General features: G+C 47.6%; 5 protein-coding genes and 2 pseudogenes across 6 annotated transcripts in view; 3 read left to right on the forward strand and 4 right to left on the reverse strand.

Moving 5' to 3' along the window:
• Window positions 1–35734: 35734 nt before the first annotated feature.
• Window positions 35735–38538, reverse strand: LOC120662633 (pentatricopeptide repeat-containing protein At3g62890-like). Its single transcript, XM_039941741.1, has 2 exons — window positions 36548–38538; window positions 35735–35933 (listed from the first exon to the last, which is right to left on the reverse strand). Exons 1-2 carry the CDS (start codon window positions 38270–38272, stop codon window positions 35796–35798), a joined length of 1863 nt encoding a protein of 620 aa, XP_039797675.1. The 5' UTR covers window positions 38273–38538; the 3' UTR covers window positions 35735–35795.
• A 149-nt stretch (window positions 38539–38687) lies between these two features.
• Window positions 38688–43755, reverse strand: LOC120662623 (small RNA 2'-O-methyltransferase-like). Its single transcript, XM_039941734.1, has 9 exons — window positions 43301–43755; window positions 42689–42781; window positions 41841–42298; window positions 41489–41737; window positions 40312–41243; window positions 40074–40225; window positions 39881–39997; window positions 39651–39779; window positions 38688–39373 (listed from the first exon to the last, which is right to left on the reverse strand). Exons 1-9 carry the CDS (start codon window positions 43535–43537, stop codon window positions 38942–38944), a joined length of 2799 nt encoding a protein of 932 aa, XP_039797668.1. The 5' UTR covers window positions 43538–43755; the 3' UTR covers window positions 38688–38941.
• A 774-nt stretch (window positions 43756–44529) lies between these two features.
• On the forward strand, window positions 44530–46390 carry LOC120662641. Its single transcript, XM_039941749.1, has 2 exons — window positions 44530–45072; window positions 45743–46390. Exons 1-2 carry the CDS (start codon window positions 44820–44822, stop codon window positions 46219–46221), a joined length of 732 nt encoding a protein of 243 aa, XP_039797683.1. The 5' UTR covers window positions 44530–44819; the 3' UTR covers window positions 46222–46390.
• Window positions 46391–51511: 5121 nt separating this feature from the next.
• LOC120662652 (syntaxin-132-like) lies at window positions 51512–55863 on the reverse strand. Its single transcript, XM_039941758.1, has 12 exons — window positions 55691–55863; window positions 54642–54746; window positions 54415–54471; window positions 54272–54320; window positions 54077–54165; window positions 53649–53722; window positions 53521–53563; window positions 52945–53031; window positions 52728–52805; window positions 52519–52599; window positions 52090–52155; window positions 51512–51976 (listed from the first exon to the last, which is right to left on the reverse strand). The coding sequence occupies exons 1-12, from the start codon at window positions 55706–55708 to the stop codon at window positions 51812–51814; spliced, it is 912 nt and encodes a 303-aa protein (XP_039797692.1). The 5' UTR covers window positions 55709–55863; the 3' UTR covers window positions 51512–51811.
• Window positions 55864–60302: 4439 nt separating this feature from the next.
• Window positions 60303–62840, forward strand: LOC120662705 (annotated as a pseudogene).
• The window catches only part of LOC120662663, a 15470-nt pseudogene continuing 8222 nt past the window's right edge, over window positions 62813–70060 (reverse strand). The window contains exon 10 of the transcript XR_005670231.1: window positions 62813–63433. The product of XR_005670231.1 is annotated as an indole-3-acetaldehyde oxidase-like (transcript). The remainder of the gene's footprint in view (window positions 63434–70060) is intronic.
• The window catches only part of LOC120662698 (indole-3-acetaldehyde oxidase-like), a 3669-nt gene continuing 1884 nt past the window's right edge, over window positions 68276–70060 (forward strand). Inside the window, exons 1-2 of the mRNA XM_039941794.1 lie at window positions 68276–68810; window positions 69315–70060. The exon at window positions 69315–70060 is cut by the window's right edge and continues 220 nt beyond it. Coding sequence (XP_039797728.1) covers window positions 68622–68810; window positions 69315–70060 — 935 coding nt within the window. The 5' untranslated portion in view covers window positions 68276–68621. The remainder of the gene's footprint in view (window positions 68811–69314) is intronic.

Below are 70060 nucleotides of genomic sequence, written 5' to 3' on the forward strand. Positions count from 1 at the left end.
ATATTTGCATGACGGGTTATTTAATATTGTGAGCACTCTTGCCGGCTTCCAGGAAATGGAGTGAGTGCTGCCATGACAGGTCATTTCAAGGTCAATGGTGTGGGTACTCTGTGGCTTCCAGGGGATGATGAAGTTATGGCGAAGGAGGTAGGCGCTGTCATGATTGTCTGGGAATTATGGCGTGGTACGGTGACTCGAGAGACTTCTATGGAAAGAGACGAGATGATTTTTGTCGTACGTGCAAGCATGCGTATGCTGGTTACTGAAGGGAACGAATGTACTAACGCAAGGCAAGAGTATAAAATAGTCTGCCTATTAGTTATGTAATACCTCATATAACGTTAGTATTATTTTACGTTACTAGTTTAATTGCAACATAAGTTTTATTTTAGTGATTGTTGGAAATTGAGGTGGCCCTAATACCCACTAAGTTGGGGATCTATCCCTATGACACACCAACTCACTTCCGAGTCGATCAGCTTCTAGTTACTTAGTGTACCGGGTCCTTTTGACGGCAGAGCTGCCTTTTGCTTCCGGGAGGCAGAGCCTACCAATAAATGAAGCTGGCTTCCGGGTGATAGAGCCAACCTTCGATGAAGCCCAGACCCTTTTGTGATCCCGGGTGGCAGAGCCAACCTTCAATGGATCACAACTTATACACCAAGTACTTAAATTTAACTAGGAGACTAACACCTATAAAGACACTTACCTTATTGGAGCAATAAAGTTACAAAGGAACACACACCTTTAAGTGGCTAGCCTAGCACTCACCCTTCTAGCCCTACCACAACTCATCTACCTTGCTCATGGATGGATGCCATGGCAAGGAGGGGGGCTCTATTTATAGGTCAAGGGGAGCCATGGTATTAGGACAAGTGTCCCCCTTTTAGAGAATTCCAAAATATTCTAACATTTTCAAAATTTTATTTATTACTAAATCTAGAGTACTCCTTGGAAAATATCTCACTCTTACTTAGTGGAGAATGTTCTAGAGGGTTGCCTTGCATTTCTTTCAATAGTGATGAAAACTGGGATGTTACAACGCAGCAGCCGGAGGTCTGTTATCGCCATAAATTAACAGGATTAATTTATGGGCCGAAATCAAGATGAGCTTAAAGCAGAAGATTAAGAAGGCTTGTAAATTGGCTCCTGCGTGAGCATTTGGGCCACATGGGCCATGTATCCTTAGATTTAGTTCAAGATTAGAGATAGAGTCCGATCGGGACAAGATTAGTTTAGATTGTTTCTCAAATCTCTGGACTATAAATATGTACCCTATGTTATTCATGAAAGAAGAACGTCATCACGTCTCGCAAACAACAACTCTCGGCGCATCACCACCCCTAATCCTAGGGTTTCATCCAAGTAAGCGCCATGCTGCCCTGATCGCTTCTCGCGATCAGGGCAGCGTTGTTCTTGCTTTTACCTTGGTATTACTCGTACTGAAGCGTTTTTGATGGCCAGTAATAATAGTTATCCCGATGTTCGTAGCATGGCTTTTAGCAGATCTGTCGCACTTTGTTGCTTATCATCTACGAATATCATGTTGTCTTTACGCGATCATGTTATCATCTTATACTAGCTCTTGTTGCATATAGTTAGCTACGTAAAGGCAACACCCTGCTTCTTTTCCATCTAATAGATCTATTCTGTTATGGTTTGCTCTTATTCTTAAGAGTTGGTGTAATATCTGCTCGGTTAGGCCTTGCAAACGGATTGGATGATCCGGTGACGTGTTAGATGCTATGCTTTAGTCTTAACAGGGAATTGTTCCGGGAATCGGCTCTTGCTAGTTCTTAGGCCTCTGTTTTGGGTTACGGTTTAGTTATCTGTTACGTTTATTAGACCCAATCACGTGTAGGATGTTCCGATCTAGCGGTGAAGCTTTTACCATCGTAGATAAGATTAATTAGATTTAATTGAAGTAGTTTTACATTTATTTGCTTTATTCACCAATATCCGGATAGATGCAGATCCAATCTGACACCAAGACTCGATCGGCTCTTTAAAGCCGATGCAAGAGTCGTCCCGGGGAGCCGACCACGGCTCGGACTTATGTTTCCACGTGTTTGTGTATGCAGGCAATCGTTTCAAGCACGTTCGCAGCTTTCTGATCGGGTATAGGTCAGGTGGCACGCCCGACGTTCTCCGGAAACTCCGGGCGCGTGACGGAATTGCGGGCTGTCGATGAGGGAGCAGTGCCTGCCAGCGCCTCGGCGACCTCCCGGCTCTTCGTGTTGCCTGTCACTGCTCGCCGGTGGGTTTCGACCGACAACACATTCTGGCACGCCCAATGGGACATTCATCAACAACAACGCCCACCGCAGAGATGGCAGGAGCTCAGGACCAAGCATCGGTGCTGCTGGTCACCAAACCTGTCACGTATGAAGAGCTGACTACAGAGCACAAGCAAAAATACGATGAGGTCAAAGCTCAGTTCGAAGCCGATCTCATCGGCTCTTTTGAGAGGACCCGTAACCATGGCATCAGGTGGAAGGGGTTCTCACCAGAGGGCGCTCTCGACAACGTTGATCTGTCCGTGCCTTCAGAGGAGCGTACCAGGGCCCTACGTCAGGAGATGAACTACATGGTGGCTCATGTGCTTCATCGACACTCAGAGAGCCTGGTGAACGAGCTCGAGCGCATGGCATATCGCGTTGTCCAGGAGGTGATCAAGAACCAGTACTCCCCGTCGGGACCAGTCCTGGGGAGTCACAGGGGGAAGCTGCACTGCAAACCAGGCCACCAGTGTCCTACTCGCTCGCGGCAGCAGGACAACAGAGTTCGCCGTTCTACGTCGTCCACAAGATCGGTGGTGACCCCGGAGAAGGCCAGTTCTTGACCGAGCCACCCAAGGAGATCTCGCACGGCAACACGTGTGCCTACATCCCTGACAGCGTCAACCCAACACGCTCGGTGCAGTTGGTAAACCCAGGAGCTTCTGGAGCAGACGCGGAGAAACAAGCGTGGCTGGCAAAGTACGCTACCGGGCCGAGTGCTGAGCCATCGGCCCCAGGAGTTCTTGGTGTGGAGCAGGTCAGTGCAATACTGAGAGACCAGTCCGGCATCCTGCCCAAGAGAAAAGCGATCGGCTATTCCAAGCCGTATCTAAGTGACTATGACTTGATCCCATTGCCTCCCAAGTATCGGCTCCCTGAGTTCACCAAGTTCAACGGGTCAGAAGGAGCCAGCTCCATAGAGCATGTGAGCCGTTACTTAACGCAGCTTGGGATGATTTCAGTATCGGATCCGCTGAGGGTCCGTTTCTTCGGCCAATCTCTTACAGGCCCAGCTTTTGGATGGTACGCGTCATTAGCCCCAGATTCGATTCGAACTTGGAGGCAGCTGGAAGATCAGTTCCATACCCAGTATCACTCAGAGGCTGCTGAAGCTGGGATTGCCGACCTCGCCCAAGTCAGGCAGAAGCGAGGAGAGACTGTGTTAGAATACATACAGCGCTTCAGAGAGGTCAAGAATCGATGCTACTCATCACGCATTACGGAGAAGGAAGCAGTCGATCTGGCAGTTCTAGGACTCGCTAAGCCGATCAAGGATACGACTTTCCAGTTGGAGTTCACATCTCTGGCGCACTTGGTGCAGAAGCTTACTGCATATGAGCTTTACCATCCTGAGCTGTACCAGGACAAGTTCAAGCGCCATGTGAACATGGCCCAAGCGGATGAATCTGATGACTCTGGCGAGGAGCAAGAAGTGGCCGTGGCAGAGTGGACTCGGGGGGCAAACCCCGTTCCATGCAAATGGGTTAAACAGCAGGGGCTTGTGAAGGGCTTCGACTTCGACGTGACCAAAGCAGAGCAGATATTTGATCTGCTCCTAAAGGAGAAGCAGTTGAAGCTCCCAGAGAATCACAAGTTGCCAACCGCACAAGAGCTGCAGGGGAGGCTATACTGTAAATGGCACCACTCGTTCACTCATGTCACGGGTGAATGCAAGGAGCTGCGTCGTCAGATCCAATCGGCAATCGAGCAAGGCCGATTAATCCTGGCCCAACACACGATGAAGGTTGACATGAAGCCCTTCCCACAAGCCAACGTGGTAGAGTTGTCAGACTTCACTCCTACAAGCCAGAATTTTTCATTCCAGATCAACATGGCGGGGCCTGTACGCCGTCGTGACGAGCAAAGGAGAGAGGCCATTTCTGGCAAACGGCCCCAGGATCAAAATGAGCTAGGGCGACAGCATATTACCGAAGAGCAAGTGCGTCACATCCGTAATCAGCTTCTAGCTTCTGACCGGCTTCTGGAAAAATATGAATATCAGCACATGATGCGTCGCCGATATCAATCGGAAGAAGAGGAGTACGGGTACCGCACAGGGAGGACGCTGGGAAGGCGCCAGGCTGTACGCGACCACTGGCATTGCCCGTTCTTCAGGTACTGCTGGAATTCCGGCATGAGCCGATTGCCCACTATAGATGATTGTCTGGAGTGCAGGCCTCGGACACGCCAATCAGGCGATACTTCGGTGTTTCGACGCTTGGGGCCCAAAGTGCGTCATGAGGAACATGTTGAGCGGTCGACCAAGGGTGATTCTGAGCCAAAAGAAGAAGACATGTATCATCACCCACGGTGGTGTCCTGACGGGCTTAATCGCTCGCAGAAGCGCAGAGTGCAGCGCTTGCGCAATCTAGAAGAGGCAGAAGCAAGATACCTTGACGTGCTGAGGAAGGCGCGTCCAGACCTCGCGGAACAGGTCAGGCACCCACGAAGGGTGGAAAGGCGCCCTCCAAGGAAAGAGTGGCGCCCCAAGCAGGCAAAAGCCGATGAGAAGCCATCGGCTGATGTGAACATGGTGTTCGTGCTCCCGTCAGAATTCCGGGCACCCCAACCGAAGGATTTGCCCATTGCACAGTTGGATCTTGGCCCCCGGCCGATTATCTTCGAGAAGCCAAAGGAAAAAAGCTACAAACATTTGAAGGGGCTGTATCTCAAGGGCTTCATCAATGGTAAACCCGTTAACAGAATGTTGGTTGACACCGGTGCTGCAGTCAACCTGATGCCATATTCAGTGCTGCGCCGGTTGGGGCGTTCTTCTGCCGACCTAATCAAGACCAACGTAACGCTCAATGACTTCAATGGGCAGCCATCAGAGGCAATGGGGGTTCTTAATGTGGAGCTGACAGTGGGTCGCAAGACGATCCCGACTTCATTCTTCATCGTCAACAGCAAGAGTACTGTTGGCGCTCCTTAAGTATCCATTTTATCCCCTGTTTAACTTTGATAATGGCATGGAATTTAATATCAAAATCACTAACCATCCTAACCTCGGGCCAATTATTGGTCGTTTTCACGTTTGCACATATATTTTGGAGGTACTTCAGTTTTTGCAGGTTTTTGACCAATTTTGGAGCATGAAATGGCGAGGCCCACGATCATGCGATGACACGAAGAATGATGAAGGCCAAAGCCCGAACAAAGGATCAAAATGCCATGATGATTAGAGGCCCATTCATGCACATCCACCCTCCAATGAAGCCCAAAAGACAAAGCCCACAAGATAAGATTGAGATACTTCGGAGCTAAGCAAAGCAAAGAGATATTTAAGGAAGGATTTTCCATCCTATCCTTCTCCTCGAAGAAATCTCAAAGATAACGATGTCTAAAGGGGTGCAATCGTGAAAGACATGAACTCTAGAAGATTCCAGGAGACTTGGGGAGAAAGTTGAGCACCAGCCGACGAAGGAAAGACCCAGGCCGGCCGGCCTAGGCTCATTGGGCCGGCCGACCCATACCTGTTTTAGGTCGGTTCGACCTACCCTTTGACCGAGGGTTCCCTGAGGCTATTTAAAGACCCCTCCCCAAGGTTCACGCAGAGAGCAATTCGGAAGACGACGCCAAGGAGCAGAGAAGATAGAGGGACACCTCTCGGAGAGCCGAGGGTCGTGCTAGTTGTCTAGGGTTTGCCCTAGCCGACGTGGGAACCTTGCAAGGAAGACCACGTCGGAGTTCTGGAGCTAGGATCATCAAGATCAAGGTAGGGCCCTGGTTGTGATCTTGTGATGTACTATCATTCATGGTGAAGTTATTTGTGTTTTCGAATGTTTAGCGACCATGTTCTCCTCTTTCGATTTCGTTCTTTTCTTTGGGTTCGCTTCATCTTAGATCTATTATCGAGATAGATCACTTAGCATGATCTTATAGTCATGGTGGCTAGAGGTTCATGGCGGAACTACCAAAGTGAGTTCGACTTGCTTCAGGGTATCCCGTTTAAAAGGGGGGGCGTCGTGACAGGCCGTCTCCACAGAGTAGGTTGGGTATCGAGGGATCGGATTGGAGATTTTGGGTTTAAAGAGGCTTTTCATTGAGATTCACATCCATCTTACTTCACTTTATCTAGCTGGAACTACAACATATGCATGATCTAGGTGATCTAGATTGGTTATCTCTAACTTTCTCTTGCTACATTCGGTGTTTGTCGTGTTTTTAGTAGATTAGATTCGTTTTCACCATCTCACACAAAGGAATCTCTATGCTAGTAGATTGTTTCTTGTCTCTTTGGTTCCGTGGATTGATAAACCTTGGGGGAATACTCTAAGGGAAAAGCTACACGAAACCGTGCGCTTGCGGTATATAAATCGGGGGCGCTAAGGAGCGTCAACAAGCTTTTCTGGCGCCGTTGCCGGGGAACCATCGATTTAAGATCCAATCTTACTTGCATTCGTAAATATTTCTTGATTTTTCTTTTTGACCTTTTTAGATCTTTTATTTTTCTGAGCTAACTAAAAAAACGGATCTATTCCACGAAAATCAATCTAATCTAGAGTTTGTTTTATTTGTCCTCTATGTTTTAGATCTTGTATATTCATCTTTTAGATCTCGTATATATTTTTCTTTTTTTTCACTAACCCCTAACAGGAGTTGGACGGGAGCCTCTCCAACAAACCCGAAAATTTTGTGGATGATCCAGAAAAAATTTACAGGCAAAGGAGACGAGAAGCACGATCAAGGAAGCCGGAACTAGTAGATCCAGAAGTTGAAGCCGACGATTCATCATCTTCACCTCAAGCAACTCCACCAACAAGTCCAAAGGAGGCACCACTTCACCAAGGGATGGCGCTACCGGAGCCAGAGCGTACGATCGGAGATCTATGCACTCCGGACGTTCGGGACTTGCCGATCCAAAATCTCGACAACATCGGAGTTCCATTCGAGTTCAAGACTTCAATCATAAGGATGGTGCAAAGCTCGCCCTTCACTGGAAAAGAAGACGCTAATCTACATCTTCAAGCGTTCCTCCAACTATGCCGCACCTTCGGCATGCAAGGGATGACTCAAGATCAAATAAGAGCGAGGCTCTTTCCATTCTCTCTACTTGGGAGAGCGCTGCAATGGTTTCATTCTCTACCACCACACACGGTGCAAAATTGGGAGTCCTTGATGAAAGAGTTCATGACGGAGTTCTACTCACCGGGCAAGACCCAGATTCTGCGCAACAAGATTGCAACATTCGCGCAAGCCCCAACAGAGACTATTGCCGAAGCCTATGAGCGCTTCAACGACTACATTCGCGCCGTACCTCATCACAAGTTCTCAAGGGAGGATGTGGTCCAGAAGTTCTATCAAGGCCTCACTACTGCATCAAGGGGGATCATTGACGCATCGGCCGGAGGTTCTATCATTGAGCTCACGCCTACTCAAGTTTTCAAACTATTCAAGAAGGTGGCGGACAATGACGCATGGGCATCATCGGGGCGCCTGCAACCACTCCAAGCCGTGGGCGCCGCGAAGAGTGTATTACAAGTGGAACGCGAAGAAGTGCTAGAAGGGAAGATCGACTCGCTCATGAGAAGGTTGGAGAAGATGGAAGTGGAAAAGAGAGAAGCCCAAGCTATCAATTTGAAGGCGGCCGAAGCAAGGTCTACATGTGAAGAATGTGGAGAGTACGGCCATGTGCAAAAGAATTGCCCGGAGGAAGCCAAGATGCTCGATTACATGAAGAAGGGAGAATGGATTCCGCTGACCAACTTCCGCTACGGGCAAGGTAGACCCCAATTTAATGCAAGCTCTTCCATTCAAAACTCGGTGCCTCTTCGTATACAATTGAAGGAGTTTATGGAGGAGCAAGGCAAGATCAACAAGGACACCGTCATCAAGTTCAAGGCTATGGACAAGATCTTGGAGAATATTGATGGCAAGGTGACGGAGGTCGGGAGCTCTAACCTTCAAGTACTCAACATGATGAAGATGCTAGAAACACAAGTAGCCCAGCTCGCCGGACGCCTATCTAGCAACGAAGGAAAATTACCCGGGCAACCTCAAAGTCCGGAGACGGCTAAGGCAATTCAAACTCGCTCGGGAAAGGAGACCGAAGAACCCGAACATGCAGCGGGAGCAAGGAAGCCTAAGCCAAGAGTTGAAGTGGAGACCATCATCAAGGAGAAGGCACCTACTCCTATGCCAGAGATAGTCACCGAAGAGCCGGAGTTTGAGCTAGATGATATAGACACCAAGATTCTACCTTACCGCAAAGGTAAACACGAAGATGAGCAATTCAACAAATTTGTTGAGATGGTACGCAGGTTGAGCATCAATATGCCGCTCTTGGACGCTCTACAAGTTCCGACGTATTCTCGCTACTTCAAAGACATCATGGGAAACAAGCGCGAGATACCGCCAAGCACTGTCAAGCTAACTGAGGAATGCAGCGCGGCAATCGCTAATGAAGCTCCAGAAAAGAAGAGGGACCCCGGATGTCCTACCATCCCGTGTTCCATTGGATCTCTTATGTTCGAAAGAGCACTTTGTGATCTCGGTGCAAGTGTGAGCGTCATGCCAAAGAATGTGTTCGAGAAGCTATGCTTACCGGAGCTGGAACCCACCGCCATGTGCCTAGAGTTAGCGGACAATTCCGTTCGCTATCCTTTGGGAATCGCCGAAGACGTGCCCGTGAAGATTGGAGAACACTTAGTCCCCGTTGACTTTGTGATTCTCGATATGGGAGAAGGGAGCAAGGCGCCTCTCATACTTGGGAGGCCTTTCCTCAAGACCGCAAGGGCAAACATCGACGTTGGCAAGGGGGAGATAAAGTTCGACATCAATGGCACCACAAGCGAATTCAAGTTTTGTTCACGCCTCGAGGTATGCAACATGATCAATGTTAAATATGTTCCGCCTCACCGCCGTGTCACAGAGGAGAAGCCAAAGAAAGAAGAGGAGCCGAACAAGAAGGAAGCGAAGAAGGAGATAGAAGTCGTCGCGTCCATCGCGACAAAGAAGATCGTTGCACCCGTCAAGAAGAAAGCTAAAAGCCCGCCTGTGAAGACCAAAAAGAAGACTAACGTAGAAGACAAACCCGCACCAAGGATTGTGCGGAAGTGGGTACCCAAGACTGCAGCTCCATCACCGAGCGTTGGTCCGATGTGAAGAAGAAGAAAGTCTAGCTATAGACTATAAACGAAGCGCTTTGCGGGAGGCAACCCGTTCGTCGAGTCAAGAATAAAGCTGCCGGGAGTTCAACCCGTTCGTCGAGTCAAGAATAAGCTGCCGGGAGGACAACCCGTGAAAAGTTTAGGTAAGTGAGTCGAGAATTTTGCTACGCAAGGACATGATATACTTTTGAACAATTGGTCGTTCGGTCGAACAATTCAATTTGGATTTTATTCGCTCGGTCATTCCAATGTTATTTCTTATTTTAAACCAATGACATGAGCCATCCTAAGATTTATTTGCCTCTTCTTGAGAAAGCCACATCCAAAATTCCATACCTATTTTTGGCGACCGTCCTCTCCATGACGGCCGGACCAAGTTTAGTTAAAACACAGGAGTAGAGCCGCGCTATATTACTTAAATTCTTGATGCGTAGGTTCACACAAACATAGAGAGAATTTTCAGTTTCATTACCATAGGACTAGAATTTTCCTAACCTTAATTATTCTCTTTTTCAAAATTCTCTCTCTCATTTTGGCAAAAATTAGAACCTAAACCCAAGACCCACGGCTGAATTCGAGATTGTTCGCTATCGATTCATGAAAGTGAACGGTTCCGGTGCAACCAAAATTAATGTAGTCGGGAAATATTTTTCGACTTACAAATGTAAAGATATTTCAATTCCCCTCTAATTATTCATTTAAACTCATTGCATGCTTTGAGTCAATTCTGAAATTTCGAAGTTAGAGGAGGATTAAACATCTAAGCATCATTTGGAAAGGGTTTATGTGTTTGATTAACATCCATTGATCAAAGTGAGTTCACGGGAAAGAGTTGTGCTCTCTACCTACCACCACATGCAAATGATTCAAAGGAGGGGGCAGCCATGCATGGGAAGGACAAGTGATTTTCAGCAAAGATGGCACCATGTGATGAATGATTAAGCATGGGACAAGGTGAATGACACAAAGTGGAGAAATAATGTTGCAAGTGGACATCAAAGGCAAAGGAGTGGTTCACATGATTTGGGCGGTGCAAAGCATACAAGATGTACCGGACAGAAGCAAATAATTGCACCAGGAAGCCACCTGAGAAAATTGAAGTGGAGAAGAGGGAAAAACACCCTAGGCCGGCCGGCCCCAAGGCCCTAGGCCGGCCGGCCTGGCCCCTATTTATGCTCTCTGGTGCTCCCCTTTGGCAGGTATGCTCCTCACTCATTTCCTTGCTTATGTTCTTCAAGTTCTTTGCCCAGAAACATCAGTTAGAGCCCTGAAAAATTCGTCCACCAAAATCTGCTCCAAAAATCTCAGAAAATTCACCACAATTCCTAGTTTGTTCCACTCTTCGATATATTGTTCTCCCACCGGCAAGAAACCCCCGGTGTGTTTGTTTTTGAGTGTGTGCAGCAAGGAGTCACCATGAGTGGCCTCATGAAGTTCATCGCCGGGAGGAGAAGGACACGTTCACCAACATCCGACGCATCGGCAAGTTCTTCGCGGAGGCACTCGGTCTCCGAGTCTCCGCGGAGCATGGAGGAAGACAACCCCGCACCGAGGAGCGACATGTTGCTCCTTGGTGGGATGAGAGACCCGAGAAGCTCCTCCATGAGATTCACCGAAGGGATGCCACCTCCTCCACGGCGTTCGACAAGGTCATCCGCACCACCACCATACAAGCCCAAGAATTCAGAATATGAGTTTATTATCTTGTCAAAGGAAGAAGAAGAAAGGCCCAAGTTCATGAAGGGAAGACTACGAGCAAATTATGATTTTGATGATGAAGCATTGGTGAAGCTGGGATTTCATCATGACATCTATGAGCTATTGGAGAACATCGGTTGGAAGTTATTTTCAGATGGTGTCACGGTTGATATGCAAGAAGAAGTGGCTCTTGAGATGTTCATGACATTAGAAAAATCAACGGAAATGGTGGATGGTGAAGAAGTTTCATGTCTGAAATTTAGGCTCAAGAATGAAGAGAAAGTAATCACCTATGGTGAAATAGGAAGCTTGCTCGGATTCAAAAATAATGCATATGAAATGGTGCAAGTTGAAGATGGAGAGCTTGATGAATTTTGGACAAAAATAGCAAAAGATGTCAACCGCCAAAGAAAGAATATAAGTAATGTTACCCTCCAAATATTCCACTCTTGGTTGAGCAAAAGAATTCTCGGGAGGATGAGAGAATCAAAGGTCACCGAGCAGGAATTAAGTTGGATGTATGCTGCATTGGTGAAGAAGCAAGTAATTGATCCCACCAACATCATGGTTGAAAGGTGGCTTTGTGAAGCATCATCCGGTACGGGAGAAGTTGGTTAAGGATGTTATCTCACAATGATAGCCCGAGCAATGAATCCGAGGTTACGAGTGATCCAAAAATTTTATGTCCCGGGAAGAGATATTGGGATTGATCATTTGAGGCAAGGCCATTATATCGGAGGAGATGAAAAGAAGGGATTTACTATTTCTGAGATGGATATTTCCCTCCCCGATCAAAGGCTGAAATTATTTGCAAGAGGGAGGACTGATTGGCGAGTTGAAAATATTGGAAAAAAGGTGAAGAAATCAAAAAGAGGAAGGTTAATTGAAGGGACATCGGCATCGGCACATCAAGAAGACTTGGAAGTAAATCTTCCACCGCCAAGTTCTGCTTATTGGAGAAATGAATTTCAAGGTGCATCAAGTGGACAGGGATACCCGTAAGGATGGACGAGTCAATGGGAAGGAAGCCAAGAACAAGCATGGGGGCACGCTGCGGCGGCACCCCCACCATTTAGCAACTATGGATGCCCACCCTCGTCATATCAAGGAGAGATGCCCGACCCGTCATTTGGAGCACAATATTTTGACCTCCCTCAACCAGAACAAGGAATGAGAATTATGGGTGCTTATGCGAGAAGAAACATGGAAGATATAGATGCCATCCGGAGGCATACAACCCAACTAGAAGATGGAACTGCAGGAATTGCATATCAAATGGGACTTCTAGGTCTGGCGCCACCGGAACAATTTAATGGAGGAACATTTCAGCAGTATTATGATCAAGGATACAACGCAAGAGCCAATCAAGGAGATTGATCGACATGCATAACCAAGAATAAAATGCTCGCACGTGTGGTTTGGATTTTTCTACTTCTTTTCATTTATTTTCAGCATGTGTGCAAGCTTGTGTGTGCGTAGCAATTTTCTGTTTTATTTATTTCACTATGTGTGCAATTTGTTTTATTTTGTCTTCATCACCATGATAAATAAATGCATCACCTACGCTTTAATGTTATGGGTAGTAATGATGATAGAAAGTTTGTGCCATGTTAAAATATGATGATCGTTGCCGCTTTGTCTATTTTCTTGTGCTTGGTCTATGCATGATTAAACTAATGCTCTCTTTAACATGATCTGAAAATTAATTAAATGCCGGCTAATTCAATTGTGGAGGTTATGATAAATTAGGACCCATATCTTTTACTCTTGCTCTCTTACTTAAGCTTGTCAAGGAAAATTTAATTTGGATTTAATTTTGAGCTAACCTTGTCAATGATACCTTTTGCAATTGCTCTACCCTTCTACAAGCCTAAATGCTATATCATAACAAACCATAGAGCAAGAATTATTTTCAAGTGAATTAATTCAGGATTTATCTTCTTTGGTACGAGACTAAGAAGTTGACCATTCCGTATTTTTGCGTACCTATCTTTTGCTAGCCATTCTATCCATGCATTGTGAGTTTCTATACCGAGAACATCGCAAACCTCGCTGGATATCCACTCTTAACCGAAAACATATTTTTGTGAAACACTTCCTTGACCACAACCTATATATTGAGTATATATATTTATTTCGACGGCAAAACAGTGGAATCAAGAGCAAAATTCAGTAAAACATAAGCTTGGGAAGCATCAAAGAGTTCGCAGAAGAAAAATCCGAAGAAGTGGAGGCCTACAGGCAGTAGGCCGCCCGGCTCAACACCCCTAGGCCGGCCGGCTTGCCCCTTTTCCTCATTTGTTGGCTTCAATCTTTCACGAGGAGATGCTCCCCTGAATTCCAAAGTTATGTCCAGAGAATTGATAAAGGTTTTGTGCACTCACTCCATCAAGTTATCATCACTTCATTGCTTGAGAACAAGCAAAAGTTCAAGCATGGGGGGAGGTGGAGTAAGTGCATTGTGTTGCCTGTGGTTCTGAGGAGCAAAAAGAATATATTTAAAAAAAAGAGAAAGAAAGAAAAAATGAAATAAATAATGATGAAAAGCTCCTCGGTTCCGTTTGCTTCATTAAACTCCGGGTACTTTGAAGATTATTTTATACTCAATTATTCCAAACATGTGCAATCCGATAACAAGGACTTCAATCTTGCCTTGGGATCAACCGTTGCCATTTGCACATATCCACCATCTAAAGTGTGTGTTCCATTTTCTCCCTCTCCACAAAGAAATTATTTTCCAATGGTCTTTTTGACAAGTCTCGGTAAATCCATAAGAAGTATTTCTTGTTTTGATAATATCTTGATTATAATATCTTTTGTTAGGACTAACCTTTCTAGAGCTCCAGATAAAGCCTCACACATACATATGAGAGAAAGAAAGGAGAGAGTTCCAGCAAGTTTGAGAGACAAGATGAGCTGAGAGTTTCCATGAGCAAATTGCAATGAGGTTTGAATTATTGATCTTGGTTTAGCATTACTTATGGAACTTACTTTCTTACTCCTGAGACTTGTTTAATTTTGAGAGCATGTGCTTAATAATTGTGGGGAAGCATTTAACTTGTATCTACCTTCCACATTGAAAAAGCTGGGTACAACTTGAACTAATAAATACAAAATATTTTTTTGGGAGCATTGTGTTTTCTTGTGTATGATCAAGTGCAGGGATTGGACACTGAAAGGCAGCGCTGATTTTTATCAAAGACTTACTCGAGGACGAGCAAGGTTTAAGCATGGGGGGAATGTTGGCGCTCCTTAAGTATCCATTTTATCCCCTGTTTAACTTTGATAATGGCATGAATTTAATATCAAAATCACTAACCATCCTAACCTCGGGCCAATTATTGGTCGTTTTCACGTTTGCACATATATTTTGGAGGTACTTCGTTTTTGCAGGTTTTTGACCAATTTTAGAGCATGAAATGGCGAGGCCCACGATCATGCGATGACACGAAGAATGATGAAGGCCAAAGCCCGAACAAAGGATCAAAAGGCAATGATGATTAGAGGCCCATTCATGCACATCCACCCTCCAATGAAGCCCAAAAGACAAAGCCCACAAGATAAGATTGAGATACTTCGGAGCTAAGCAAAGCAAAGAGATATTTAAGGAAGGATTTTCCATCCTATCCTTCTCCTCGAAGAAATCTCAAAGATAACGACGTCTAAAGGGGTGCAATCGTGAAAGACATGAACTCTAGAAGATTCCAGGAGACTTGGGGAGAAAGTTGAGCACCAGCCGGCGAAGGAAAGACCCAGGCCGGCCGGCCTAGGCTCATTGGGCCGGCCGGCCCATACCTTTTTTAGGTCGGTTCGACCTCCCCTTTGACCGAGGGTTCCCTGAGGCTATTTAAAGACCCCTCCCCAAGGTTCACGCAGAGAGCAATTCGGAAGACGACGCCAAGGAGCAGAGAAGATAGAGGGACACCTCTCGGAGAGCCGAGGGTCGTGCTAGTTGTCTAGGGTTTGCCCTAGCCGACGTGGGAACCTTGCAAGGAAGACCACGTCGGAGTTCTGGAGCTAGGATCATCAAGATCAAGGTAGGGCCCTGGTTGTGATCTTGTGATGTACTATCATTCATGGTGAAGTTATTTGTGTTTCCGAATGTTTAGCGACCATGTTCTCCTCTTTCGATTTCGTTCTTTTCTTTGGGTTCGCTTCATCTTAGATCTATTATCGAGATAGATCACTTAGCATGATCTTGTAGTCATGGTGGCTAGAGGTTCATGGCGGAACTACCAAAGTGAGTTCGACTTGCTTCAGGGTATCCCGTTGAAAAGGGGGGCGTCGTGACAGGCCGTCTCCACAGAGTAGGTTGGGTATCGAGGGATCGGATTGGAGATTTTGGGTTTAAAGAGGCTTTTCATTGAGATTCACATCGATCTTACTTCACTTTATCTAGCTGGAACTACAACATATGCATGATCTAGGTGATCTAGATTGGTTATCTCTAACTTTCTCTTGCTACCTTCGGTGTTTGTCGTGTTTTTAGTAGATTAGATTCGTTTTCACCATCTCACACAAAGGAATCTCTATGCTAGTAGATTGTTTCTTGTCTCTTTGGTTCTGTGGATTGATAAACCTTGGGGGAATACTCTAAGGGAAAAGCTACACGAAACCGTGCGCTTGCGGTATATAAATCGGGGGCGCTAAGGAGCGTCAACAAGTACATACACGGTGTTGCTTGGGAGAGATTGTATTCACACCTACTGTTGTATTCCTTCCACGATGCATCAGTATCTGGTCCAATGGGATGGCGATGAAGTATAAGTGGTCCCTGCAGACGATTCCAGCGAGGTCTCGCTCGCAGATATGAACGCCTGGGACGCAGAAGGACAAGAGCAGATCTCAGGGGTTTCACTGGAAGACTGTGATCGGATCGAGGCGACAAAAAATGGATTGAGGCTGGTCTTATCCACTGGCCTCACAGAGTAAACACGTCCTGGCATGCTACGGGGTGTAATAAAATAGGAGAGGCCGGTCCCAGCGACCAGCCCCGAAAAATAGAAAAATCCTATTTGGGGTTGGAATTGCTACATCATGTACATATGATGGCCTGCTTTGGCAGTAGGCCACTCATCAATTATTTAGTTTCGAACGATGATGAAAGTATAGAGGCGGCCAGCCCATGCGGTTGGCCAAATAATTTTTCTTGTCATCTCCCTGTGTTTGCCGCTGATCTTGTGGATAACGAAGATTCGCCTGCGTTCGCAGCTAGTTTTTCAGACGACGGCAAGCTGGGATACGGGTTCACGTCAGCTGATGATTTGGAAGAGGTTGACATCGGCCCTGGGGATAAGCCACGGCCGACATTTATCAGCAAAAAGTTGGATCCGATCTTGCGTGAGGAGATGATTGCACTGCTGAAAGAGTACCGGGATTGTTTCGCATGGGACTACACTGAGATGCCCGGTCTAGATAGAAGCATCGTCGAGCATCGGCTCCCGCTCAAGAAAGGGTTTCGGCCGTTTCAGCAACGAGCACGTCAGATGAAGGCCGAAGTCCTAGAAGAAGTCAAGAAAGAAGTGGAGAAGATGTTGGATGCTGGGTTCATCAGGTCGTGCCGGTATGCAGAATGGATCTCTAGCGTGGTACCGGTACAAAAGAAGGATGGCCGATGGCGTGTCTGCGTCGATTTTAGAGATCTCAACAGGGCGACGCCAAAGGACGAATACCCGATGCCTATTGCAGAGACATTGATCAACGCAGCTGCCGGCCACAAAATGATGAGTTTTATGGACGGTAATGCCGGCTATAACCAGATCTTCATGGCCCCAGAAGACGTGAACAAGACCGCGTTCAGAGTACCAGGCGCAGTTGGCTTGTTCGAATATTTGGTTATGACCTTTGGACTGAAAAATACCGGTGCAACGTACCAACGTGCCATGAATTACATTTTTCATGATCTCATCGGTAAACTGGTAGAAATTTATATTGATGATGTCGTGATCAAATCCAAATCAGCCGGGGGGCATCTAGCAGATCTGCGTCAAGTCTTGGAGCGGACTCGAAGGTTTGGGCTCAAAATGAACCCAAAGAAATGTGCCTTTGGAGTATCGGCTGGTCAATTTTTGGGGTTCCTGGTGCATGAACGGGGAATCGAGATCGGCCTGAAGAGTCAAGAAGCTGTGAAGACGATGAAGCCACCTACTACGAAGAAAGAGTTGCAGAAGCTCATCGGTAAAATTAATTTTGTCAGACGATTTATTTCTAATCTGTCTGGGCGCATTGAACCGTTTATGGGTTTAGTGAAGATCAAATCCGATGATGAGTTTCGCTGGGGGGCAGAACAGCAGCAAGCTTTCGATGAAATCAAAGAATATTTGTCAAAGCCTCCAGTGTTAGTTCCTCCTCAGCAAGACAGGCCGTTCTATTTGTACCTATCCATGGGTGACACTTCCATTGCTTCGGTGTTAATCCAGAAGCACGACGGCCAGGAGAGGGAGGTTTTCTACCTCTGTAGGCACATGTTAGACGTCGAGACCAAGAATCCTGAAATCGAGAAGCTTTGCCTTTGCTTATTCTTTACATGTACAAAGCTTCGTCATATTTTGCTCTCGGCGGAAACAATTGTCATATGCAAATCGGATGTCATAAAGCACATGCTGTCGGCTCCTGTCTTGAAAGGCCGGCTTGGAAAATGGATGTTTGCATTGTCAGAGTTCGATATCCGATATCAGCCTGCGAAAGCAGTCAAAGGACAGGCACTGGCGGATCTTGTTGCAGATAGGATTAGCACTGATATTGCTGCACTATTTATTCATGCTTGGGCTATGTTTTTTGACGGATCGGCTTGTGATGATGGATGCGGTGTGGGAATTCTGTTGGTCTCGCCTCGTAGGGCGACTTACTCCTTTTCCATCAGAATGACTGCCCCATGCACCAATAATTTGGTGGAATATGAAGCCGTTCGCAAAGGGATGGAACTGCTCCTCGAAGCTGGTGCAGAAGCGGTGGAAGTTTTTGGAGATTCGAAGCTGGTGTTTTCTCAGCTCACGGAAGAATATAGATGTGAGAGCGAGGCTCTTTTTCCGATATGGATGCAGTGCCGTGAGTTGATGTCACGATTCAGGTACATCAATTTCCACTGGATACGCAGGACTCTGAACAATAAAGCCAATGATTTGGCACAGATGGCTTCTGGGTACAAGGAAACGGCCGATGGAGTCGAGGCAGAGGTTCAGTTTCTAGAACCCGGAGACTGGAGAGCCGATATCTTCAATTACTTGAAGGATTCGGCTCGGGGGGCACCCAGGAGGATAAGACTCAAGGCTATGAAGTATGTTCTGATAGGGGATGACATGTTCTACAGGATCTTGGAAGGACTACTGCTTAAATGTCTGGGACCTTCAAAGTCAAATCGGCTCTTGCATGAGGTTCATGAAGGAGCCTGCGGTACTCATCAATCGGCTTATAAGATGAAGTGGCTGATTAGGCGATCGGGTTATTACTGGCCCACTATGCTTGAAGATTGCTTCAAATATTACAAGGGATGTCAGACATGTCAAAGGTTTGGCAAAATTCAGATAGTGCTAGCATCAGTATTGAATCCTATCATCAAACCATGGTCATTCAGAGGTTGGGCCATGGACATGATTGGTCAGATCAACCCGTCATCTAGCAAGGGTCATCAGTGGGTTTTAGCTGCTATGGATTATTTCACAAAGTGGGTAGAAGCAGTGCCCATGAGATTAGTAGCGTCAAGAGATGTGATCAGCTTTATCAAAGAGAACATCATTCACAGATTTGGGATCCCTCATACCATTACGACCGATGGAGGATCGGTCTTTATATCAGAGGAATTCAGGAAGTTTGCCGATGACATGGGGATTAAGCTGATCAGATCATCTCCATATTATGCCCAAGCTAACGGACAAGCTGAAGCATCCAACCAGAGCCTCATCAAGCTCATAAAGAGGAAGATCGATGAATATCCTAGGCGCTGGCATGAGGTGTTGTCAGAATCTTTGTGGGCGTATCGTATTTCATGTCACGGGTCCACCAAGACATCACCGTACCATTTAGTCTACGGCCAAGACGCTGTGTTACCATGGGAGATCACGGCCAGATCAAGGCGTGTTGAGTTTCAGAATGATCTATCTACTGAACAGTATGCAGCCTTGATGAACGATAATGTGGATGATCTAACAGAGCTAAGGCTTTGGTCGCTGGAGAAGATCAAGGAAAATAAGGCTAGAGTTGCTCGTGCGTACAACAAGAAGGTCAAGCCAAAGAATTTCCAGGTTGGAGACTTTGTTTGGGAGGCAGTATTGCCATTGGGAACTAAAGATAAAAAGTTTGGTAAATGGTCTCCAACTTGGCACGGGCCATACAAGGTTGATCAGGTTTTGCCTGGGAATGCATACATGCTTGAGGAGCTGGATGGTGTCAAGTTCCTGTTGCTGTCAATGGCCAACACCTCAAGAAGTTTTTCCCGAGCATGTGGGAAAGCGAGTAACAAGAGCCGATGAGATCCATCTGGCTGCAGTGTAATAGGCCAATACGTTGAGTTGGCCGGTAGAAAAAAAAATCATGAAAGGCCAACACGTTGAGTTGGCCGGTAGTAAAAAAATCTTGAGAGGCCAACACGTTGAGTTGGCCGGTAAAAAAAAGAAGAGAAAGAAAGAGATAATATATGAAAAGCGAGATAGCCGATGTGTGACCATCGACTTAAGGTGTTTTTAAATGAGTACAAAGTTTCAGGTTTTAACAGGCAACATCAAGTGTTTTCTGAATAGTTCTACTAGTTCAGGAATTCTTCTATCGCTTGGATGGCTTCTGCATGTACAACATCTGCTCGTGCTATGATTGCTTCGTCGTCCTTGTCGCTGCTTGATATTATCTGCCGACTCAAGGTGCTTATCTCTGCAAACTCCGCCTGTATTTGTTCAGTCATTTCTTGGGCTTCCTGCTTGGAGTTTGCGATCGAAGCTTTCTCCTCTTGGATTAGTCTTTGGGTAGTGCGAACCTTTTCTTCAAGTTCCATCAGTTCCTTTTCCAAGAGGTTGAGTCGTCTTGTGTTCTCGAAGATATCAGCTTTAGCATCCAGAGTTGCTTTCTTTTGGTTGAGGGCTTTGCACTTTTGAGCTATGTCAGTTTTCAGATAGACTTGAGAACGACGTGCTTCTATTCTTTGTTGAGCTGCCTTCACCTCTGCCCGGAAGAAAAGGAGATGGCCGGCTGGCCAAAGTTTGACTTGAAGTGATTCTGGAAGCTGGCTTTCTATCTGCTCAAGAATTTCTTTTATCTTGCTGGAATCATCAACCAGAGCAGTGATCGGAGCAGATAGTAGATCCTTGATGAGTTGAAGCTGATTTGCCAAGATAGCTGATTGCTGCAAGGATGGTGCTTTTGCTCCAGGGGCAGTCAGACCCATTGATGCCGGGTCAAAGGAAAGCGAACGTGAAATATCAAAGCCCTATGGACATATCTGAAGTTAGAGCAAGGTGCGTTTATGAAGCTATCGGCTGAATCAGAATTGGTTTTTTGTAATGTTACCTGTTCTGAAGAAGAAGCGTTGGGCGGTTCAAGAGCGATCGTCTTGTTAGAGCTTGTGTTGACATCAAGAACATTGACTGTATCGGCTTGTTCCTCGTTTGCCTCCGTCAGTACATTAGGAGTTGCAGTCATCTCATGTTGTTCTGGGCTTTCTGCATTGGAGATGTCTTCAGCTGCGTCCTGGAAGTAGAATTACAGTCAACCAGAGTACATGTGTATGCAATAAAGAAAAGTTTTAGAAAGACGAGTTACCTAGTTGGTGTTCGACTCTGATGGACTCAGGGAAGCTGGTGATGGTTTCTTGATGACTCGCCTTGTGATCATCTTCCTTTTCTTGGTCAAGACTCGGGGGGCAACAGTTGCAGAAGCTTGTCTTCGTTTGGAAGCCGACTGAAGTAAGTCTGGCTGAATAGTCATTATCACTTTCTTCATTGATGGTGATCCTTTGCAGAAGAGTACGTCAGGGGCAGTTGGAAGAAAGTGAAATGGCTCCCCGTTGCTGGTCATGGGTTCTGGACCATCCTGTTGCTGCTAACAGGGTGAGCAGGATTAGTCAAGTAAAGGAATGGAGGACTTAGAAAGGATGAATGTATAAATTCAGTACCTCTTCCTCGGGGATTACATATTCAGGATCAATTTGCTGCAGTCGAGGACCTAGAGCTTTCCTGAATACATGTGTTTTCCACATTCCCCACCATGTGCTAAAATCGATTGATGAAGGATTAAAGGATAGATCGGCTGGTATTGGAATGTGGAGATCATCGAACATGCTGTAGCATCTTGAACTAGTGAGACCATCAGGCAGATCGGCTCTACTCTCCACCAAGTGGTGAATATGGAAGTGGGGAGGGACTTGTCCTAAGCCAAATTGCCGAGCTGTTATGACTGGTTGGTAGGTTTCATAACCTGGCTTGATAATTCTATTGGAAGTACTCATGCCAGCAGGGAGGAAACCAGGTCGGATCATCAGGGAATATAGATGCCGAGTGCTGTCGTCATCGGCAAAACTATCCAGTCTAAAGGAAGTTGGATTCTCAAAGGATTCATATTCAGTGAATGGGAAAAAGAGAGGATTGTCTAAGCCTTTATAGAAGACTCTGAACCAGTTTGCTGCATCTGTTGAATTTAGTTTGCTGCCAGGGAGGCTAAATAGAGCTTGGCCATAACTAGTGCATCTAATTGGTTTGCCACTCTCATCAGGAAAAGAGTTCTTGGTCAGGCCTTGGAAGTTGGGCATATGGTGCTGAAAGTACAGTTGTGTCCACAACTGAATAAACCACCAAGGGCCTCCAGTTCTCAGTTTCTTTTGGTTAAGCAAATTAGATGTCATCAAATGGAGATATCTGTATGTTCCTCCAAGGAAAAGTTTGCCTAGGCCGGTGTGATTGCCATGGGCCAGGTGATAGGCCAAGGGAAGGTAGTTCTTAGTTGGAGCTAAAGAAGGATCACAGAAGATGAAGTGCTCTAGCCAAAGATTTAAGAAGGCTATGTGTTCCTTCTCAGTCACTGGACCTTTTGTTTTCATGTGCTGATTCATGTAAGTGCCCCAGTTTGTGCAGTTTGCCTTGGAAGAAAGTTTGAAGGGGACTTCTGCCATTTTGTGGGCAGCTGGATTAGGAGATTCAATGTCTAGGCCAGTGATCATGGTGATATCTAGCAGAGTTGGAGTCATGGGTCCATGACCAAAGAGGAAACAGTTCAGAGCATCGGACCAGAAATAGCCGATGATTTTCAGAAGGTTTTCATCTTTGTCAAGTGGGGACAGTGATAAGCTCAGTGCATCAGCTATGTTCAAATCCTGCCACAAGGGCATATAAGCTTTTGCTACTCTACTGTACCATGTAATCCAGCTCTCAGGAGGGTTAGGCCAGGCTCTTAAGCAATCGGCCCAGAGGTTCAAATCGATGTTTTGACTCATGAAAGGAATCCTATTTGCTTCACAAGAGATTAAATCTGTGGGATTTTCGAAAGTTCGTGGGCTAAGACAGAAAGATTTTGGGTTGGAAGGATGTGGCAGAAGGATGTCTGACTCCTGAAGTTCAGAAATTCAGAAGTATGCATATGGTGTCAAGTTTCGGAGTTTAAAGTTTTAGAAGCTTAGTAAGCTGAGGAAAACTAAAGGATTAGGCCGAATATTACCTTCAGGCCGTAGATTGCTGCATCACCAATTGCAGAGTTTGTCGAATCTGCCATGGTTTAGATCCGTTGACTTGGGGTTTGGTTGCTGTGGGCTCTGATTCGAATTCCGGGTGCTCGGAGAGTTCTTGCTCGGATTTGTAGAGCTGGGTTTTCAAATTACGCTCGGATTTAAGAGTTTGTTTCGAGTTCGGTTCAAGGTGGAAGTGATACTCTACTCTTATGCGGGTTGCTTCTAGTTTGAATTTCGTCGGCTCTTGGATATTTATAGAAGCATGATGCGTTGCCATCGGCTTTTTTGGAAAGTAAACGGATATACAGTAATTTAAGGAAATCGATTTCATTAAAAGAAAAGTTTCTTACAAGGAAAAGCCGATTGTTACAAAGGAATTAATCCTTCGGCTTTACAACCCTACTCCTACAGTACTACTTCTACTGCTCGTAGGTACCTAGTACCTACGGCGTTTGGGGCTCCGGGTCGGCACATCTCCGCCGTCGTCGCTGTCGTCGTCGTCGTCGTCGTCGTCGTCGCTGCCGAAGGCGCTGCTGCCGCCTTTGGACCCGAAGTCGCTCCAGCCGTCGCCGCCGCCGCCGCTCTCTTCCGCGCTGTCCTTCTCGGAGGACCCGAGGAACCGAAAGGGCTTTCCGCCCATCGGCTCGTCGTCGTCGGAGGGGGAGTCGATCTCCTCTTCCGAAGAGGAGTCGACTCCATCCCAGGAGAACTTGTCGTCGCTGCTGCTCTCCGACTCCTCCTGGAACAGGAGCCGGAGGTCTTCTCCCTCGGTCTTGGGCTCGTCCTCCTCGGAGACGGTCCCGAAGTCGAACTCCTCTGCATCCCAGTGCAAAGGAGCCAGCGCTTCGTACGCTGCAGTTGGGTCCCACTCCGGCGTCGGCTCTCGACTCTCCGGGATGGAATCGATGGAGGAAGCAGAGAGGGAAGAAGAAGAAGGAGAAGAGGAAGAAGAAGAATCTCCGAAGGAGTTGGAGCCGGAGGAGGAAGAGATCGCCATGGCTACTGGTGCTGGAGGATTGGGGTTCTCTGCGTTACTTGGCTTTGGGAGGAAAAAGGAGTTTGCCGTGAAGAAGAGCCGATTCGGGGTGAGATTAAATAGTGAAAGATGGAAGACGGATCGGCAGTTTCACATTCTTCGAGGAGCCAGTTGCAGAGACGTTGCGTCTTCCTTGGTGGTTGCAGCAGTTTTAATGAGCATTAACGGGAAGATGAAGCGACGGAGTGGTTTTAGAACTATCATTGCCAAAACCAGGGGGGCATGTGTTATTGCCATAAATTAACAGGATTAATTTATGGGCCGAAAGCAAGATGAGCTTAAAGCAGAAGATTAAGAAGGCTTGTAAATCGGCTCCTGCGTGAGCATTTGGGCCACATGGGTCATGTATCCTTAGATTTAGTTCAAGATTAGAGATAGAGTCCGATCAGGACAAGATTAGTTTAGATTGTTTCCCAAGTCTCGTGATCAGGGCAGTGTTGTTCTTGCTTTTATCTTGGTATTACTCGTACTGAAGCATTTTTTATGGCGAGTAATGCTAGTTATCCCGATGTTCGTAGTATGGCTTTTAGCAGATATGTCGCGCTTTGTTGCTTATCATCTACGAATATCATGTTGTCTTTACGCGATCATGTTATCATCTTATACTAGCTCTTGTTGCATAGAGTTAGCTACGTAAAGGTAACACCCTGCTTCTTTTCCATCTAATAGATCTATTCTGTTATGGTTTGCTCTTATTCTTAAGAGTTGGCGTAATATCTGCTAGGTTAGGCCTTGCAAACGGATTGGATGATTTGGTGACGTGTTAGATGCTATGCTTTAGTCTTAACAGGGAATTGTTCCGGGAATCGGCTCTTGCTAGTTCTTAGGCCTCTGTTTTGGGTTACAGTTTAGTTATCTGTTACATTTATTAGGCCCAATCACGTGTAGGATGTTCCGATCTAGCGGTGAAGCTTTTACCATCGTGGATTAGATTAATTAGATTTAATTGAAGCAGTTTTACATTTATTTTCTTTATTCACCAATATCTGGATAGATGCAGATCCAATCTGACACCGGTACTCGATCGGCTCTTTAAAGCCGATGCAAGAGTCGTCCCAGGGAGCCGACCACGGCTCGGACTTATGTTTCCACGTGTTTGTGTATGCAGGCAATCGTTGCAAGCACGTCCGCACCTTCCTGATCGGGTATAGGTCAGGTGGCACGCCCGACGTTCTCCGGAAACTCTGGGCGCGTGACGGAATTGCGGGCCGTCGACGAGGGAGCAGTGCCTGCCAGCGCCCCGGCGACCTCCCGGCTCTTCGTGTTGCCTGTCGCTGCTCGCCGGTGGGTTTCGACCGACAACAAGGTCATAGATGGATCTGCTGCTTGCGCCGATGGCCTTGGAGGGGAGCAGCGCATGGGCTGTGGGTATGTCGTTCATGAGACTGGCAACACCAACGCATGGACTGCTTCATTGGACATGGCCCAAGCTCTACCCACGTTGAAGTAGAGGGGGTGGCAGGGGAGAGGAGTGAGAGGGGAGAAGGGAGGGAAGGGGCTGGCTGCGGTGTCCCTAGCAGCACGCCCGCCGAATTGGTAGCCACGCATGGTGGGGGACGATGCGGCGGCCGTGGCAAGAGGGAAGAGTTCGGCCCGACAGACAAGGTTCTTGGGCAGTGCGGCAAGCGAGCGGCGGGTGGTGCTGTAGGTAAAGTGAGGCGCAGGGTGACGCGCAGGCAAAGGGCGGCGACCGGCTGTGCCGGCGGCAGCGAGGGGGGCGCGAGGATTCGCGAGCACCGTGGGTATGTGGCTTAACGGGCGGGAGACCCGTATAGACCCATATCGAACGGCCTGCGCCGCGCGTTGGCCGGATCTAACGGCTAGCGGGCTAACGGGTGACGTGGACTGATCCACCGCCCGCGAAATAACCCAGCTTTCGATTCTTAAAGATATATTATTATCAGTGGCGGATCCAAGAATTGAACATTAGGGGGCTAATTTGTCCTTTTTCTTTTCCTGCTTCCTCTCTTTTTCTTCTCCTTCTCTTTCCCCTTTCTTATTCCTCTACCGCATCCATGGCCAAAAAATATTGGAGGGGCTTGGGGGGGGGGGGTCCATGCGATGCATGGGGATAGCCCCCCTGCCCCTATGCTAGATCTGCTCCTGATTATTATGATGTATGAGCAATGTATATGAAATATAGTAGAATCAACGACTTTTTCCTAAGCACACTATATAGATGATAGACGCATGTGCTTATATAGGCACGTTCGCTCGTCCTTATGGACGCCCACTCGCACACCCAACCCATAAGAGAGCATATTTAAAAGATTGTCCCATGTAAAGCTTAGCTCATTTGATTTTTTAAATATTTGTGGTAGCCGGATGTAGTATAATATGCATGTGATTGAATTGAATCTTATATAACCCTCCGTTTCAAATTGCAGATCATTTTGGCAAATTTAGATATATAGATTTTTGCTATACCTCTAAATAAACAATATATCTAGATACATAGAAAAAACCATGCATCTAGAGTGGCCAAAATGACCTACAATTTGGTATGGAGAGAGAATGCTGAAAATTCATTTATGCCGTTTGTAGACAATTTATAGAATTTCTTGATGTAGGGTTAACTAACTTCTAAAAGTTCTTGGAGCTAGAGTTGTGCCAACAGACCATAAGACTCTAGCTTCTAGTCAATGTTGTATACATTTCTTTTTTAAAAAATGGTTCAAATTGTTCCCAGCTTCGCCCTGAGCCCAGATAACCTTTATATATTGACAATAAATCATGCAATTACACCTCCCCCCCTCAAATCATATCATTGTTCACCTTACATTACACTCTAAACTAGAATTGGTTTTGAACTTTTGATTACGTGACGTTCGATTTGAGTGGTTTTAATCACGTGGTGAGGCTAAAGTTGGTAGAATCGTGGACAGTTTTTCTATGTCACCCCTAAATTCTCTCCTTTTATCTATCTGCTTGCTATGTCGCACGTGCTCACCCATAACACCGGTAGCCAGGACCTGCTGCATCCTGTCCGGGAGGGATTGAGTGTGGAAATTAGTTAATTTCCCCTCTACTTCACAAGGAAATGATTTTTCAAATTAGCTCTTACCCCCTCATTCCAAATTATAGGTCATTTAACTTTTTTTAACTTCAAGTTTGACCACTCGTTTTATTAAAAAAAATTATGCAAACATGACAAAATTAAGTCATTGTTGGAGAACTTGTATTGATAAAGCAAGCCACGACGAAAGAAGTGATATTTTGGACAATTTTTTGAATAAGACGAGTGGTCAAATTTGAGATCAAAAAGTAAAACGGTCTATAATTTGGAACCGAGAGAGTATATGGAAGAGACACTCGTTTTAAAGCCATGGAACTCATACATATATATATGAAATGGCTAACACTATAACATAAATCAGAAAAACAAAAAACCTCTGCCTGAAGGCCCGGACCTCGGACAAGGGGGTCCGGAGGAGCCTTGTACCAGTGGGAACCCAGAACCGCTGGGGGCCCCAGGACCTGATGTGGTGGATAAAGGCGAGCCGGACCCGATCACCAGGGTCCGGATCATCCAAGAGCCAGTCTACTACGTCAGCAAAGTCCTCCACGAGGCGAAGGCTAGGTATCTTGAGACGCATAAGTTTATCTATGCGATACTTATTGCGTCCAGGAAACTGCGCCACTACTTCCAGGCACACCGAGTTGTCGTAGTGACCTCTTACCCGCTAAGAGCGATCCTGCCCAACTCCAACGCCACGGGCAACATCGCCAAGTGGGCAGCAGAGTTGGCTGTGTTCCAGTTGGACTTCCAGCCTCGCCATGCAGTCAAAAGCCAGATCCTGGCTGATTTCATAGCGGAGTGGACTCCTTCCCCAAGCAATTCTGGGGGTCCGGACTTCAGCACCGGACCCCAAGAGCCGGAAATCAGGACACCAGTCTTCACCGAGCCCCACTGGACACTCTTCTTCGATGGGTCCGTCCGCAAGAAGTGGGCCGGAGCTGGTGTGGTCCTCATCGACCCAAACGGAGATCGGCTGAAGTACATGATGCACCTTGAGTTCAAGGCCACCAGCAACATGGCGGAGTACGAAGCCCTGATCTTTGGCCTGACACAAGCCCTGTCTCTCGGGGTCCGGCAGCTTCTGGTGAAGGGGGATTCTCAGCTGATCATCAAGCAGGTCCGAGGGGATTGCAGCTGCAACAATCCCCAGCTCGCGGCGTACCTCATCCACGTGAGGAAGCTCGAGAAGGACTTCGACGCCTTGGAACTGCAACATGTTCCCCGCGAACTCAACTCAGCAGCAGATGATCTCTCCGCGAGAGCATCTACCTGGGCATCCGTGCCCGAGGGCATTTTCGAAAGACGGCTGCTGAGACCAACCGCCCAGCCTGCCGAACTGGGTGAAGGGGATCAAGCTAACACCTCGAAGCTAGAGGTCCCGGCGGCATACCACCTCTGGTGCCCGCTCTGGGTTGTGAGCTCCGTCGAGGATCCTGGAGACCTCGTAGAGCCACTCCCACCTGCTCAGGGAGCTCCCGAAGCATGGATCTCCGAGATCCGGGACTACCTGAAAGACAATATCCTTCCTGATGACGATGTGTCCGCTGAGCGCCTAGTACGATTGGCTAAACGCTACGCGGTGGTAGAAGGGGATCTCTACCGCCATGGCGCCAATGGTGTCCTCATGTGGTGCATTTCCCAGGAGGCGAGTGTGGAAGTCATTCCTCATCTCGCACGCTTGTTGGCAAGGCCTTTCGGCATGGCTTCTACTGGCCGACAGCACTCCAGGATGCGGCCGAGCTGGTGAAGTCCTGCAAATCATGCCAGTTCCATGCAAGGCAAATACACACACCGGCTCAAGCTCTACAAATGATTCCGCCCTCATGGCCTTTCGCTGTGTGGGGCGTGGATATCCTGGGGCCATTCCCCCGGGCCGTCGGCGGGTACCGGTTCCTCTACGTCGCCATCGACAAGTTCACAAAGTGGCCGGAGGTTACCCCTGTAGTGAACATCACTAAAAAGTCAGCAGTCACATTCCTCAAGTCCATTGTGTGCAGATTTGGCGTCCCAAACCTCATCATCGCGGACAACGGGACCCAATTCAAAAGCAGACTCTTCCAAGAGTACTGCGAGGACATCGGCATCCAGCTATGCTTTGCGTCCGTAACACACCCCCGCAGCAATGGACAGGTTGAGAGAGCGAATGCAGAGATCCTTAGGGGACTCAAAACCCGCACCTACAACTGCTTGAAGAAGCATGGTGCCAAATGGGTTGATGAGCTTTTGTGCGTACTATGGGGCAACCGGACCACACCCAGCCGAGCCACCGGGGAGACTCCATTATCCTGGTCTACGGGGCTGAAGCATGCCTTCCCCCAGAAATTCACCTGGGCTCACCACGGGTCCAGGCCTTTGACGAATCTATGCAGGAACAAATGCGGCGCGACGATGTGGACTTCATTGACGAACGAAGGTGGAGAGCAGCAATCCGAAATGCACGCTACAACCAGGCGCTCAGGCGCTATCATCAACGGTTCGTGTAGAGTAGGGAGCTCCGGGCTGGCGACCTCGTCCTGAGGCGGATCCTGAACCGAGCAGGGCTCCACAAACTCTCCCCCAGCTGGGAGGGGCCCTTCAAGGACACAGAAGTATGCCGGCCCGGATGCGTCCGCCTTGCCACAGAAGATGGAGTGCCGCTGCCCAACCCATGGAACATAGAGCATCTGCGTAAGTTTTACACTTAGGCAGAGCAGGGAAATCAATTTTTCCTTTGTAATAAGATAGAATCAGCGTGCGGCCCAGAGCGGTTGGGGTCCGCCCCCGTAAACCCGACCTCTGGCATCCATCGCACCGTCGGCTAGCATTAGCGCGCGGCCCAGAGCGGTAGAGGTCCGCCCTCGTAAACCCGACATCTGGCATCCATCGCGCAAGCCATGTATATCAAGTTGCAAAGGAAAAATTTTCTCCCAGTTCTGTCTTTGTGTCAAAATTCAATTTCGCATTTCGATTCTCGAGATTTTACTTTTCTAACCCTCGTGCGGACTTCCACTCTTGTCGCTACAACTAAGATCCGTATTGAGTTGCTGGACTGCCGTACAGATCCGGACTCTCTTGCTGCTGGAGAGGGGTCCGGACCCCTATGGATCTACTCTGGAGAGGGGGTGCTTGTTTCCTGGGGTGGTCCGGAGTCCTGTGTAGCCGCTTAGCCGGTTCCGTACCCAAAGCCTACACACTCCACCGCCCTGTAACAAGTGCTCTAGTACCTGGAGCCGGGTAATTAGGGGCTCGGACCTCGTTCTAGCTCAAGGGTTGGCTTCCAAAGTCCTACACTGCAGGTCCAGCTCTATATCTCAAAGGATCGAGTGCGACAGAATGACCTCACCCACTGCTAGGAAGGGTCTGGAGCATTGGAGCCAGGTCTGGAAAAGTCGTGTTGTTTCCTGGAGTGGTCCGGAGCCCTGTGTAGCGCCTTAGCCTGGTTCCGCACCCTAAGCCTACACACTGCACCACTCTGTAACAAGCACCGAATTGCCTGGACCTGTGCATCTAGAGCTCCGGACCTTGTACTAGCCTGGGGGCCGGTCCAGAATAGGTCCCGCGAGCCTGCTACTAAACTGTAGCTTTGAAGTGGTACACAGGTTAAGACCTGACTGGTGGTAGCCAGCCTCAAACCATTGAGCCTACCTACCAGGGGGTCCCGGCATCCGCTTTAAAGGTTTCATGCAGATCGAGGTCCAGTCTTGGTGGTAGACAGACTCAAAACAACTGAGTCTATCTCCCAGGGGGCCGGGACGTTTGCTTTGAGCCAGACGCCAACGATCGATCCTGCATGCATCAAACAGCTAAGTCGTGGTATCTTTACTACCATACAAGCGAGTTTGATTTTCCTCTCTGTAGTTCTTCAGCTACACAGGAATAAGACGCTTGCTCGGCTTGCAAATTATGCTGCACCTATGCCCAAGGAGGTCCGGAGTGTCTTCTACGGCTCGGGTGGCAGATAGGTCCAAACAACTGAACCTATCCGCCAGGGGGCCAGGGCGCCGGGGTACTGCATACCGCAAACCAGCAACTAACAAACAGCTAAGTTGAAATTTCCTTCTATTTAAAATTTCAACTGGTACAATGTTTGTTACATAACGCAAAAAAGAAGGGGTACAATGTGCAGCTCAGGAGTCTGCAGGTTCCCGCTTGAAGTAGGCAGCCACGAAGTCGACGACCTCCCGCACGCTGTCCCGAGCGGTGGCCTCTGTCTCCGCCACAGGGCCATCGACCACGGGCGTCAGCGAGATGGCCGGGTCGTGGCTCCGGAGGCAGGTCAGGATGTGCTCCGCAACCATCCGGATCAGCTCGCGGCCCTCGGCTTCAAGCTGGCCGGCAAGGACCGGCTCCAGATGCCAGAGCCTATCCGAAGCGGAGTTTAACACTGGGAGGGCGTCAGCAATCGAAGCTGGCGGCTCCGCCACTTGGATTGGGCTCATTCCAAGTGGCACTAGTGCTAAGCTCGCTTCGGTCGCCCAGTCAGCGATTCGGTGGGCCCCCACACGCTGGTCCTCCTGGAGCTTCCGGACCGCCTCCTGGACCGCCTCCTGCACCCGGGTGTCCAGAGCTGCCTTGGTCGCCTCCACCTCGCGGGACCTCTCCTCGAGCTCGGCCTTCTTCTTCTCCGCCCACTCCTTTTGCTTCTTGAGGGAGTCGCGCTGGCGCCCAAGCAGCTTCTCCATGTTGGCGGTCTGGGATTCCCGCCTATCAAGGGACTTCCTGTCGTCCTCCAGCTCCGCCTCGGCAACAGCCAGCTTGCTGGCCCTCTCCTGCAGCTGCTCGCGCCATCCCTGTAGAGTTGCAGAGAGATTGTCGAGCTCCTGCTTCCGGACCTCGAGACCCTGGCTGCGAGTCTCGAGTTTGGACCGCTGTTCCGCAAGGCGAGTCTCAAGGTCCGACCTCTTAGCCGCAAAGCCGACAACCTCCAGGGCAAAAGCCTCCTCCCGCTGCGCCAGGGTTTTTTCCCGGCTCGATACTGCGAACTCCCGGTCAAACACCTTCCGAAGGTTGGCTCGGTAGGCCTCTTGGTCGGCCTTGAGTTTGGACCGAGCTTCCGCAGCATGGGAGGCTTCAGCCTTCGTGTGCACCTCCAGGCGGGTGTGCCAGTCGGAGAGGCGCTGGCGCTCGCTCTCCAGAGCAGCCCACTCCCGCCAGAAGGCCGCCTCGGTGGAGGAGGTTGCCTCCTCTATCGACCGCCGGACCTGGACCAGCACCTGGGGGAGGGGAGTCGCTTCCTCCTCCGGGGGTTGGAGCTGCAGGAGCTGCCTGCCAAAGACCACCTCCAACTCCTCCTTGCAACAGGACCGGAGCTGGAGGTGGGAGCTTCCGGTGCAGGCATCGGGGCCTCAGTAGCCGTTGTGCTCGCCGCTGCAGCACTTGTCGCCGTCGTGCTCGCCGCCGCCAAATTCGGTGCCGGCGCAACTGTCGCCATAGCCGGGGTCTCGAGGGCCACTGCGTCGGGTGCGGCTGCGCCCAGCACTGGCACCTCCACCGCCGCTGCGTCGGGTGCGGCTGGGCCCAGCACTGGCGCCTCCGCCGCTGCTGAGTCGGGTGCGGTTGTGCCTAGCACTAGCGCATCCGCCGCCACCGCATCGGGTGTGGCTGCGCCCGACACTGACGCATCAGCCGCTGCCGCGTCCGGCACAGGCGCATCCGCCGCCGCAGCGTCGGGCATTGCTGAGCCTGATGATGGCGCGCCCGCCACCGCCGCATCGGGCACCACCGGGCTAGCAGAGGTCACTGCACCTGAGGTTCCTGCACCCGCTGTCGCCCCCTCTGTCGCCGCCGAGGCCCTGGTCGCCTGGACACCAGCCGACGAGCCGGCGATGGTGGAAGAACTGCTTGGGCGTGGAGCCCTGGCAACAAGGAGAAGAGGCCTTCAGCAAAAAACAGAGCACCTAGAGTAAGAGGAGTAAGCAAAATAACACTAACCCAGAAGCGCCGGGTATCCAGCGACCACGGAGGCTCGACGACTGCTTCTGTTGCTGCTGCTGTTCCCGTGACGGCGACGGAGGCGCAACCCGGGACTGTTCCTGTTGTTGTTGTTGTTGCTGCTGCTGCTCCTATTGTTGTTGTTGCTGCTGCTCCCGTGGCTGCCGCTGCTGCTGTTGCTGCCGGAGGGAGCTATCTCTCGGCGGTGATGGTGGCGGCGCGGTCGACACGGAGGACCCGCGAGGGCCGGTGGGCCGGGAGCTACCCTGGCCCGCGCCCCCAGCGGTCTTCTGACGCTTCGCGGCGGGCTCCGTGACCGGGGTCCCGTCACCCCTGAGTAACCTGCGCCGGCTTGCATCTCCCGACGACACGTCGGAACTGCCCCGAACCTGGCTGGGACCGCTTGTGGCGGCGCCGCCGGCCACGGCCTGCTTGCCCTTCGTAGTGGGGCCGGACCCCGCGGTGCTCAGCATAGCTTGATCCTCAGACGCACCAGGGATCCGGAGCCCACGGTTCGGGTCGCCTCCGGTCTGGCGTGTGGCCAGCCCACCGTCGTCGAGGGTTGGCAGGGTGGCCAGCACCGCCGTCCTCAGGCGCGAGTCCTCGCAGAGGGGGACGACGCCCTGGGGGAGGATCAGGTGCTCCGGGATGAAGACTTCCCCCGTCACCGCCCGCACCAGGACCTCCAAGGCTTCCTGGGTCAGGTCGCTCCCCTCTCCGCGGTGGGTCCTGCTGCAGTCATTGAGGCCGGTGAAGCTCCAAGCAGGGCGCGGCCGCTGCTTCAGGGGGGCGATCCGGCGCTTCAGGAAATCTCCGAGCACGTGCAGCGAGGTGAGGCCGCTCTCCACCAGCGACCTGATCTTGCCCAGCACGGAGTCGAAATCCGGCGGCAGGGACGGCTTGGCTCTCCAGGATCCCGGTCGGAGGCGGGCCCCTCAGTCGGCATGACCAGGCGCTCGTTGGCTTCGGTGGTGGCGATGACCCACTCCCTGTGCCACTCATCCCACTTCCCGCCATGGAGCCCGGGGATATACGGCGACTGCAGGTCGCTCCTCGTTTGGAAATAGTATGCCCCCACTTCGTCTTTGCTCTTCCCGGACTTCACCAACTGGAAGAAGTGGCGGAAGAGGATGACGCAGGGCCGCACCCCCACGAACATCTCGCACATGTGCACGAAGATGGCCGTCAGGAGGATGTAGTGCGGTGTTAGGTGTTGAAGCTGGAGGCCGAAATCTTCCAGCAGCAGCAGGAAGAAGGAGGAGATCGGCAACCCCAAACCGGTGGAGATGTGCGAGATGAACAGCACAAACTCCCCGGCGCGCAGGTTGCCGAGGGGAACCGAGCCTGCTCGAATCCCCCAAGCAGTCTCCTCTGCACTCCACCCAAGCAGGCGGCGCACCGTGCTCAGCTCCTCCTCGCTCTGGAAACGGCGGGGATGAGTAAGGGATGCCATCTCACTACGAAGGCGGGGGGCGATCTACGCGGGGAAGCAAGGGGCAAGGAAGCACGAAGACAAAGGGGTGCAAAGTTTGGGAGGAAGAAGGCGAATGCGGGAAAGTAACCGCGGTATGCGGTTCGCCCCATTATAAAGCCTGTCTCAACCGGCACGCCCCGAAACCGTCGCTGGAACCCAAGCGACGCTCGCACCTGGTGTTAACCGCCCAGTCCATGTCAGGGGGGCCCAGGCCAGCCTGTCAGGGAGAGCGGGTAACAAACAAAGGTGTGAAAAGGCGGGATCTGAACCATCGCCCGCGCGCGAAGCGAGGCGGAAGCTGAGCTGACGTGCGCGTATTAAGAGCTGGCGTGACCAAGCTCTTCGGGAACTGCGCCGGTGGTAAATATCCTGTTACTCCGGCCGCAACAACGCCGAGCGTCGCGCGCATGACTAGGTGAACCACTGAGCGTGGGGGCCACAAGTCAGTAAGCCGTTGCGATGTGATGAGGTAGCAAACGACCCGATGGATGGTCAAAGCCAGTCAAGACCTCTGCAGTAAGAGGCTTCAAGTTATGCGGAGCCAAATCGCAGTAGTGGCCCCACCTGCGGACTCGTACCTCCCCCAAGGTGGGCCCGGGGGCCACTGTCGGTACCCCGCAGCAGGGATACTCACTCCTACTGCAGCAAGACAAGGCTCGCGTAGTCATCTGTGACTACGCGGAAAAGGGCGGAGCAGCTGGGCCCCACGGGTCAGGCCCTTACCTTACCGGGCCAACGGCCCCAGACCTGCTCCCCGCTTGGGGACGGGTCCGAAGACGCCACGTGTCCATGAGGAAGGGAAGCTCCGAGTTGACAGCCGAGGCCTCGGACCCCCATAGGGGTCCGGGACCTCCCGCGTCCATCCGGACCTCCCACGCGGTAGAACCAACATACCACCGGGAGGTCCGGAGCCGCCGCGTGTCCCGCAGGCGAGGGCGCATGCTCGAGCGCGAGTCTTCCACTGGAAGACTCGCCCACCCACCGCATTCAATGCGGGTGGTTGAGGCGTGCCCTGCCACTGCGGCACGCGGGGCAGACCTTGTTAGGCCTCACTGTGGACCGCATATTACCAAGGTACACAGCACAGCCGCCTGTGCCGCACCCGCGCAGAGCCTCTCTGCCGCATTAATTGGATACGACGGCACATCACTTTTCCATCATGCCGCCTACGCCGCAAGCTACGCGACCCGTTCAGCTACGTGGCAGGCGACGCCGCTAGTTACGCCTGGAGCCGTTCCGACAAGACAGCACATGGACATGCTGAACGGGGGATTCCAGGAGCAGGCAAGGAAATCCAGGAGAGAAATCTCCTTCCCCTGCAACGCCATAATGTATGAACAATACGTTATTTTATACTACATCGTTGGGCCCACCTGTCGGGGACCCAGCAGCCATGTATGCGCCTCCCTTGAGATATAAAGGGGAGGCGCTCGCTGCACAGGACAGGCTCTCACGAGCACACACAAGCTCTCGCAGACTCTCTCGAGTCAAGGTAATACAACACACAGTGGACGTAGGGTATTACGCTCCGGCGGCCCGAACCACTCTAATCCTGCTGTGTTCATCGTGTTCTTGAGCAAGATCGAACTAGTCGCTGGCTAACCCCCGAGTACTCACCCTCTGGGCTTAGGCGGGTGCATTCCGCCACCCGGCTGTGGTTTGCGACACCACGACAATGACAATCACCACACACACACTAAGGTTCTTGACAATGCGGATCGGGCTGCCAGTTTCAACAACAATTAACCCGTAAGCAATTGCGAGCAGGGTTAAAAAAACCGGCCGGAACCGGTCCGGTAACCGCGGTTACCGGTCTAACCGGCCCGGACCGGTTCCGGTTCCGGCCGGTTTCAAACCGGCCCAAATTCAAATTTTAAATTTGAATTTCAAAATATGGAAAAATCCCAAAAAATTCTTAAAAATACTTCAAGTTGCGACAAATCTAATGGTGTCAAATTTTTTCAAATATTCGTTCATTTAGTATACTTTGCGAGCATTTGAAGTTAAACAAAAAAAACATGCATACAAAAGTATACAAATACAATGTAAAAGTAGTACAAAAGAGAGTTGGAGGGTTCATTTAGGCTAAAACATATTATACAAACATTCATTTAGTATACTTTGCGGGCATTTGAATTTAAACTAAAAAGAAAAAAAATTTGAATTTAACCTAAACCGACCGGTAACCGGTCAAACCGGACCGGTAAACCGGTCTAACCGGCCGGTTAGATGTTCGAAACCGGTATAACTGTGGGTTTTGAATTCAAATTTGAGTTTGGCCGGTTTTTACCGGTAACCGGTCCAACCGGTCCGGTAAACCGGAACCGGTGGCCGGCGGTTCGGTCCCGGCGGTCGGTAAAAAAATCCCTGATTGCGAGTCGCTCGCTGTGCACCTTAATGGCATGAACCTTCTCTTCATGCCCGATGTCATGCAACACTGATGACACGTCCGGTACATACCCTGCCTCCGCCAACCTTCTGTCAATCATGCCAAGCATGTTATATATCTGTACAGAATCCTTGTGATCCATGTCCCCAACTAGAAATCTGTGCAAAATTCCATGTGCCTCCATCATGCTCCAGCCAGCTGACTTGTTGGTGCCACGATTTGACATTAATTTCCTAACTTTCCTGACTTCATCCCATTTCTTTGCTGTCACATATATGCTTGCAAGGAGGACATAGTGTCCATCATGAGCAGGCTCCAGTTCAATTAGCTTATTACCGACAGTTATGCCCAAATCCACAAGGCCATGTCTCTTGCAGGCTGATAGTATTGTGCCCCAGAGAACTGGGTCAGGTGCAATGCGCATCCCTTCGATCAATTCAACGGCTTCCTGAACAAGACCAGCACGACTCAGAAGATCAACCATGCATCCATAATGCTCCATCTCTGACTCAATGCCGTATTTCTCTGACATCAGCCTGAAATACGACCGTCCTTTATCAACAGGCCCAGTGCGGCTGCAGGCATTCAGCACCCCCACAAATGTGACACTTGTCGGGCAAAACCCCTCAGTGACAAACTTCTCAAAGAGCTCCACTGCATCATGCCCCAATCCATGGGCAGCAAGTCCGCAGATCATGGAGTTCCAAGCAAACACATCCCTTCTTGGCATGGCATCAAAAACTTCCCTTGCCGCTGCTATGCTTCCACACTTGGAATACATATCTACCAATGCAGCGCCAACATTCATGCTAACTGGCATTCCTGCTCTCTCGACCATCTCATGCACAAACCTCCCCTGCCCAAGCAGCCCCAGCTGTGCAGCTGCCGACAGTGCCGTCACTATAGCTGCCTCATTTGCCTTTACCCCCTGCACCACCATGTTCCTGAAAATTCCCAGTGCCACCTCCAGCTCCCCTTCCTTCACATACCCACCCACCATCGTGCTCCACGAAACCTCATCCCTCACAGGCATTCCATCGAACAGCTCTCGAGCATACTTCACCATGCCCGCTCGCACATAGCCAGCAAGGACGGCATTCCACGTCACCACGTCCCGCACGAGCGGTAGCTCGTCGAACACCCTCCGCATCGCTACCACGTCACCGCAGACGCCGTAGAAGTGGATCAGCGCGTTCCGCACGTAGAGGTCGCCCGCGGCGCCAGCCTTCATGGCCAGCGCGTGCACGTGGGAGCCCAGGAAGTGGGAGGCGGAGGAGCCGACGGTCTGGCCGGCGTCAAGGTGGTTGGAGAGCGAGGCGAGGAGGAAGGTGAAGGAGTGGGGGTTGCGGCGCGGGAGGCGCGGGAAGAGGCTGAGCGGGAGCGGGAGCGGGTGCGGAAGCACGCGGAGGAGGTGGTTGGACGCGAAGGAGGAGGCGGAGCTGGAGCTCCGGAAGAGGGAGAGCGGGTAGGAGTAATACGCATCGGCGCCGCCTGGCGGGAGGCGCGGGAGTGCGGCGAGGAGTTGCGGGAGGGCGCGCGCGGTGGCGAGGCCGAGGACGGCGAGGCGGGCGTGCGCCTGCAGGACGTGGCGGAGCGCGGGGCGCCGCGGCAGGAGCGCGCCCAGGAGCTGCCTGGCGTCGGCGGCGGGGTTGGCCTGGAAAGTAGGGGCGCGCAGGGCGGCCGGGGGCGCCGGCGGCGGCGTTTCGAACGGCATGGAGGCGGCGAGCCGGCGACGGCGCCAGCCACCGAATGCCCATGAATTGGGCTGGGTGGGAAGTCGTTCCCATTTCGCATGGGCTACGGACTGTTCTGGACTTCTCTAAGAACCATGGTCAATGGACCGTGGCCTTGTGGGCCTGATCACGCTGGACCCCAAACAAAAAGGAAGAACAGTTGGGCCCCTACCAAATCACACGGCCTGGCCACCTGTTGGATCCCTCGATCCCTCCCCCTGGGTCTTATATACTCAATTCGTTTCAAAATAAATACAATTCTAGAATCGGGCACGCTGAATATAGAGAATTCGGAATCCAAATTTTGGCGCATCCATGCCACACTGCATCAGACCATCAGTGTCATCAATTTACTGAATGGTCCTGTAGTGTTCTCGGGGAAGGGGACATATAGGGTGGTGTGTTAGACGTCGTTGTTTGGCGTGATATTTATGAGACCCCCAAATTCGATAGAATAGGGACATGTTTAGAATTACAGAGCACACCATTGTAGCGTGGAATAATTCACGTACTGTTTAGTTCTAGTTCTACACCTGGGACATGTCTATGAGTCCACCTCATCCTAGGTCACAGGTTAGTGCCAGCCTTCTCCCCTCACCTCAGTTAGAAGCCTGAGGTGAAGACTATTCCACTGCAGCCAATCAGACTATTCAGACGGGTATCGATGCGTTGGGCCATTCCCAGAGAAGCTCGTAAGGCTGATCCTTATCTTTATTCAGACACATCTCTTCCGTATCGCGCGCCATTCTTCTCAAAACAGCGATCTGGGAAGCGTAGCCTGGTTCCTCGCCTGAGCCACCGACGCCGCAGAACTCCACGCTGTAGTTATGCTTAACCGCGAGGTCAGTAGCCCAGCACTGGAACTGCGCTCTGGTCCACTCGAACTTGTGGTCGTGGTTCCGGAACTTGCATGGACCAGTGCTTTCGTCCACCTCGTCATCCTTGTTGGGCATAGCTGACCTCTGGAGTATAGGGTTGTACTCGTAGTTGGGTGTTGAAACAATGAGCACCGTGGGCCGGAATGAGCTCAAGACGACGTTGCCAAATAAACTCGCTTGGTCCTCCTCCATGTGCTCGATCACCTGCATTTCACTTAGTTGAATCATGTGCCGACACAGACTTCCATTATTACAGAATCTAGAGAAGCAATAAAAAAAGCACAAAGCTTTTACTGTTTTACATTTGAGCATAATCATGTTATCACAAGGTTATCTCATAGGTTAACAGATTATTTAAGATTATGCAGATGAGCATCCTACAGATAAAGATGCATCAGCAGCTTTGCATTTAGAACCAACATTTATGCACTAAAACTAAATAAGAATACAGTAGAGTAGTAGAAGAGGAAAGGCCCATTACCTCAAGACAAGTGCCAATATCAAACCCATATAAGCGAGAATCAAAGTCTGTTATGGATCCATCATAGAGCACAGCAGTTGGAACAGTTGTCTGCACCAACAATTTCTTGCTCAGCTTCTGATGAAGACTCTGCAATTCCGGGAGAGGCGAAACAAGTTAAATTTTAATGCATTTGGAAAGGACAAAGGATGAAAGATGAACAGCTACTAAGTCAAGGATATGCTATATACCTTTGCGGCGCGTGTGAGGCCTTTTCGAGAAATATCAACACCGACAAGCTTTTCTAGTGTGGTTGGATGCTCTAACAATGAATCAAGGAGGCTGCCAGATCCACAACCAAAATCAACCTGAAAAATGCACCTTCACAATGAGAAAACTAATAATTTTCATAAATAAGGGACAGGAGAATGAGGGAGAATTTACAAGTGTGGTAGCATGCAGCTCGTTGATATGCTGGACAGCAAATTCAACTCTTTGTTTCGATAATGGAGGGCTAAACAAGGCCTTTTCCATTCTATCTTCTAATGGTTCGGTTACCTGCAAAACCTTTACAGAGAACTCCAGAAAGCAGCTCTCTGCAAAGATGTTTAAAATATGTACATGTGCTACAGCCTGATTCAAAAAAGTTGCTTAAATAAAATTATAAGATTAGGTGGCTCACCGCTAGATACGTTGGAAAGTTCATGTGAGAACTCAGAAGCAGCAGCCAGGATCAAATCCCTAGGAGGCAGTTCAGCGATAAAACATGCAGCTTGATTTACTGATAGCTGAGTTACACATGATTCAAGCTGATTACTAACAGCACCCGTCCCTATCTCAAACTCAAACTCATTGTGGCTTTCCAACAAATATATTTTTGCTTTATCCTTCATCACAAGGGAAGCCGTATAACTTATGGAAGTCAATGATCCATGGGATGGGAAAACACCAGAATCTGGGCCCTCAATGCGTGTTAAAGTTGCAGTACTTTCAAGCTGCTTCTTTGGTGTATCCACAATAAAAGGTCCAACTGAACTGCACATTCCTGAATCATTGCATCCAGTATTACTATAAACAGATAAGCACATTGCAAATTCTTGCAGAAAAATATTTGGATGTATCTTGAAACTGTCAGTGCAATTGGAAAGATATAGCTTGTCCATTTTTGTGTTTAGTTGCTTGAAATAATCGTTGAACCAAATCAAGACCTTCAATGCAGAATTCTGAATAGCATCAGATTCCTTGCTCCAAGTGTGAGCTGCAGAATACTCTAGTAAAATCTCCTGCTTCCGTGAACATATTTTGACTTCACATGTGAAAATATCTGAGTTTTCCTTGTCGATTATAACATCATTGGTGCACTGATTTTCTACACTCTTTGCTAGTGCTCCTCTTTCTTCAGAGCTCACAGCTGATGTTAACATATCACAGGAGACCCTATTGACAGCAAAAAGGGGCTCTGATAACCTCTGATTGCGACAGAATGAACAAAGGAGATCTCGTGGGGAAAGGCCTTTCCAACTGAAACGAGAGTACGCAGATGGAAGCTCTGCTGCAAGAATCGCATCCCTAGACATCTTACAATTTCCATCAGGTAACTTGCCCAGAAGTATCCTGAGGAACCAAAAGCATGTTAGTGTGTCAATGAAAAGAACAAAAGTATGAGTATGATAAAATCCGGTGCCTAAACAGTAGATAAAAGTAGTCGAAATATTAAAGAAAAACAGAGCATGTGGCCAATCTCTACAATCATATGATAACTGGCTATGGAAAAATGACCGTATATATTAATAATATAAAACAAAGTGCATCCCTATTTCCATTGATTATCATAGTGAAATATTCAACAAGGCTGGTACCTGTAATAGGTGCATAGATTGACATCTTCAGTGTGAAGTTCCGAATCTCTCCTTGTGTATCCGATATTTGCCAAGAGCGCACCTCCGTAAATTGTCTGACCAGAAATATAGGAGGCTCGCTTATTTACTTGGCAGTTGATGTCACCATCTCCATGACAAGCAAGCACATTTTTTGACATATCAGAAACAAAATGTACACTTGGGGCTGCAAAATACAGCCTTATCTCAGAAGATGCTTTTCCAATTGTTCTGCAGTGAGACAAATGCTCAAAATTGTCAATGGTCATGCACAGCACGTATACTTGAAAAGCTAAGAAGTCAGGAATTCACTGCTTAGTTTTTCTTTACCTACCTTGATACAAGAACTTGAGAGGAATCACTCACTGTGAGCTTTTCTGCGACATAACCCATATAATGTTCATTATCTCGTAGATTAATTGTTAATATCTTCAGTTCATCCTCCAACTCATGGGGAATAAGAATCGCTTTTACTTCTACAGGGTCTGATGTAAAAGACCAACGTTTAAGTGCCAAGTCAACAGCCTCCGGAGAATAGGGCTTCTGACTCTGAATCCAGAAGTTGCTATCACTGACCGAGACTCCAGGAGATTGTTTTGCAGCATTGTACATTAATGACAAGACCAAGAGAGGATCATATTCTGCCTTAGGGTTAATCACTTTACACAATGTATTGACCTTCACATCACATGCAGCAATAGCCGACAAAGGTAACCTCCCAATGAGGTCCCCAGTTCTCCTGAGAGTCACACTCAAATGGCCAACCAGAGGATGGGTAGATGACAGGAAGTTCTGAAATGAAGTACAGTAGCATGGCCATGTTAGAAGACATGTCTTTTTTAAAAAAAAAAATAGAAAAGCACACTGAACCTCAAAATACGGCATGAATAAGCAATAGCATGCTTTGAGCGGTAGGCAGAATGATTCATATTTTGAAAATTGTACCCTGGTAATAGTAAAACTGAACCTTATGTTTGATTGACCTTTGTTGCTTACTACAAGATGTCAGTCACAGTACATGAGTACAATAGGGCCCTCATTCTTAAATTATGAGGAAAGATTCACAGTGGTTATATAATGCACTGTCAAAGAGAGATAGCCTAGCAATCCAAGAAGAACTCTACTGCATTTTTCAACAGGCAGAAAAGCAGCAGCGTATGGAGATGAGGCAATAATACTGACCTCGTCTATGAAGAAACCAGATATGCGAGCGATCAGTTCATCCCAAGCTTCTTCTGGTGTACTGGGAATATTTGCTGTGGGCTGAATACCAAGCTGCAATTGGAGAACAGTATTTTAGTCACCACAAGTTGATAGGATGAGAATACGATTACATACCACATAGCTACTTAAAGAGGTATAACTAGTAAGCAATAAGCACATTAGTCAGTTTGTCACTAAACCTAAGTAACAACCTAAGTCTATAACAGAAATCAGAAACAGAAGGATGCTATCATTTAACAGGATAACAGAAATGTGCAACGTAACTGTCTTCGCAACCAGGATGTATTTGCCCAAATTAACCACAGAATCAGAATTTCAATTCCTAGTCAGCAGATGCTTTAGCTTCCAAGCACAACTCCAAATGTCACTACGTGCTACGGCGCAACAATTCGATTCGCAGAAGAAGGGATCGATTCCAATGCCAAGCGTTTCTATCACCCAAATTCAGTTCTTCAGTGCTAGTAGCAAACTGGAAACCCCAAATTCCGTCCCAAACCAGACATGCAGCAACAGACAACTCAATGTCACCCGCCACAGGAGCGGGCGGCGGCGCACCGCGCGGGGCCTCACCTTGTCGAGCGCGATCTGCGCGGCGGCCTGCTCGGCGTCCTTCTTCCGGACGAAGGTGCCGGGCGTGGTGACGGAGAGGTCCGGGAGCTCGAGCGCGCACCGGTAGACGCTCCGGGTCTGCGGCGCGAGGCCCGGGCAGCCGCCCACGGCCTCCCGCACCTCCTCGACCGTGTACCGCGCCTTGGCGCCGAACCGCTGGTGGAGCACCGCCTTGGGCGTCGGCGCTGCCGTCGGCATCGCGCGCCGCCGGCACCCAACCGCCTCGCGCGGGCGGACGGAGGAAGATGCCGGTACCGCCGAGCCCCTGGGGAGAGGAATCGCCGAATCGGCGGGCGAGGGTTGAGGGGAGGACGGGAGGCGGCGAGGGGTTGGGTGATCGCTGATTAGGGGGGAGGGGTTAACGCGCTAAACCCCCAGACGGAGGGTGTGCCAGTGTGTGGTAGTGGTGGGTGGGTGCCGCCGCTGCGGTGCGGTGGGGCTCTTTCACTTCTCGGAACTCGGAAGTTGGAGGAGACGAAGGAGAAAAAGGGTTTGCTAATTTCGTATTGGCAGGCATAAAAAAAGGAAAATTCTATTGGCCTAACGTTTAGAGCATCCATGCACTTTTAACTTACATGGCATCATAATAAAGCTCTATTTGGATCCTCTCCAACTAAAATTTAGCTTGTTAAAATTTAGAGTTTTTTTAGCTAGCTAAATCTTAAATTAAAGATTGTTTGGATCCTTAAGCTAAATCTTTCTAAATAACGATGCTATCCTTCATTTATTACTATCAACTCCCACCACATGAGTAAATGTAAGCTTATTTTAGACTTTTCACACTTTTAGCAAGTTTTAGCAATGCTTGGCTAGCTAATAACTAAAACTCTTTTTGATCGAACTAAAGTTTAGCAACATTTTAGCTAGACCCGTTTGGATTCAAATTTGCTAAACTTAGTCAACTTTAGCAAAAGGGATCCAAACAAGATTTAAACGAGAGAGTGGAGAGAGAAAGTGTCTCATGCAAGGCCTAGTGCCGATACAAGAACATATGTGCTAGACAATATTAAGTTGTGCATTGAGAGTGAAATAATATCTTCATAATAAATAGAGAACAAATAAGATATGTGGAGAATAGAGGATGATTTTAAGAGCAACTCCAACTGCTTATGTAAAACACTTTGTATAGATAAAAGAAGAAAAAGGTACTAAAATTCGTTTCCACAGATGCGCTAAACGGCTAAAGTGGTGGCGTCGCTTTCCTCTTCGGCATCCCGCAAAAGCCGGTAGGCTTCTTTGCCGAAGCCCCGCCGTTCGCCATCCTCGCTGCCGCGCGCGTCCGTCGCCCTCCCGCGCGCTCGTCTGGTTCCCGCGCCCCCGTCGCCCTCCCGCGCTCGTTTTCGCGCCTCCCTCCCGCGCTGCGCCTCGTTGCCCGCGTCCAGAAAAGGGCCGCGCCAAGCCCCATCAGGTACCTCCGCCTTCTCTCGAGCCGCCCAGGGAGCCGCGCCTCCGCCTGCCGTCGAGGATCCCCTCCGTCCTCATGTACAGGCCGCCGCGCCGGTCGACGGCGGATGGTGGGGCGGGGATGTGGAATCCTCCCTCAGCTGCTGTTCCGTTTGGTCAGAATGCGCAGGGAAGGTTCGATCCGGAGGCCCATCGCTTTAATGGAGAATTTGATCCCTTCGGTGTCGGATTGATGCGCCATCGAGTGGTTCCTCCCGCAAGCAACCAAGTCCGGCTGGCAGATGATTTGGTCGAATATGAGGAAGAGGACGCAGAGGAGGCACGCACTGGTAATTCGATCCCTGAATAACTAGCATAGATGTGTGCTATTTTGCTGTGTTATTACTTGATGTAATAGATGTGTGGTCGCATTGATGTGTGCTATTTTGCTCTATTATTAGATGAAATCAAAGTTGTCTAATTAGCATTCAGTGAGTCAGTGAGATCTTTGATTGTGAAGAATACACGCTGCTTCATCCAATTGATAGCAACTTGGGGTCGATTAAATTCATGTCAGGCTTATGAATTGGGCATGTCTGTGCAAGTAGGTACTAGCTCTGAAATTAGTTCATTTAGGAACTACAATATTGACTAGAAGCTCTGAAAGTTTCTAGTAATTTCAGTTGCCTTGTTACAACATCTTCAGTTTTATTTTTGATTGAAGGGAAACAGAATACATAGAGCTTGCTTCAGATGAAAACAAGTGGCTACACTGAAAAAGTAAATTGGTACTATTCAGAATCAGAGTTGAGGCAAGACAATTGCTCCTGCTATTTATGCTCAGATCATACATTTTCTAACAATCTCAGCCATAAGAAGCTGCTGGCTCAGTTTTTCACCTAGTTTCAAACTGATTATCACATTGTTGCTCTTACTTGTAGCAACTTGAAGATAATTGGAGTGCTTGTTTCTGATCTCCAACTTGTAGCAACTTGATGATAATATATTTTTCTATTACAGGTGCTATGGGTTCAAGGTCTCACACTGATCTCATACTGAATGGCTATGAAGAATCTCAAGATGATCCACTCACCAATCAAGCTCCTGCAACAGCCAAGAGTTCTCAGGGTAGAACAAAAAATTTCAGTTCTGAGGAGGATATACTTCTTGTTTCAGCTTGGTTAAATGTGGGCATGGATGCTATAAGTGGAGTTGATCAATCACAGGGCACCTATTGGAGAAGAATACATGAATATTTCCATGCAAACAAGTCATTCGAGTCAACTCGTACCGAAGTTTCTCTAATAAATCGTTGGTCCACTATACAACATGATGTCAATCTGTTTTGTGGGTGTCTGTCTAGGATAGAACTCAGGAACCAGAGTGGTTCCAGAGTTGATGACAAGGTAAACACATTATTGCAGAGGTATGATCATTTGAAGATCGTAAGAATAAGATTCTTGCCAGGCGTTTATATATCTAGCTTTGTCTACTTTTAGTTCAGTCCAGTCAGTCAGTCACTCAGTTCAGTTCAGTCATTCATGAAACTTTGTCTACCTCTGTCGTATTACTGTTTGAGTTACCTTGTGAGGGTACTGTTAAGTAATTTCTGGATAATGTGCACTTAAACAATATGTGGTTGATTTGATCTGTTTGTTCTCTGAGCTTTGGGAGGTGCCTCTTTTTGTTCTCTGATCTGTTTGTTCTGGGAGCTTTCTGTGCTGCTGCCTGCATATGCTTGATGGAAAATGTATTAATGTGTGATTGATCAGTTTTTGCAAGCCATTATATGCCTGTATGTGCCTGCATATTTTGCATATGTGCTTGCTGCTCACGTGTGAGTCTGCATATGTACCTGATCGATGGATGGAGGAGGACAGAATAATTGCTTGACGTGCGAGCTGCTGCCTGCATGTGGGAGCTGCCCTTGCTGCTGACTCGTTTGAACAGACCATGGTGCTGGTCTTGCTTAATTGATTTAACAGATCACAGTTCACAGCTCAAACAAATTGATTCGTGATGCCAGCCAGACGCTCCGATGGAGAAGGGCAGAAGGCGGCTCCTGCGATGGCGGAGTCTAGGTCGCAAGAGGATGCGGCGCAGGCGGCGTTCAAGCAGCGCCGCGAGGAGGCGATCGATCGGGAAAAAATGGGGGGATACGAACCGACGTGACCCCACTTGTGAATATGGAGAGTCAAAAATAGCTAATCTTTTGGTTTACCCTACCCTTTAGGAGGCTTTATATTTTTACATGGTCCTTGTTTCACTCAATATTTGGCTAGAATATACATAAACTGTTGGAGTTGCTCTACTAGGAAAAAATACACCAAGATATCATGGGTTGTAGAGTGTAGTTTCTAAAGATGTGTCTATGTCGTAGCAATATAGATACTCCCTCCTTTCATTTTTATAAGACATAATATAACATGACACGGTTTTCAAATAACACTTTGACTATTCATTTATCATATATTATATCACTTAATGGTTATAAACTTATAATCATGATAAAAAACATATTTGATTACGATCCAATCATATAAAGTTTGCATTATAAATATAAAAAATTAATAGTCAAATTATTGGTCAAATATTGAAAAATTTAAAGCTTGGTATGCGCGTGGGTCTTACAAAAAATAGATGGAGTACTATTCATCGACATTATAAGTTGGAATTGTTGTAAGGGCAAGTGCAATGTGCTTCAAGAGTGATCTTTATAGTCCTATAGAAACCAACTCAACACTATGGAATGTGACAAATAAAAAAAGAATATCTTATGGTACCCATAACTATAAAGGCCACCTATAAGAAATAAAAAAACATTAAACTCTCTCTCACCTCACCAGTCATCCCCTCTCTCCATCTCGTTGCTGCTCCAACATAGTGGCGAATCTAAAGTGACTAGAGGGACTCAAGCCCCCTACCTCTCAAAATCAATGAATACCCTAAGCTTCCCTCCGAAAGAAAAAGGAGGAAGCAGAACGGAAGGCGAAGAGGAAGAAGAAAAGGCGAAGCGGAAGAAGAAAGGGAGATGAGCTCCCTATTTATTTGTTGGTTGGATTCACCTAAAAGCCAAATTACAATTTCAAACGTATAGCGATATACTCAACGTGAATGGAGATTTCGCATGTAGTACCTGTGTGTTGCTACGAATAATATAAATTTTACCCACACCTATATGAGACCACTAATTTTGTGTTCCTTCACTCCTTGTACAAGTCCTAAGGTGACCGCGCAAGATATTGATTATCTGGGTTACGATAGGAATTCAGATTGATTTGTTCAAATTCAGATTTATATTTTGATTAGAGTTTCGATTGACGAACTATGGAATAATTGCTTCCTTTAGAAATAGTAGAGATAGTGATTTTTTGAAAGACCTTTTTTTAGCAAACACATTGATGAGAAGTAGGCCCGATCTTTCGAGAGGTAAGGGTATGCTCGATTGGTGGAGATCTCGACGTTGACGATCCGGCTTCAAATCAGCAAGATTCGAACCCTGCAACCGCTACACCACTGCTCCGTTGGTTATCAACCAAGCACAACTTGATTGACCTCGTCAAGAAGGCTTTTCCTGCAAGCGAATCGAAGAACACAAGCAAGAAAGGGTAAACACGCAATCTGATAATTGCAAGTATGAATGAAGCGAATCACAAGAGGGATTCAAGAACTCGATTCCAAAGGACTAATCGACACAGTGGAGGAGATCAAGAACGGGGGCCCTGGATCACTGAAAAAGGACTTGTCGCCACTGTTACAACGAATCAATCTCTGTTTCGCGAAGGAAAACACAAGAACTAAACAAAATCCGATCATTCTAGGCAGCGGCTACTGAGTTTATACCCTAAGGGACATCCTAGGGTTGCTGGTGGTGGCCAAGGGGGCGTCTACCACTTGGGCCACTTGGCCCGACAAGGTACATGGGACAACAGCCCAAAAGACGGCGGCACAGCGCTCTGGCAGATTCTGGACGTCATATTGTTTTGACGGTTCCTATTGATTCCTAATGAATTTGGGCCTGAAACTGGTGTCATTGGAAGCTCCTTGAAATTATCTTTCCATCCATATAAAGAACGTCCAAAACGGACTCCGTATGCGACCTGGGCGTCATTTTTTGTGCGGGCTGCTCCTGGACTCCGAGGTGGACTCGAACTTGAGTTGTTTTGGGCCTCCACCTTGGGGACTCGAACCGGATAAGCTTTGGGCCTTCTTCTCGACTTGGAAAACCTTGTTGGACTCCTTCATCTTCACACCATTCACCATATTTGGCCATATGCATACTTGTCATGTCCTCATCACACATAGCACTCGTCATGAAGTGAGCAAGTTCTAAACCAACACACACTTCGCGTGCCGTATGCCTATGACTAAAGGCATCTTGGCCAGGAATGACAAAAGGCTTCACTGCACAAAAATACTTTTGTATCAGTACTCATATTCGCGAGGGAATATAAAACTTTCCACAAGCGCTGTCCTGCACAAAAGTTTGTAGTCTTAGTGAAGAAATTTTTTTAAATTATACAGTACAACTCAGACACTCACAACACACGCACAGTTACATCCCTATGAACACATGTATGCAAATCCTACCTCTATAAACATCTTCAAAGACTAAGCCGGCAAATCTTAGAGATTGGCGTAGTCACCACATGCGTCTCGCTATCGAGATTTCTTTTATTTAATACTCCTTAATGATAAGATTTCTTTTGATATGATAGGGGCTAAAAAAAAGCCTGGGAAAACAAACAGCACGTCAGATACCAACCGGGATTAGTAGTCAATCAGTTTGTGCAGTGATGAATGGTAGCTGGGTTTTTTTGCAAGAGGGCTTATCAAAACAGTAATGGATGTAGGCATGTAGCTGAGGACTTATCAGAGCAGACTGCGGTAACATGCAGTATCTCCTATGCAGCAGATAATCAATTTCTATTTTTTTGCGAGTAGCAGATAATCAATTTCCTTAAAACAACACAGTTAGCCTCACGTTTCGTACATGAAGATCCCATGCCATTAAGTGTGTCCCCGCAGAGCAACAAATGCGCATCAGACAACATCACAACAGTCAGACAACAAAAACCGCAAAGCGGTGCGCAATGACGGGAGCTAAATACTGAGATGCCATTCAAAATCTTCAAGGTAGGAGTATTCCAGTAGAGGATCTGCTACATACATCAATGGCATTCTAATATCCCAACGGGAATGCAAACTCCAATCAGGCAATGTTGCTAATGCTGAAGCCTGGAGGCTAAAATCTAGTATGGTACGAACCAGCCAAAAAACAGGGTAAGATGATACATCGGCTGAAACACCACACGTCAACAAAACGGGGTTGCTGTCAAACTTCATCTAAAATGGTCGACCACCATTCAGGAAGCCAGTCAAAACTTGGCTCTAGGTAAATGCAAACTACTAATGCTTTAGGAACCCCAGTCAGACAACTATGCTGTTCATGTCCGGCATCATCTAAGGCTCTGCCGAATTAATTACTTTTCCTTGTCCGGACCCCTTGATCTTCCTCAGAAGGGGGCCCTCATAGAGTGCATTGTACAGTAGCCTTTTGCTTCCAAACTTCCACCAGAAGGGCCCCGGCACTCCTGAATGCTTCCTTTTCTTGTTAGCTATACATACAAAATAGATAATTATTTCAGAACTCTTCTAATCAAGAGGTAAAACAAGCATACAGAAAAATAATAATATATGCTCAGGTGGTTCATAGCCTCCAATCTCCATGACATACTCAGAAATGAACTAAACTACGAGAGCCAAATCAATATTCAACATCTTTTATGTAGCTTAAATGCTCAACATTAAGGAGCAGTTTAAGAAAGATTCAGTCGAAGTTGTTCCTCGACGCTTGAAGCTCTTGTGTTAAACACTTGAACTAAATGCTTAAATATTTTGTTTTGCAATCTAATGTGTTCCCAAATCTCACTGGGATTTCTTCCAATGATGTCATCCATTCAGATCATCATTTCTTATTAAGCAATTGATATAATTGATTATAGAGCATCAGCATAGCAAGCCGCAGCACAGCTCTTATATATCAGTGCCAAAGGTAACCGGCCAAGTTGTTCTTATTAAGCAATTGATATAACTGATTATAGAGCATCAGCATAGCAAGCCGCAGCACAGCTCTTATATATCAGTGCCAAAGGTAATCGGCCAAGTTGTTCTTGGTATGACGTTCCATGATGTTTATGTAATTCAATTATCCATGATGTTAGCTGTGCATTTTCGTTACTCACTAGATTTGGAAAAAACCGACCCCTGTTGTGCCTGCAGTGATGCATAGGTTGGACCTAAAATTGGCCAAAATTTTTGCTGAATCTTCAGGACTTGTAAAACAGTCTCCAAGCCCTCTTCTGATGGTGCAGTTGCAACATCAAGACTTGAACCGTCCCCAACTAAGACCTGCATTTGTCACAAAAGCAAATAATGACCCCACGGCTATTGAAGTTGAAGTTGAAGCGTCATATTTCAGAGCATATGATTGCTGCGGCATTTCAGAGTTGGGCCCTTGGAGTGTCATTGCCCAACCATCCCAATTCCCAAACAGAATTACAGATTCCGTCTGCAAACAATGAGACAAATTCATTAAGTTTTTACAGATTCCGTCTAAACTGCAAGACAAATTCATTAAATCTAATTAATTTTTCATTAGCAAATATTTACTGTAGCACCACATTGTCAAATTATGGTGCAATTAGGCTCAAAAAATTTGTCACGCAATTTACACACAAACTGTGCAATTAGTTTTTTCTTTTATCCACATTTAATACTCCATGCATGTGTCCAAACACATTCAATGTGACGTTTTTAGCTAAAAATTTTTGGGATCTAAACAAGGCAGATCAAAAATGCCAGAAGGGCCCAACCATCCCAAACAGAATGAATCGAAAATGCCAGAAGGGCAAGCAGAAGCTTATGTTGTGTCGACCATAGGTACAATGATAAATCACCAATCGCCCACAAAAGCTACACACATATTACACAAGCAGAAAACACAATGTATATATATCCTGCGGTCCCCCTGTTTGAAGACACGCTAAGCGCCCTTCTTCCATGGCTGGATGACTCCCACAGCAACGATCACCCCTTCTTCCATGGCTGGATGATTCCCACAACAACGATCACCACTATCACCAGCAGTATGATGATGGCATAGCACATCCACTTTCTCGAATTCTTCTGCAGTTTCTTGGCATTCTGGAGAGCGCTAACGCCTTGCTGTATGTGATTGGTAGCGTTCGAAACCTTGAAACAGAGGAAGGAAATTGGCATGTAAGTGATTTTCATCTAGCTTGCCATACAAAAACACTCCATGGTTGTCCTATACATGACTAACTGCAGAAGTAGGAAACTCTTACATGTGTCTCGATGTTGTTGATCATGTCTCCTTGAGCCTCAACAAGAACTGCCATGTCCATGAATATCTAAAAGGCAAAATAATGACGTGTCATGAAGGGACATATTATCTTTTGATGCTCATAGACAATGAGAAGTTACTGCAAAAATATAGTGCTAATGTCTATGTTCTTAAAGTGTTCTAAATTAATCACATCAACTAGGGACACAACTGCACCAGTTTTATTAGTTATTTTGATTCTTATGTTGGAAGCTAGGCTGTATACTGACTACTGAGGGGAACTCTGTGTTCATTGAATGACTATCATTTTACAGTAAATGCCAAAGTGATAATGTGGTACCTCCATTTCATGCGCTTTGTACTCAGCTTTATAAGATACTATATTACAAAGAAGACCTTATGCCAAAAAAAGAAGAAGAAAAGGGATCACCTGTTGCAACTCAAGTAGCTTCCTCTCTAGATCCCTCACAGCATCATGTCGCTCCTGTATTTCAGCAACGGTGTCCAGTATCTGCAAATGACAAAAAAGGCATGTTAATTACAAACCGATGCTGTAAACAGACATGGGTAGACTTGCTCCTGAAACCAAAATATCTCAAAAGTCATAAGTAGTAATGACTTATGCTATGTCACACATACCTGGCCTCTTCCCTGCTGTTGGATTGCGTCTTTGAAGATTTGTTCACTTTTTCCAGTCTCTATCAGGTCATCGATTGTCTGCAGGGTTTGAAGCGACAACATGAGAAATTATGCAGTCAACCATAAATCAAAATCCATTGCAAAACAACAGCACGATAACAAGTACAAACATAACCCATGTGAAAAGGTATGATGCCATGACGGTCAGTAAATATACCTCTTCATTGGGACGATTACCGGTCACAGTAAAAACCCTTCTTTCAACAACCTCACGGTATTCTTGCCTGATTGCTTCTCGTAAAGCCTGCACCAAATGTTAATAAGGTATTACTTACATGATACAAAGAATATATTTAATTTTCTCCACAGCTTTATCAGCAATTAGATTATTGGCAGGTGTTCAGAAAGATTAACAAACTTGAAGTCCTTCTAGAATCATACCATCAGCTAATCCAATAGCGAAAGCAGAACTTGCAGCTGAACATAGTGTTTATCTTTTTTTAACTTAAAATAAACAAGAAATCATCAATAAAGACACTTCCACTGTTTATAATGAGACAGCGTAAAGAGTTCTTATACTTTGATGTCTCTTAGGCATGGAAAAGTATAACACATCCTCTCTGATATCCTAGAAAGCATATTCAATCTTCCTAGAAGTAAATTAATGACAAAGCAATTAATTGTGTGCTCACATTTTACGATCACCGTATGTAACAGCGAACTTGGTACCACAGAATAGCAGAATAATCACATAAATGGAAAGGCAGGCATTTCCATTAGAGGAACACAGTACCTGAAAATCATCCATCCGCTCCTTCAATTTCTTTTTAACTGCTCTGTAGAAATTGGTGAACATATTGAATAAACAACAAATTCTTGCAAGCTATATAACTGAAGACACTGAGATAACTGTAAATTTACCCAGTAGTCTGTTCTCTTGACCGGTCCACGGCAGACCCCTTTCCGCATCCAGGTTTTTGCCTATTTGATAAGTTCTATTCCATAGTGACAGCAAATAATACAAAGTTAATTGTTGATAGCAGCACATAAGTTAGCTTAGTTAAAAAATTCAAAGCTTTCAGAAAATAGTTTGTTTACAATGCAAAACTTGGCAAAATTTTGAAACAGAAAAAACTCCCAAAATACTATATTAAAATTTTGAAACAGAAAAAACTCCCAAAATACTATATTACAAGTAAAATAGGAAGATTTCTTTTCATCACCATACAGTTACCAGCAAAATGATTGACCAAGTTATAACTTATTTTAATAATATCTATCATAAGCATGGGGCTATTCAATTTATATTGATACTGCAAAACTGCTACGTGGGTCAAGCAAGAGCATACATCTTTTTCGAGTTCATCAACTTTTGTCTTCGCCTGACGAGCAATTTTCCCCACTTCATCAATATCTTTCTCCATCCGCTGCTTGATTGCTATTAAAAAGAATTGCTGCATCTAAGTGTAGTGGTATTTCCAAAAGAGTGCATATGCATTTCAGATCAAATAAGGTTAAATGTGCTAGAATAAACAAATACTCACCTTTCATGGCACTTGCTTTTGTAACTGCTTTGGATTCCTCATTTGCAGTCTACAAACACAAGTTAGGTTCATTACATAAGATTTACAGTCCAAAGGTAAGTTCATCAATAAAATGGCAATCAATGAATGGGGAATGAGTGTACCTGAAGCTTATTCAATAGATTTGTCAGCTTTGCAATTAGACTCTCAATTACATCAACCTGGTAATTATAAAGCAGGATGTCATTAATCAGAAAGGCAAAAGTTGGACTAACAGTGTAAATGTGGTAAGATGAATAGATAGGCACAGAAGAGTTCTTATGTAGCAATCTACATCTACATGTGGTATGATGAATAGATGCACACAGTAGAGTATTTATGTAAACAGCACCTTTTTCAAGAAATCCTTTAAGTTGTCTGAAGCATCAGCCTGATGCATTCCCATTTCAATGTCCGCATCTCTCGAAGAGTCCCGCCGAGGGAGCTCAAAGGAATCCTGTGCAAAAGGAAAGTTTGTAATATGTTATAATATGTTACACATGTAACATCTACTTCAAGAAAGAATGAAAGATGGTTATATTACAAACCATTATGGAAATCCAAGCGTTCTACATCCACCAGCTTAAAATAACATGATGGCAGCCAGCATAGGCACAATAAATATCAGCATTCCATCCCCAACAGAGCAGATAGATTTCCAACTTATTTATTTCACTTCCTATTGCAAAGTCTACAAGACTGAAATGCAGCATGCTATTTCACTTCCTATTGCAAAGTCTACAAGACTGAAATGCAGCATGCACCAAAAAAAGAAGTAATAGCCCCTCTGACGTGAAAAGGAGCTTTACAGCACATCAAATTCCAGTAAATATAAAGCCTCTGAATTCTCACTTCAACAGCAGAACTTAAAGCAAGTAGTCTTTAAACCCGATCATTGCTGCGGTTCAATCAAACCAATTGCACCAAGAGCAATTAATGCAATGGTCTAACAGCACAGTTCACCCAGAGCTGGACAATAATTCAGAGATAAACAGAACATCCTTGGCACAACCCAGGGAGGCACAAAACAACCAGCTAAAAGCTCAACCAGCCCACTTGGTCCCAAACCGCACAGATCTAACGCGACTAATCTACCGCATCCAGTCGAGAAACCCGGGCCGGTTCCTTCCACCGCTAGCTCCGCATTCCGGCTCGCCGCCCCGCTGAAGCAATCCCTTTCCCCGCCGATCACTCCACCGCTGCTACCTCTGATTACGCTAGCCAAGTTTTGGCGCCGCCAGGGTCCCCTCCCAGGACACGGAAGCCCGTAGGGGCGGGGGCAGCTCCGACTAGCCCGCCCCAGATCTCGAGCTCGCGCGCCGGATCCCGGCGAGCGGTTTGAAGAAGCGGGAGTAGCCTTCCCGGAAGGGTAGGGGAAAAGGAGGAGACGGGGGCGCTTACCGAGAGGAGGTTGTTCATGGCGGCGGTGCGGCGAGGAGAGAGAAACGGGCAGGCGGCGAGGAGAGAGAGGGGGAGCCGAGGACGGTCGGGTGCCGGAGGAGGTGTGGCCGTTGCGCCGCAGAGGATGCTTTAAACGGAGGAGAGGTGGGGGTTAAGCTGCCGCACGCCGCGGTTGCTTAGGCTGGCAGGTGGGCCACCCGGATCTTTTTAGGCAGGCTAGCAAGTGTCACAGGGAAGGTTTTTTCTTCCATGGAAAGAAGGATATGGCGGATGGAGCTTTTTTTAATGCCGATCCAGCAGCTAATGATCTCGTCAAACGGTTGGTTACCGTGCCCTAATTTATTAAGTTGATGAGGTTTTTGTATCCTGGTGTTAAATTGAACTGTAATTTTGTTTACGGTTATATTTAGTTTGCATTATACTACCACCGTTTTTAAATATATATCGCTTAGGACAACCTATTTAGTTCAAAAATAAACTAATTTGCTTGTCCTAAACGTCATAGCGCCTGTTCAGCTAGACGTTTGTGGCTAGGCTGGAGCTGCCAGCCACCCAGCCCCGTGCAACCAGTTTCAGCCTGACCATCAGAGTCACTGGCGAGAGGAAAGCATTGCCGACATCTTGGTTCCACCAGCCGTTCGGCTGGGATTATTAGCAGACAGCCCAGCCAGCGCTCCCGCAAGCTGAACGGGGCCATATATTTAAGAATGGAGGGAATATTATTGATGTTTTCACTTGGTTCTTGCAATAACATGTTTTTTTGTTCTTTCTGCTTGTTTGCTTTAAAATGATTGTCTATTAGTATAATTCTGCTTACTAATTGTAACATACTCTTACTGACAACTGAAAGCAAGTGATCGAATATACCTTGTCAGCCTAAAGATAAGCTAATTCCACGAACTAGACTACAATTTTAAAGTGTCAAAATGTTTGTCCTGTCCACAGCATTTTGCCTAGGAAGAAAGGTCGTTATCATCAAGATCCAAGGCCCGAACGGATCAGTGGTCTGCCTGAGCCTAGGATGGCAACGGGTACAAATCCGTCGGGTATCACTAATCTAAACCCACATCCGCCAGAATAAAACCGTATCCGTTAAAAAATCCATACCCGTCACAGGTATGATTTCATGCCCGTACCCGTACCCGTACCCGTGCGGTTTTTTTTACCCGCGGGTTTCCCGTACCCGATAGAAGAAGCAACAAAATTTAATAGAAAACATAAACAAATACACAAAGCATTATATCCAAATGAGTCTATGAATAGGTAATCATCGATGGGAATGGAAGTACATGAGCCTAAGTCTCTCTTAGCATGTGATTGGACTTTATTTTGATACAAGACCTCGTGACATTAGTATTTTAGGTTATATGTTGTCGGGTTTATTGTATTCACGGGTTTGGATACTTGAAGAACAAACCCGCACCTGCAAACCCGACGGGTACGAAGTTTATCCCATTAAGAAACCCGCTAGTCTATGCCCGCACCCTAATGGAGCAAAAACCCATCGAATTTCGGGTTTCGGATACCCGTTGCTATTCCTACTGAGCCCTGAGCTTGACCGCTCTGCCTCTCTGGCCGAGAAAGCGAGTTCACTGGCGGAATCCAATTCGGCACGCGAGCGTCAGCGAGCATCGCAGCACTCGGTTTTCCGACCGTCCATCCACGTGCGTGGGTCCTACCACGTATATATCAACTGCTTTTTACTCTTTATTTCCCCGTCCTGCTTGACTCGTCTCATCGGTTTCTATCCTATTTTTCCCCCTCTTTTATTCTTCACTTCGGGTAGCTGCTGCGCGCCACCGAGTTGCTGTGAGCCATGCGGCACGGCCATGGCGAGTACTTATTATTTTCTTTTCTTTTTTCTTTTATTTTTCCTTCCAAAAAATTGGTGCAACCCCCTCCCACTTCCACTTCCACTGTCCAACTCGCACCATTCCTTTTCCATTTTTTTTGTCCTTCACCCCTCCGAACACTGCTCCTCGTGCACAGCGCAAAGGAGTCCTCCCCGACCACTAGGCGGACAACGCCATCCTCATTCTCTTTCATCATTCAATATAAAAAAACTATATGACAAATTTATATAAATATAAACCATATACAAAATATATGTGATTTAAAATATTATAAAAAGTTATACAACAAAAATTATATACTAACTGATATACAATATATCTGTACAACAACATAATTTATATTCATAAGTTGTATAACAACATAATTTATATTCATAAGTTGTGTATTAAAGCCAAAAACTTATGCGCATAAAATACGTGACAAAAAGTTATATTTATAGTTTGTATGATAAAGTTATAGATTCGTATTATAACTTTTTATGATATACATAACTTTTACGTATATTTTTTCTTAACAACTTGAAATTAATAATTTTTTAGCACAACTGTCACAGTACATACAAAATTTAATGCGTAGTTTTTTAAAATAACTTATAGAGGATAACTTTTCAGCACAAATTGTATGAAGATGTTATCTGGAAGATTTCTCACACAACCTTTGTACGCATAAATTTATCATGCAACTTGTAATCACAAGTCTTGGTATAATTTTTTAGTATCATTTCCATATAAAAGTTGTCAAAAAAACTTTAGACATATAGAAGGTAAAACAAGAAAAATTGGAAAACAAAAAAAATAACAACACTTATGGAACGTAAAGGAAAAACAAAAAAATGAAAAGAGAAAATAAATACCTGTGACGTCATTCACATGGAGGAGGTGGGTGAAAAAAATCACGACTCGCGTGGGTGCGTGGAGTCTGACGTCACGTGGAGTCCGGACAGCGGATAATGCGGACATATCGTCACGCGCCAGCTCACATAGTGGGCAGTAACACGCCGGGCGCGCATAGAGAAGGAAATTTGGAGTTGCTGCACGCTTTCCAAAAAGGAAAAAACATGTTGTCGGAAATGGATTGTTGGAATCGTTTCTGGCGCGCGCGGGGATTAGCAACGCCCAGTTCACTGCGTCACGTAGCCGTAGCAAATTTTCAACTCCTTTGGAACGGCAGGTGAGTGAGCACGACCCTTCCTTTTTTCTATTCCTCTGCGCTGGAACTCCGCGTCGGGCTGGCTGCCAGGGACAAAACAGCTGCTAGTGCTAGGCCCAGTCGGCTACGCCGGGCCCACCGTCCCGGACTCGACTCGACGGGTGGCGCGCCGGACCCACCTGCCAGTTATCTCGAGGCTCCGGCGCGGGTGGGCGCGGCGCCCACGGAACGGAAGGCTGGAGGTGTCGGGTGCGCGGGGCCCACCGGGGGAACCTGTCCGAGCTGGACGACAGCGGTGTTAGGCAACGCAAGGATGTTTGCTGCTAAATCCAAGTGTGTTAGTCATAATGCTATTTTAGTACAATCCCAATCATAGTGCTACTCCATACACTCTGTTCGACTGGCTGTGGTTGGTGGCTGATGCTGATCTATCAGAGAGAAAAGTACTGTTAGCTGGTTGGTGTTAATTTGGTGTGAGAGAAAAATATTATTGGCTTGTTGCAGCAGAACAGAATGATATTCTTGTGCTGGATTAAAATACTGCGTAGAAAAATGATTGAACATTGGCACCACCAGATGATACGGTCTTGATGTCGTTGGTTGGAGCATGTTCTGCGAGGGACAGAGCTGTGTTACTGTCAGACTAGCCCACATTTGCGGAGGGCTACTTATTTAAATTCTAGTATACGTTTATAAGATAATAACCCCTTGTGCTGGCAGCAACAACCGATCACGGTGTGTTGAACGATGAAATCTGTGAAGACGAGGGTTTTCACTTTCACATATTTTTTTTTTTTGAAGCAACACTTCACACAAAATTGAACTGGTAGCAGTACATGCTAGTGGCTACAAGTACGGATTTTCTGCATTCAAGCATGGGCGTTGAAAACCACTTCAATCATTGGCACTTGACACGTAATCTGCCCTGGCCTTCGTGCGATTTCTCCTCCTTTGACACGCGCAGCCTCGTGTGGCAGTGTGCAGATCGAGCCCACGAGCCTACGAGCAAGTATTACAACGAGCTAGAAGCCGGCTAAATCCTATATGGAGGAAAGAGAAAAGAAGAGAGAAGGTAGCAGGCGGCTCGCTTACCGCCCGGCTGGGAGAGGCATCTCAATCACTGCTCGTGGGCCTCCATCGCCTGAACCGCCAGCATCCAGCCTGCAATGGCGCGGAAGCAGGCGCAGAAGCAGGGCATGCAGCCGACCAGCGGGCTGGGTTATTGCCCTTGCTCTACTCGTACCTTCGGCTCTGTTTGGTTTGCCCTAGTACAAGTAGCACAAAAACTTTGACCAATAATTAGGGGTACTAAATAAAGGTAATTTACAAAACTAACTCCACAACGCTGTACTACTTCGCGAGACGAACCTAATGAGGCCTTTGACCGCACGATTAGAGGATGGTTACTGTAGCATCACTGTAGCCAATCATCGATTAATTACTATCATTAGATTCGTCGTGAAAAATTACACCCATCCATGAAAAAGTTTTGCAAATAAACTTCGTTTAGTACTCCATGCATTGAAGATTCTTTTCTCGGGAAATGTGTGGTATGCTATGCTAGTGAAAAACAAACACGGCCGAAACCAGACCGTGGACTAGTCAAGGTCCACGAGAGGCCCGGCCGACACACCCTGCGCGTGCCACGCCGGCTGCACCGTCGGCCGCCGCGCCCGCCCGTACGCGCACGCTGACGACGCCGCGACGCACGTCACCTTCGGCCGACCTTCTTCTCCCTTCTTCCACGGTTCCACTTCCACCCGCCCCCTTCTCCATTCTCTTTTAAAGCCCTTCTCGTTCTCGAAGCTGCCGCACTCGTCCGGTTTGGCTCCCCTCCCATTCCCAGATCTTACCGACTGGCTGAGTCCGAGCTGATCTCCCACCCCGCAGCGCCCCGCGAAGGCCAACTCCTCCTCCGCCGCCGGATCGTTCGTTCTTCTGCCTGATCTTTCAACGAAGGCGCCGGATCCTCACCGCAAACAAGGTCAGAACCCAAGAAATCCCTCCTGTACTCGTGTACTGTCCTGAGTTGAATCGATCGGTTTGCTAGGATGCTAGTTTTGTCCTTGCCTTCGTTCGTGAGTTAGCGAGTGGTTGCTGTAGCAGCTTACGCGGTAATGCGTATGCGTGCTGGGCCTGCTGGCATCCCTGAGAGCACTCAGTTTGTTGGTTCGACTAGATTTAGCTGCAGTTGTGCTGCACTTTCCAGCTTGCACCGACTACCGAGCCAATTCTTCAGATCTTTTTTTTTTGTTATACTTGTACCTGCTCCAGATTGCATTAGCCTGATCCAAGTTTGTATTTATTATAACAAGATTGCTAAAAAAACTACTAAATATTAACTCGGTGATTTATGAAACATGTGCAAAGACCGGTTTTGTTATCCCTGGGATGTGTCGCATTATCTTTGTGTGAATATGGCAAAATGGTTGATAGAATAGGACCACACATGGGGCACATATCACTGTGCTCAGCAGTTTATCTTGTGGAAAAAGGTTGTTTCCACTAAGTCAGTTTCATGTATGAAATACAAATATGATGCTTCACTGTGTAGCAAGTCTATGACGGTAGTGACTAAAAGTTGTAACTGCAGGGGGCTCGATTGCATTCGAGATGGGGAAAGATAAAGAATCTTCCAAGCTGAAGGAGGAGGAGAAGAAGTCCAAAGATGAGATCCATCTCAAGATTAAAAGCAAGGACAAGTCATCCGGAGATGAGAATGAGAAAAAGGAGGTTGAAATAGAGATCGAAGCCAAGTTTGTGGAGAAGGAAGAGGTCAAAGACTTGGGGGACAGTGCAGGGTCTGCACGCAAGGGGTAAAGAGGTGAAGAAAGACAAAGAGAAGGACAAATAGAAATTAGAGAAACATGAAGATGAGTATAAAGATGACGAAGATAGTGAGGTGAAGAAGAAGGATAAGAAAGAGAAAGATAAGAAAAAAAAGAAAGATGATGAAGATTCAGGAAAGGTAAAAAAGATAAGAAGGCTAAAAATAAGGAAAAAGAGAAGGATGGTTCAGAGTCGAAGGTTTCAAGTGATGAAAAACAAGAGAAAATCAAAGATAAGAAAAAGAAGAAAGACGGAGAAGATGCAGGTGATGAAGAGAAACATAATAGCAGAAGCAAAGATAAAGATAAGGATAAAAAGGCCAAAGACAAGGATGAATCGGAGTCCAAAGGTTCAAGCGATGAAAAACAAGAGAAAGGCAAAGACAAGAAAAATAAGAACAAGAAGAATGAAGAGACGAAACATAAGGAGGATCAGTTGGAGAATAAGAGTGGTGAAGGAGCTGCATACTCAGCGCCTCGGGAAATCAAGCTAACAAATGATGAACCACAAAAGGAAGACATTGACAATGAAGATGCAGAAGTTGAGAAGAAAAATAAAGAGAAGAAGGACAAGACTGATAAGAAGGAAGATGGTAAGAAGAAAGAGAAGGATGGTGCTAATGATGACGATGATGATGAAAGCAAGAAGAAAGATAAAGAAAAGAAAGAGAAGAAGGACAAGGGTGACAAGAAGGAAGATGGTAAAGATGAAAGAGAAGGATGGTGGTGAAGATGAAAAAGGCAAGAAGAAAGACAAGGAGAAGAAAGATAAGAAGGAAAACAATGGCGCAAAGGAGAAGATTACCGATTCAGCTAAGTTGAAGGCAAAACTGGAGAATATTGACGTCAAGTTGCAAGACCTACAAGCTAAGAGGGAGGACATCGTGAGGCAGCTGAAAGAGCTGGAAGAGGGCGGCAAGGGAAAGGCTAATGAAGAGAAGCTTGCAGTGGCGCAGGAAGAGAAGGGAAAGAACACTGAAGGTGTGACTCCACACGTATTGGAACAGGGTGTAGAGAGCAAGGTCGAGGAGAATCTTGTTGCTTCAGCTTGAGTTCTGGACTCTTGAGGCTGTTCATGTCACAATAACTCTGATCTTGGCATTATGCACGGGCCTTTCTCTGTGTAAAAGGCACATATACATCTTGAGCTGAGTTGTAAACTGGTATGTAATACCTGGGTCTATGCGTAATTTCTGTCTATAGAGAAGCATGCTTGAGTGGAGTGCGAGGGTATAGGAGTGCAGTGCACACATCTCCAGGAAAAAAACGCTGTAATATTTTTCTATGTGAATAAAAGAAACACACGGATGTTCTTTTTATATAATGACTCAAAACTGATCCTCTTGTGGTATGGTCCTATACTCTATTTCAACGATGCACATTCGGAAGCCAAAAAGACATAGAAAACAGTCTCAGTTCCATCGCTGCAAGTATGTCGTCCTCTGTTATCTTCTATGATATCCCTGACTCCTGTGTGAACTATAATAGCATCTATGCTGCATTGATCACTCAACACAACTGCTATATTCAGATAACCGAAATTTGCAACTTCTGACGATCCCTGCTATCTACAGCTATGAACCTATCTTCTCTTTGAACTTTGGAACATGACGAACCGTGCAATAACGTAACTACAGTGGTTTTACACAGCTAAGGAAAGTTGGTGAAAACAGGTGCTGACTTGGATTGGTTCTTCATTTGGAGATCAGCAAGCTCTCCAAGTACCTCTCCACATTGTCCAAGCTGCAGAGCTCCTTCACCACGGGCATGATGGCAGGAACCTCCAGATCAAAATGGGATTGTGAAGAAGGTCCAGAATCAGAGAAGTGGGGTTGCTTCCTTGCTGCTCTAATTGCTTCTCTTGTCGCACAGTGCACCGAAGTGGCAAGAAGCAAAGGTGGCTCCCCAGATGCTGCAACAAAGGACTCCAATTAGTAACATATGCTGAAACTTGTACATGACGCAATGCTTAAGGAAATTCAGAAATGTCATCCCCGAGTGTGTGAAACTAAGTGTTCAAAAATTCCAAAAACATACATGTAATGCAGTGTTTACGTCATGTATGCAGTATGCTACACCCCCTGAATTTTCTTCTCCTTTTTTTTGCAAGAGTGTATGCGGTGTAAACGAGGGCTGATGTTAGAAACATGAAAACTCCATCAAAAGTCAGATATGCAAGTTCACAAAACTCCTGAAAAAAAATCACAATCCATAGTCGATGACATATTACCACACCGCACAAAATTTCAGTACCAAACTCCATCTCATTTGTGAGATACAAAAATCACAAATGTCAGATACATATACACATACGAATTATCATTTTTGTATCTCCCAAATGGTGTGGAGTTTGGACTTCAAATTTTGCTTAGCATCAAACCATAGCCTCGTCCATGGATGGTGAGTTTTCCAAGATTTTTGAAAACTTCTAGATATGACTTTTGGCAGAGTTTTCAACAGTTAGCCGGTTTTCCACCAGTTATGCTCTCATTTTTACAGCAATGTTTTTTGTTGACAGATTTTTACAGCAGAATTTTCAACAGTTAGCCGGTTTTCCTGGCCCTGGAGGTACGCCCTGGCCATCCTTCAGCGCCTCATGGCCAGGGCGCATCCCGATGTAGCCGTTTCAGGGTCGGGGGGTGCCTCTTCCTCAGCCCCAGCCGGCGGCCATGCTCGCCGCTGCTGCTCTCTTGTTCGCGCCGTCCTGGACCTCGCCCGCTCCACCCAGCCAGCAGCCGACCTGGCCTGGAGCATAATCACAAAGTTCCTGGGTCGACCGGGTCGAGAAACGGGGTCGAGGGTCGAGGGTCGTCATTTTATAAAATTGTGGTACGAAGGGGGTATACATCTATGGAACGATAAATTATTATGTGGGACGCGACCCTGATTCATCGGGGTCGATATCTTCGGGTCGATAAAGACAAAAACTATATATGTGCTACTAATGAAGAAACTAATCTGCACAAGCATATAAGAAACATATAAAAGAGTACATTTAGACCATACTACACGTACTCAGCTCATTGTCTAACAAAAACCACACCAATCCACTGTCCTTAACCTCCTTATCCCAACTAAATCTGCTAGCAATGGGGCTGCGACCCCTTTCAAACCGGGACACGATCCAACCTTGAATGGGACACTGACCCTCTTCGACCCCGACCCTCGAATCGGAACGACGTTCCCGGGTCGAGGGACGAGACATCGACCCCGAATCCTGTGACTATGGCCTGGAGGGTGGGACCAGACCGCTCTGGCGCAGTCCTTCAGCGCCATGGGGCGGACGCCGCCGGTCAGCACCGAGTGGATCGCCGACTCGGGTGCCTCCTTCCACCCCACCCCACATGCCGGTATCCTCTCTTCTGTTCGACCCCCACACCCCTCTTGTTCTTCTTCCATCATGGTTAGTGACGGGTCTTGCCTTCCTGTCACCGCCGTGGGTTCCGCTCCTGACTATTCTCGTCTTCCGAACGTCTTTGTTGCTCCGCAGATGGTTCATAACCTTCTTTCCATTCGTCAGTTTACAGCTGACAATTCTTGTTCCATCGAGTTTGATTCTTCTGGCCTCACTGTAAAGGATTCGGCCTCCCGGCGTCCGCTACTCCGGTGTGACAGCACGGGCCCCTTTACACTCTTCGCCTTCTTTCTTCCGCTGCACCACTCTCGCCTTCTTCTTCGCCCTGGCCGTCCTGGTCTGCCGCTTTTGCCGCGACGCCGTCTTCCACCACCTGGCACCGCCATCTTGGTTACCCTGGCCGCGACGTTCTGGCTCAGCTCAGTCGTAGTGCCGATGTTCCTGGCACTAGGGCTCCTGCTGAGCCCCTCTGCCATACGTGCCAGCTCGGTCGTCATGTGCGGCTCCCTTTTTCTTCTTCTTCGCATGCGACACATGCATTTGATCTTGTTCACTGTGGCCTGTGGACCTCTCCTGTACTTAGCCTTTCTGGTTATAAGTACTATCTGGTGGTGGTCGATGACTTCTCGCACTACTCTTGGACGTTTCGTTTGCGCGCCAAGTCTGAGACCATCCCCACCCTCCTCCACTTCTTTGTCTGGGTGTCCACTCAGTTCGGCCTCACCGTTAAGGCCGTCCAGTGTGACAACGGGCGGGAGTTCGACAACTCCACCTCCCGTTCTTTCTTCCTCTCAGGATGTTCAGCAGCGTATGTCTTGTCCGTATACCTCTCCTCAGAAACGGCAAAAGGGCCCTGAGGGCGGATGTACAAACGTGGCTCGCACACCACGCTCTTTTCGGTACCCCCTCCGCACTTACGACGAACCCTTCCGGGTCTTCGGGTGTGCGTATTACCCTAACACCACCAGCCACTAATTCCTCGACAAGCTGGCGCCTCCGCTCGACTCATTGTGTGTTCCTTGGTTAGTCTCCCCTGACCACAAGGGGTAACCGATGCTTGACCTACCCTCTCGCCCCTCGAGTCCGGATTTCCCCTACTACCCACCTCATCGACAAAACCTTCTCCTGACCCCGAGCGTGAGTCCCTGTTTCCGACTGACCCGGTGGTTCAACCACCTTTACCTGTCTTTCCTTTCCCAGCAAGTTTTCCGGGCACACCGGCACCGCTGCCGGTGATCCCTGCTGCGCCACGCGCGGCCCCGGTGCCCGCGGTCGCGCCACACGCGGCCCCCAGACTTCTGGTCGTGCCGCGCGCAGACCCGGTGTCTCCTGCTGCGCCACGCGCGGCCCCGGTGCCTCCCGCTGCACCTGCGCGGTACGCTCAGCCGGTGCAGGTGTACCGGCGTTGTTCGGCGCGGCTCCGGAGGCTCCTCCGACGCCTACACCGGAGTCGCCGCCGCCGCCATCTACACCGGAGCTGCCGCCGCCGCCATCTACACCGGAGCTGCCGCCGCCATCTACACCGGAGCTGCCGCCGCCTCCGCCGACTCGCTCTCGAGTTGAGCCGGAGGTGTACCACCCGTCCGTCGTCCATCGGGATCCTCGACATATCCATCCCATGGTGACTCGGCGGATGGCGTCTCTGGCCGCGACTCAATCCGCCACCGAGGGCGAGCCACGGGTCTCTCCGGTACCCTCCTCTTTCCGCGACGCCCTGGCGGATCCTCACTGGCGTCGCGCGATGGAAGAGGAGTACGCGGCTCTCCTTACCAACCAGACGTGGGACCTCGTGCCGCGTCCGTCTGGTTGCAATGTGGTCACCGACAAGTGGATCTGGACGCATAAGCGTCGGGCTGATGGCACACTGGAGCGCTACAAGGCTCGCTGAGTTCTCCGGAGTTTCACTCAGCGGCCTGATGTGGACTATGATGAGACCTTCAGCCCTGTGATGAAGCCTGCTACTGTGCGCACAGTCCTCTCGCTTGCGCTCTCGCGCTCCTGGCCTGTGCACCAGCTGGACGTGAAGAATGCCTTTCTTCACGGCACTCTGTCAGAGACAGTGTTATGCTCTCAGCCGGCGGGATTTGTGGACTCGAGTCGTCCAGATATGGTCTGCCGGCTCAACAAGTCCCTCTACGGGCTGAAGCAGGCTCCTCGGGCTTGGCACTCTCGGTTCGCCACGTTCTTGCTGACTTTGGGGTTCACCGAGTTCAAGTCTGACACGTCTCTCTTCATCTACCGCCGTGGGGTTGAGACTGCATATCTGCTGCTCTATGTCGATGACATTGTGCTCACAGCCTCCAGTCAGCAGTTGCATCAGAGTATTATCTCCTCTCTGCAGCAGGAGTTTGCTATGAAGGATCTGGGTCAGCTCCACAACTTCTTGGGCGTCACTGTTGAGCCTCAATCGTCTGGTCTTCTCCTTCACAAGCGGCAGTACGCACTCGATATTCTGGAGCGGGCTGGGATGACTGATTGCAAGCCCTGCTCCACTCCTGTCGACACTCAGGCGAAACTGTCTACTGATCTGGGTGATCCGGTGGCTGATCCTACTGTCTACCGGAGTCTGGCTGGCACTTTGCAGTACCTCACCTTCACCAGGCCGGACCTCACCTACGCTGTTCAGCAAGTCTGTCTCCATATGCATGATCCCCGGGAGTCACACCTTGCAACGCTAAAGCCTCCTCCGCTACGTCCGTGGCACTGTGGACCTCGGTCTGGTGCTTCACCGCTCGTCCTCTGCTGAGCTGGTGGTCTACACCGACGCTGACTGGGCTGGCTGCCCGGACACTCATCGCTCCACTTCCGGCGTACCGGCTACGCCGTCTTCCTGGGCGGCAACCTGGTCTCCTGGTCGTCCAAGCGGCAGCCGGTTGTCTCCTGCTCCAGTGCTGAGGCGGAGTACCGGGCTGTCGCTAACGGCGTGGCAGAGGCGTCCAGGCTACGACAGCTCTTGGCGGAGCTCCACAACCCGCTCGCCAAGAGCACACTCGTCTACTGCGACAACGTCAGTACCGTGTATCTCTCCACCAACCCCGTCCAGCATCAGCGGACGAAGCATGTGGAGATTGACCTACACTTCGTGCGCGACAGTCGCCATCGGCGATGTTCGGGTACTCTATGTCCCGACTACCTCCCAGTTTGCTGACATCTTCACCAAGGGACTGCCCTCCTCGACCTTCTCGGAGTTTCGCTCCAGCCTCAACGTAGCCGGTGGCTAGTTGTGGCTGCGCCGGGGGGGGGTATTTGCCCTTTGTACTCTATTTGTACTATCTTCTTGTCCAGTCTTGAACACCGATGCGCCGTTAGTTCAGACTGCGGGGGGTCTTGGCTTTCTTGTTGTCCAGTCTTGAACACCGATGCGCCGGTAGTTCAGACTGCGGGGGGATGTTGGTGTATATGTGAGCCCATGTATAAAGGCCCATCTAGAGATCCATGTATAGGATCTATATATCCCACCCTTCTAGGGTTTGGAGGAATACATCTTATTATTCTCTCCTACATTAGCTTAAGCTGCTTTTGTGGGGTACTTGTGCCTTTTATTTTCCTTTTTCGTTTGATTTAGTTATGTTCTACCTTGGCTAACTTTTCTGTGTGGCATACATAATCCTATGATAGATCCTAAAAAGGGAGCAAAATTTAGTGTGCATCTTTTTCTGATATATCTTAGATATTGTTACTATAATGATCTGCAGCTAAGAAACACCTTTTGCAGGTGAAGCTTAATTCTCAGTACTACTTTTACATGGAAACACAAACTGCTCTGGCCATACCTGATGAGGATAACTGCATGGTAGTTTATAGCTCAAGTCAATGCCCTGAGACAACACAAAATGTCATTGCAAAGTGCCTTGGTTTGCCTTTTCACAATGTTCGTGTTATTACTCGAAGAGTTGGCGGTGGCTTTGGGGGGAAAGCTGTTAGATCATTGCCTGTAAGTGTCAAGCCATGGTCTCTCATAGCAATCTGTGCTTAAAATGCTGGAACATGTTAATTTTCTCTTTCTTTTTACCAGTCTATATTTTGTAGTCTGCACTATTGTGGAGCACAAGTGGTAAACAAGCAAGTATTGTTTTATGTTCATGTCTAGTATGTCTGATAAAGTGATAATCAACATAGCAAAAATGTATAGGAGTATTACCAGCTGTTCTTTCAAAATATTTTTAAAAAGAAAAAAAACTATTTCGTGCCTTTCAAACCATTGAGGTAACTATCTTGACAACCAGAACCTGTAAGTACAGGTAACCCCAATACGGGTAATTGTCAATATATAAAGCAATCATTAATAATGCTGTGTGTTCTTTTTTTATATATATTTTGTGCATAGATGATTAGTAAAGTTGAATGGGTCTGTTCTATACACTATACTCCGTTCACTTAGCCTAGCAGTTTTTGACTTTTTTCGAAGCACTCATCATATTAATTTCTTTTACTACAGGTGGCGACTGCTAGTGCACTTGCAGCATTTAAGTTGAGCCGTCCTGTTCGAATGTATCTGGACCACAAAACCGACATGATTGTGAGTGGAGGTCGGCATCCCATGAAAATATGCTATTCAGTGGGATTCAAGTCAGATGGAAAGATCACTGCTTTGCATATAGATTTGTTCATAAATGCAGGAATGACAAAAGATGTTAGCCCGACCATTCCTCACAATTTCATCGAGGCACTGAAGAAATATAATTGGGGTGCCTTTTCTTATGAAGCAAAGGTCTGTAAAACAAACACCACAACGAAGTCTGCGATGCGGGGGCCTGGGGAAGTACAAGGCTCTTATGTTTCTGAAGTTATAATTGAGCATGTTGCTTCTGCACTCTCCACTGATGCTAATTTGGTTAGGCATAGAAATCTTCACACAGTTGAGAGCCTTTCTTTGTTTCACAATGAGTGCAGTGAAGATGGCATGGGCTATACGCTTCCATCTATATGTGGTCAATTGACTGCATCAGAAAACTACCAGCACCGTCTTGAAATAGTCCAGTCTTTCAAAAAAAATAACAGATGGAAAAAGCGAGGCCTCTCTTTTGTGCCAATTGTACACAAAGTATTATCTCGACCGACACCTGGAAAAGTGTCTATCCTTAATGATGGGTCTATTGTCGTTGAAGTTGGAGGCATTGAGTTAGGCCAGGGGCTTTGGACAAAAGTGAAGCAGATGGCAGCATTTGGTCTTGGACAATTGTG

This window comes from Panicum virgatum, chromosome 2K (assembly GCF_016808335.1).
Source record: "Panicum virgatum strain AP13 chromosome 2K, P.virgatum_v5, whole genome shotgun sequence".
NCBI lineage: Eukaryota > Viridiplantae > Streptophyta > Magnoliopsida > Poales > Poaceae > Panicum > Panicum virgatum.

Excerpts from the sequence above, each read along its gene's own strand:
- LOC120662652 (XM_039941758.1), bottom strand. Across the intron at positions 53,564-53,648 it reads TCAAGAGAACAGACTACTGG|AGCAGTTAAAAAGAAATTGA; the intron begins GTAAATTTACAG and ends CAATTTCTACAG. Across the intron at positions 51,977-52,089 it reads TCAACAACATCGAGACACAT|GTTTCGAACGCTACCAATCA; the intron begins GTAAGAGTTTCC and ends CTCTGTTTCAAG.
- LOC120662623 (XM_039941734.1), bottom strand. The coding sequence starts at position 43,537 with ATGCCGACGGCAGCGCCGACGCCCAAGGCGGTGCTCCACCAGCGGTTC. Across the intron at positions 41,244-41,488 it reads AATCTATGCACCTATTACAG|GATACTTCTGGGCAAGTTAC; the intron begins GTACCAGCCTTG and ends TTGGTTCCTCAG. Across the intron at positions 40,226-40,311 it reads ACTTTCCAACGTATCTAGCG|AGAGCTGCTTTCTGGAGTTC; the intron begins GTGAGCCACCTA and ends ACATCTTTGCAG.
- LOC120662641 (XM_039941749.1), top strand. The coding sequence starts at position 44,820 with ATGTACAGGCCGCCGCGCCGGTCGACGGCGGATGGTGGGGCGGGGATG. Across the intron at positions 45,073-45,742 it reads CGCAGAGGAGGCACGCACTG|GTGCTATGGGTTCAAGGTCT; the intron begins GTAATTCGATCC and ends TTTCTATTACAG.
- LOC120662633 (XM_039941741.1), bottom strand. The coding sequence starts at position 38,272 with ATGCCGTTCGAAACGCCGCCGCCGGCGCCCCCGGCCGCCCTGCGCGCC. Across the intron at positions 35,934-36,547 it reads TTAAGGTGCACAGCGAGCGA|CTCGCAATTGCTTACGGGTT; the intron begins CTCGCAATCAGG and ends TTTTTAACCCTG.